This window comes from Chiloscyllium plagiosum, unplaced genomic scaffold (genome assembly GCF_037043375.1).
Source record: "Chiloscyllium plagiosum isolate Xiang-an unplaced genomic scaffold, Cpla_swu_hap1 HiC_scaffold_5, whole genome shotgun sequence".
Classification (NCBI taxonomy): Eukaryota; Metazoa; Chordata; class Chondrichthyes; order Orectolobiformes; family Hemiscylliidae; genus Chiloscyllium; species Chiloscyllium plagiosum.
Window position 1 is genome coordinate 87860200 of NW_028270143.1, and position 66426 is coordinate 87926625.

At 41.7% G+C, this 66426-nt stretch overlaps 1 protein-coding gene across 4 annotated transcripts; it reads right to left on the minus strand.

The window, feature by feature from the left end:
• Positions 1–8123: 8123 nt before the first annotated feature.
• On the minus strand, positions 8124–60715 carry enkur (enkurin, TRPC channel interacting protein). Of its 4 annotated transcripts, none has more exons than XM_043690475.2 (5): positions 60597–60711; positions 53153–53298; positions 50514–50734; positions 34375–34521; positions 8124–8203 (listed from the first exon to the last, which is right to left on the minus strand). In XM_043690475.2, the coding sequence occupies exons 1-5, from the start codon at positions 60671–60673 to the stop codon at positions 8141–8143; spliced, it is 654 nt and encodes a 217-aa protein (XP_043546410.1). In that variant the 5' UTR covers positions 60674–60711; the 3' UTR covers positions 8124–8140. The 4 variants fall into 4 exon arrangements, with proteins under 4 accessions (XP_043546410.1, XP_087843559.1, XP_087843558.1 ...); XM_087987433.1 differs by lacking the exon at positions 8124–8203 and adding an exon at positions 23204–23299; XM_087987432.1 differs by lacking the exon at positions 8124–8203 and adding an exon at positions 23217–23302.
• Between the last annotated feature and the right edge of the window lie 5711 nt (positions 60716–66426).

Sequence of the window (66426 nt, forward strand, 5' to 3'; positions counted from 1 at the left end):
TGTTAAGGAAAGAAGTATCAAACTAATTTATGAGGAAAGACCATACAAATTACGCCTATTTTCTCTGGAATTTAGAAGATTAAGGGGTAATCTGATTTAAATCTTCAAGATATTAACAGGAAATGACAAGGAAGATAAACTATTTCCACAGTTAGGACATTATAGAACTAGGGGACATAGTCTGAGCATTAGAACATAGAATGTAGCACAGGAATGGGTCATTCGGTTCATGATGTTATGTTGAACATGATGCCAAGTGGAACTAATCCTTTCTGCCTGCCCTTGGTCTGCGTCCTTCATTCCTTGCATATTCATGTGCTTATCTAAAAGTCTTTTAAATGGCCCTTTCCTATCTGCCTCCACCACCACCCTTGGCAGCACGTTCTAGACTCCTACCACTCCGTGTGTGAAAAGCTTGCCTCTAACTTCCCCTGTGTACCTTCCCCCTCTCACCTTAAATGCATGCTCCCTTGTATTTGACATTTCAACCCTGGGAAAAGGTTCTGACTGTCAACCCTATCTGTGCATCTCATAATTTTGTGGACTTTGATTAAGTCTCCCCCCCAGTCCCTCCTTAAAGCTCATACCCTCTAATCCAGGCTGCATCCTGGTAAACCTCTTCTGCACCCTCTCCAAAGCCTCCAGTATCTTCCTGTAATGTGGCGACCAGAATTGAGTGCAATACTTCAAGTATGGCCTCACCAAAGTCTTACAAAGCTGCAACATAACATCCTGACTCTTGTACTTAATTCCCTGACCAACAAAGGCAAGCATGCCATATGCCTTCTTTACCAGCTATTTGCTTGCATGGCCACTTTCAGGGAGCAATGGACTTGAACTCCAGGATCCTTCTGTGCATCAATGCTGCTCAGGATCCTGCCATTAACTGAATATTGTCCTTAACATTTGACCTTCCAAAGTGCAGCACCTCACACGATTTAACTTCATCTGTCATTTCTCCGCCCATATCTGCAACTGATTTATATCTTATACACAATAGACAATAGACAATAGGTGCAGGAGTAGGCCATTCTGCCCTTCGAGCCTGCACCCACCATTCAATATGATCATGGCTGATCATCCTTAATCAGTATCCTGTTCCTGCCTTATCTCCAAAACCCTTGATTTCACTATCCTTGAGAGCTCTATCCAACTCTTTATTAAATGAATCCAGAGACTGGGCCTCCACTGCCCTCTGGGGCAGAGCATTCCACACAGCCACCAGTCTCTGCGTGAAGAAGTTTCTCCTCATCTCTGACCTCAATGGTCTATCCCATACTTTTAAGCTGTGTCCTCTGGTTTGGCACTCACCCATCAGCGGGAACATGTTTCCTGCCTCCAGAGTGTCCAATCCTTTAATAATCTTATATGTCTCAATCAGATCCCCTCTCATTCTTCTAAACTCAAGGGTATACAAGCCCAGTTGCTCTAGTCTTTCAGCGTAAGCTAGTCCCGCCATTCCAGGAATTGACCTCGTGAACCTACTCTGCACTCCCTCAATAGCCAGAATGTCTTTCCTGAAATTTGGAGACCAGAACTACACACAGTACTCCAGGTGTGGTCTCACCAGGGCCCTGTACAGCTGCAGAAGAACCTCTTTGCTTCTATACTCAATCCCTCTTGTTATGAAAGCCAGCATGCTATTAGCCTTCTTCACTACTTGTTGTACCTGCATGCTTACCTTCACTGACTGGTGCACAAGAACACCCAGATCTCTCTGTACTGCCCCTTTACCTAAATTTATTCCATTTAGGTAGTAATCTGCCTTCCTGTTCTTGCCACCAAAGTGGATAACCATACATTTATCCAGATTAAACTGCATCTGCCATGCATCTGCCCACTCACCTAACCTCTCCAGGTCACCCTGTAATCTCCTAATATCCTCCTCACATTTCACTCTGCCACCCAGCTTAGTATCATCAGCAAGTTTGCTAATGTTATTACTAATACCATCTTCTATATCATGAACATATATTGTAAAAAGCTGCGGTCCCAACACTGATCCCTGCGGTACCCCACTGGTCACAGCCTGCCATTCCGAAATGGAGCTGTTTATCACTACTCTTTGTTTCCTATCAGCCAACCAACTTTCAATCTGTTAGTATTTTGCCCCCAATTCCATGCGCCCTAATTTTGCCCACTAACCTCCTATGTGGGACTTTATCAAAAGTTTTCTGAAAGTCCAGGTACACTACATCTACTGGATCTCCCTCATTCATCTTCAGAGTTACATCCTCAAAAAATTCCAGAAGATTTGTCAAACATGATTTCCCCTTCATAAATCCATGCTGACTCTGACCTATCCTGTTACTACTATCCAGATGTGTCGTACTTTCATCCTTTATAATAGACTCCAGCATCTTTCCCACCACTGAGGTCAGTCTAACTGGTCTATAATTTCCTGCTTTCTCTCTCCCACCTTTCTTAAAAAGTAGTACAACATTAGCCACCCTCCAATCCGCAGGAACTGATCCTGAATCTATCGAACTCTGGAAAATAATCACCAACGCATCCACGATTTCTCGAGCCACCTCCTTCAGTACCCTGGGATGTAGACCATCAGGCCCTGGGGACTTATCAACCTTCTCTCCAACACTAATTCCTGGCAAATATAAATTCTCTTAAGTGCAGGTCCTTCAGCCATTGTTACCTCAGGGAGATTGCTTGTGTCTTCCCCAGTGAACACAGATCTGAAGTAACAATTCAATTCTTCTGCCATTTCTTTGTTCCCCGTAATATATTCCCGTTTCTGTCTTCAAGGGCCCAATTTTAGTCTTAACCATTTTTTTGCCTTTCACATACCTAAAAAAAGCTTTTACTATCCTCCTTTACATTTTTGGCCAGTTTACCTTCGTACCTCATTTTTTCTCTGCGTATTTCCTTCTTAGTAATCCTCTGTTGCTCTTTAAAAGCTTCCCAGTCCTCTGTTTTCCCACTTATCTTTGCTTTGTTATACTTTTTCTCTTTTAACTTTATATGTTTCTTAACTTCCCTCATCAGCCATGGCCACCCATGCCTCCTCCTAGGATCTTTCTTCCTTTTTGGAATGAACTGATCCTGCATCTTCTGCGTTATACACAGAAATATCTGCCATTGTTCCTCCACTGTCATCCCTGCTAAGGTATTGCACCATTGAACTTTGGTTAGCTCCTCCCTCATAGCTCCATAGTTCCCTTTATTCAACAGAAATATTGTCACTTCCGATTGTACCCTCCCCTCTCAAATTGCAGATTGAAGCTTATTGTATTATGGTTACTACTTCCCAAAGGCTCCTTCACTTCGAGGTCCCTGACCAATTCTGGTTCGTTGCACAATACCAGATCCAGAATTGCCTTCTTCTTGGTAGGCTCCAGCACCAGCTGTTCTAAGAATCCATCTCGGAGGCACTCCACAAAGTCTCTTTCTTGAGGTCCAATACCATCCTGATTCTCCCAGTCTACCTGCATGTTGAAATCCCCCATAACAACTGTAGTAACATCTTTGCGAGAGGACAATTTCAGCTCCTGATTCAACTTACATCCGTCATCCAGACTACTGTTTGGGGGCCTGTAGATAACTCCCAAGAGGGTCTTTTTACCCTTAGAATTTCTCAGCTCTATCCACACTGACTCTACATCCCCTGATTCTAGGTCCCCCCGCGCAAGGGACTGAATATCATCCCTTACCAACATGGCCACCCCACCCCCTCTGCCCGTCAGTCTGTCCTTACGAAAGTATGTGTAGCCTTGAATATTCATTTCCCAGGCCCTGTCCACTTGAAGCCACGTCTCAGTTATCCCCACAATATCGTATCTGCCAATTTTCAAAAGAGCCTCAAGCTCATCCATCTTATTTCTAGTGCTTCATGCATTCATGTATAGTATTTTTAATTTGTTACTGCCCTCACCCTTCCCATTGACTCCTATTTCACTCAGCCTGACAGCATGATCCCTTTCTGAGTTTTCTGCCTCATTGATACAGTTGTCTTTCTTGACTTCCCTTGTTCTAACTTTCCCTTCAATTTCCTTCTTAAACATCCAGTTTGTCCCCTCCCCCCCGCTACTTAGTTTAAACGTAGCTGTGTTGCAGTAGCAAACCTGCCTGCCAGAATGCTGGTCCCTAACCTATTAAGGTGCAAACCATCTCTCTTATATAATTTATGCTTACCACAAAACATACCTCAGTGATCAAAGAATTTAAATCCTCGCTTCCTGCACCAGTTCCCCAGCCACACGTTCAAGTCCATTATCTCCCTCTTTCTGGCCTCACCAGCCCGAGGAACTGAAAGCAAACCGAAGATAACCACCTTGGACCTCCTGCTTTTCAGCCTTCTTCCTAGTTCTCCGAAGTCCCGCTGTAGTATGTTCTTCCTCTTCTTCCCGACATCATTTGTGCCGACATGTACCACCACCTATGGCTCTTTGCCTTCGTCCTTGAGGATGTCCTGCACTCTGTCTGTGATGTCTTTAACCCTGGCACCAGGAAGGCAACACACCATCCTTAAGTCCCACCTACTGCCACAAAAATCCCGGTCAATTCCTCTCACTATGGAGTCCCCTATTACCATGGCTCTGTGCGATGTCCAACTCTTCCGCTCTGCCTACACACCAACATCTGATTGACAGACCTGGCCGCCTCGTGGACTGGCAGTGTCATCTGTCTCGACTGTTTCCAAAAGTTTCAACTTGTTCCTGACAGGTACTTCCCCCGGGGTCTCTTGCATCTGTCTCCTCTCTGGCTTCCTCATAGTCTGCTCTCTTCTGGTATGGTCGGTGTAATAACCTCGCTGAAGGTCTTGTCCAGAAAGATCTCATTCTCTCGGATGAGCCTAAGGTCCTCGAGTTCTTTCATCAGTGCTGCAATATGCTCTGTCAGTAGCTGAATGTGCACACACTTTCCACACTTATACGAGCCAGACTCACCAGAGTCGTTGACCTGGTAGCACGTAGCACACTGAACCAGCTTGGCAGTCATGTCTTCACCCTCTTCAACTGTGGCGTAATCACTTCACTCAACCTCCTTGTCAAAGACTCCTGAGCTAAAGCCTCACTCTTCAATCCACAGGAACTTCCTTGGACCCTCTCTTTGGGGCAAGTCTGTGGACTTTTTATTTAGGTTAGAGGAGGAGGGTGGGAGGGAGGCCCTACTTTGTAGGATCTGGGGTCTAGAACCTCGACGCCAACGGTCTTTTCGCAGCAGAGTACTTCCGCCCAGCTCCCGCCGCTCTCTGCTGCTCTCTGCTGCGAAAAGACCGTTGGCGTCGAGGTAAGTTCTTAAATAACAATCACTTACCTTCCCAACTGGCTTTGCGCTCCGAGTTTACTTCCGCCCAGCTCCCGTCGCTCTCTGCTGTGAAAAGCTGTATCCTTTGACAACTTTCTACACTATCTACAATTCCACTGATCTTTGTATCATCTGCAAATGTACTAACCCATCCGTCTACACTTTCATCTAAGTCATTTATATATATCACTCAATAGGTATCCCTGCAGATCACCACTAGTTGCAGACCTCCAGCCTGAAAAATAACCTTCCACCATGACCCTCTGCCTTCTATGGACAAGCCAATTCTGAATCCATGCAGCCAGGTCACTGTGGATCCCATGCATCTTAATCTTCTCAATAAGCCAATCATGAGGGACCTTGTTGAAAGCCTTACTAAACTCCATCTAGACAACATCCACTGCTCTGCCCTCATTGATTATGTTTGTCACCCCCTCGAAAAAGTTTTATCAAGTTGGTAAGACATGACCTACCCTGCAGGAAGCCATGCTGACTGTCCCCAGTGAGGCCATGCTTTACCAAATGTCCATAAATCCTATCACTAAGAATTGTCTCCAATAGAATCCCAACCACCGATGTGAGACTCAACAGTCTATAGTTTCCTGGTTTATCCCTATTTCCCTCCTTGAACAGAGGAACAACATTAGCTACCTGCCAGGCCTCCACGACCTCTCCAGTGGCTAATGAGGATACAAGGATCTTGATTAAGGCACCAGAAATCTCCTGAAGAAGGGCTTATGCCCGAAACATCGATTCTCCTGCTCCTCGGATGCTGCCTGGCCTGCTGTGTTTTTCCAGCATCACATTTTTCACTCTGGTCTCCAGCATCTGCAGTCCTCACTTTCTCCTAGTTGATCTTAACCTACTGCGAATCGTCTTGCAAGGATGCCTACCTTGAAGAAGCTCTCCTCCTCCCTCTACAAGGATCTCAGTGAGTCCCTCTCTCACTGCACCCCGCAGGTCATCTCCTCCACACTATCCACAGACTGTTTCAAGAAACCCTCTTGAATGCACTTAACAAATTCTACCCCATCTAAGTCCTAATCAATATTTGGGAAGTTAAAGTCACCCAATTTGACAATTTTGTTTTTTTTTCATCTTTCCATAATCTGCCTACATATTTGTTCCTCAATGTCTCGTTGGGGGGGACCTGTAGTATAATCCTACAGGGAAAAGGCAGGAGATTGGCAGTAAGATAATAAGCTCAAAGAGTTAGTGCAGTCATGGTGAGTTAAATGGCCTCATGCATCATTGTAACACTTCTGTGATTCTCAGCAATTAGAGCCCCCTAGTCCAACGTCCTATTTGCTTTTTTACTACCTTTGTTGCTGCATGTCAAAATACTTTAATAAAGGCAAAATACTGTAGATGTTAGACATCTGAAGGAAACACAGAGAATTCTGCAGAAATTCAGCAGGTCTCTATGGAAAGAGATACAGAATGAACGTTTCAAGCCTGGTATGACTAGTCTTCAGGATAAAGTAAGGACTGCAGATGCTGGAGATCAGAGTCGAGAGTGTGATGCTAGAAAAGCACAGCAGGTCAGGCAGCATCCTAGGAACAGGAAAATCGACATTTAAGGCATCTTTCCTGATGAAGGGCTTATGCCCGAAAAGTTGATTTTCCTGCTCCTCGATGCTGCCTGACCTGCTGTGCTTTTCCAGCAACACACTCATGACTCTTCTTCAGCACACCAAAATAATCTGTTCTGGTTACTGGAAATAAAATCTTACTTTATTTCTCCATCAAAATAATATTATTACCAATGTTTTTTCCCACAGTGAATTACATTCGCCATGTACCTTGCCATGTTATTACCATGTGTCTTTCTGATGCATTGCAAAATTGATACAATATTGAATGAATCACCATTGTTCAGGAGTACAATGGCTTCTTAAAGATAAAACAAACTTACAATGAACTGTATCAGCAAACATGATTAATAACGTTCAATATGCATGGCATGTGCAGGGATATTGCCATCAGGGAAATATTAATTTTATCTGAATTAACTTAATTATTCGGTATGGAATTTGGTATAAACTGATTATATCCTCATGCCTCTGCCAGGCCACATCAGAGATTCTGAATGAAACTGGATGGGAAATAAACTCAGTAGAGAATTTAATTTTCTTTCCTTTCTCCTATTACACAGGAATAGATTTTTCAACTGAACCAGCACTCTTTAATCAGGTGTACAGACATAATTTTATAAGGCTTGTATGACCTCAGGCTGTAATGAACAAGTTGGAAGCCATATTGCATACTTATGTTCTGTCATGATTCTTAGCAGTGATTTTAAGGAGTTCAATTCTGTTGTTCGTTTGATTTTAATCGATGCATCCTTCAATTGGTAAGCAAAACTTCAATTTTTCAACCAGTAAACTATTTGTGTTTGAAGGGCTTCAAACAGCAGGGATTAAGTCAGAGAGGAAACATGACACGAACTTTTATTTTCAAGAAGTGATTTCTTATCCCAAATCTGCAGCATCTGCTGCAAAGTTAGATGGGATTTCAAGCCTGTTGACTTCGAGTCATTAACAGTAAAGAGTCAACTTTAACCCAATTCAACTAGCTGAAACCATATGGCCAGTTGACAAAATTGGACCAACAACTTACTCACTCTGATGCCATTAGATTACCATGGGATGTAGTTTTAACCTGTTGTTTTAGCAGGTGAATGGGACACTACCAAAACATAGTAGGGGCCTGATTTATATATGTATGTTAGGCCTTGATTTCATCATCAGGGCCTAGTTGCATTTTAACAGAAGGCACACACACAAATTTGTTGCAATTCCTCACCAAGCTAATTTGGAAGTAGTCAGGAACGTGGCCAGGTGAGACACAAAGGAGCTAGTAAATTTATTTTCTTTATTTATTTTCTTGTGAATGATGAATTTCGGGAATTAAAGAGTTCAGTCAGGTGCTGGACATCACTCTGAAGAAAAGAAATAAAATGTCAAAATATTTCAAGTCAAAGTGGAAACCAACATTGATATTGTATAAGAGAAGACTGCTTATCAACAAATCAGAGGAAAGTGCTTTGTCGCCACAGTACTGCACCATTTTGAGTTAGAAAAATAATAAAAAGAAATTTACATGAATAGAGTTAATCTTCTGTACAAGGGATCTCCGAACACAGCTCATTCATGGGATGTGGGTACCACTGCCTAGTGCAGCATTAAATGTCCATCCTTTCATAGCCTTCAACCTGCTCTTGAAGGTAGTATTTGTGTTTCTACAGTAGTTCTCCTATAACGCATTCCAGCGAAACCTCACTTGATAGAAACTTGTGCAATAGAAATAATGGGGCCTATGGGAAAAGTGGGGTGAGGGAAAGACCAGCAAAATATTTCACTCACGATCGCTCAAAAATCACCCAAAAGTTTAAAGCAAAGTATAGCACAGCCTGAATGAAGATTGAAATTATATTTATTAGTGAAACAAAAGTAAATTTAACACAGTACATTTAAAAAATATAAGAAAGCTGCTTTCTGTCCAGAACCTCTCACAGAAAGCTGCTCTATCGGCAGCTAACATCGGCGCATGCGCAGAATGGCACAAAGACCGGCACTGACCTTGCACATGCGTGGACACCGGCATGGAGATTTCGGTACAGGCATCAGCACACGCGCAGAATGAAGCATGTGAACTGATCACCGCTGGAATCGCACAATAGAAGTAAGCATTCACCAAAATATCGTTCCCTAATTCTTCAGCGACGTTATAGCCATAAGACCATAAGACATAGGAATGGAAGTAAGGCCATTCGGCCCATCGAGTCCACTCCGCCATTCAATCATGGCTGATGCACATTTCAGCTCCACTTACCAGTGTTCTCCCCGTAGCCCTTAATTCCTCTAGACAACAAGAATCTATCAATCTCGGCCTTGAAGACATTTAGCGTCCCGGCTTCCACTGCACTCCGTGGCAATGAATTCCACAGGCCCACCACTCTCTGGCTGAAGAAATGTCTCCGCATTTCTGTTCTGAAATGACCCCCTCTAATTCTAAGGCTGTGTCCACGGGTCCTAGTCTCCTCGTCTAACGGAAACAATTTCCTAGCATCCACCTTTTCCAAGCCATGTATTATTTTGTACGTCTCTATTAAGTCTCCCCTTAATCTTCTAAACTCCAACGAATACAATCCCAGTATCCTCAGCCGTTCCTCATATGTTAGACCTGTCATTCTAGGGATCATCCGTGTGAATCTCCGCTGGACACGTTCCAGTGCCAGTATGTCCTTCCTGAGGTGTGGGGACCAAAACTGGACACAGTACTCCAAATGGGGCCTAACCAGAGCTTTATAAAGTCTTAGTAGTACATCTCTGCTTTTATATTCCAACCCTCTTGAGATAAGAGACAACATTGCATTCGTTTTCTTAATCACGGACTCAACCTGCATGTTTACCTTTAGAGAATCCTCGACTAGCACTCCCAGATCCCTTTGTGCTTTGGCTTTATTAATTTTCTCACCATTTAGAAAGTAGTCTATGCTTTTATTCTTTTTGCCCAAAGTTCAAGACCTCGCACTTGCTCACGTTAAATTCCATCAGCCATTTCCTGGACCACTCTCCCAACCTGTCTAGATCCTTCTGTAGCCTCCCCACTTCCTCAGTACTACCTGCCTGTCCACCTAACTTCGTATCATCGGCAAACTTCGCTAGAATGCCCCCGGTTCCCTCATCCAAATCATTAATATATAATGCGAACAGCTGTGGCCCCAGCACCGAACCCTGCGGGACACCGCTCGTCACCGGCTGCCATTCTGAAAAAGAACCTTTTATCCCAACTCTCTGCCTTCTGTTAGACAGCCAATCCACAATCCATCCCAGCAGCTCACCTCGAACACCATGGGCCCTCACCTTGCTCAGCAGCCTCCCGTGTGGCACCTTATCAAAGGCCTTTTGAAAGTCTCGATAGACCACATCCACTGGGTTTCCCTGGTCTAACCTACTTGTTACCTCTTCAAAAAATTCCAACAGGTTTGTCAGGCATGACCTCCCTTTACTAAATCCATGTTGACTTGTTCTAATCAGACTCTGCTCTTCCAAGAATTTAGAAACCTCATCCTTAATGATGGATTCTAGAATTTTACCAACAACCGAGGTTAAGCCAAATCGCAATGCCGAAGCGCACGTTATCCCAGAGGTACCTGTATTACAGTTCAGTTTCTGGTCAATGGTAATTCCCAGGATTTTCAATTGTTAGATTTTCTTTTGTTGGAGATGGCCATTGTCACACTTGTGTGACGTGAAGGCTACTTGCTACTCATCAGCCTTAAGCCTGAATTGTCTCAGTCTTGCTGTGTTTAGATATGGAGTGCTTCAGTGAGAAGCTGCAAATTGTGCTGAACATTGTACAATCAGTGGTGAATAACATCACCTCTGACCTGATGATAGAGGGAAGATTGTTAATGGAACAGTCGAAGATGGTTAGATAGAGGCATCATCCTGAGGGAATCCTAAAGTGATATCCTTTTGAACTGAGATGATTATATTCCAATGTCCATTTGCATAGTAATAAAGTCATCCAACACAGAAACAGACCCTTTGGTCCATCTCATCCATGCCAATCAAGTTTCCCAAACGAAACTAGTCCCATTTGCCTGCTTTTGGCCCATATCCCTCTAAGCCTTTTCAATCCATGTATCTGTCCAAATGTCTTTTAAAACATTGTACCTGTGTTTACCACTTCATCTGACAGTTCATTCCACATATGAACCACTCACTGTGTGAAAAAGTTGACCTTCAGGCCCCTTTTCAATCTTTCTCCTCTCACCTTAAACATAAGCCCCCACCATAGAGAAAAGACCCCTGCTATTTGCCTTATCTATGCCAGTTATGATTGTATAAACATCTATAAGGTCACCCTTAACCTCCTATGCTTCAATGAAAAACATCCCAGCCTATTCAGCCTCTCCTTATAACTCAAACCCTCCAGTCCTGATAACATCCTTGTAAATCCTTTCTGCACTGTCTCCAATTTAATATGACCCTTCTTGTAGCTGGGCAACCAGGTCTGTACACAGTATTCCAAAAATGGCTGGTGCTTGGTTTTTCTAATGCTCATTGAAGCCACACTCAGTTAAATGCACGCCAAGGGAGTTACTTACACATCACCTCTTGGTTAGCTCTTTGGACTAAAGCTATAATGAGGTCAGGTACTGAGTGACCCTGGTGAAACCAGAACTGAGCATCAGTGACCATGCTATTCACTTTAAAAAAACAGAAAGCACTGGAGAAACTCAGGTCTGGCACAATCTGTGAAAGAGAAACAGTGTTAATGTTTTGGGCCCAGTCAGACTCTTCAGAATTTCTGAATGCCCTATTTCAAAACTGCTTTCAGATTTTCAGCATTCACACTATTTTTCTCTTATCATTCATTTGAAAGTGCTACTTAGTAGCATAGAGTCATAGAGTCACAGAGATGTGCAGCACGGCAACAGACCCTTCGGTCCAACTCGCCCACGCCGACTAGATATCCCAACCCAATCTAGTCCCACTTGCCAGCACCTAGCCCATATCCCTCCAAACCCTCCCTCATCATATACCCATCCAGATGCCTTTTAAATGTTGCAATTGTACCAGCCTCCACCACTTCCTCTTGCAGCTCATTCCATACATGTACCACTCTCTGCATGAAAAAGTTGCCCCTTAGGTAGCTTTTATATCTTTCCCCTCTCATCCTAAATCTATGCCCTCTAGCTGTGGACTCCCCCACCCCAGGGAAATACTTTGTCTATTTATCCTGTCCATGCCCCTCATGATTTTGTAAACCTTTATAAGTTCATCCCTTAGCCTTCGATGCTCCAGGGAAAACAGCCCCAGCCTGTTCAGCCTCTCCCTACAGCTCAAATCGTCGAACCCTGGCAACATCCTTGTAAATCTTTTTTGAACCCTTTCAAGTTTCATAACATCATTCAGATAGGAAGGAGACCAGAATTGTCCGCAGTATTCCAAAACTGGCCTAACCAATGTCCTGTACAGCTGCAACATGACCTCCCAACTGCTGTACTCAATACTCCGTCTAATAAAGGAAAACATACCAAATGCCTTCTTCACAATCCTATCTACCTGCAACTCTACTTTCAAGGAGCTATGAACCTGCACTCCAAGGTCTGTTTGTTCAGCAACACTCCGAAGGACATTACCATTAAGTGTATAACTCCTGCTAAGATTTGCTTTCCCAAAATGCAGCACCTCGCATTTATCTGAATTAAACTCCATCTGCCACTTCTCAGCCCATTGGCCCATCTGATCAAGATCGGAGGTGATTTCCTCGAATTCCAGGAGCAGCAATTACTGTTTTATATGCTGTTGGGAGACATTTTAAAAAGGAGAGGAATGGATGGAGGCCACACATGATCAGGTCAGTACAGGAGAGAGTAGCAATATTGACAATTGCTTTAATCAGTTTACTGATGATTGATAGGGCAGTAATTGGAAAGGTTGGATTTGAGCCATTTTTAATGCATAGGACATACTTTGAAAATTTTCTGTAGTGTCAGCTAGGTGCCAGTGCCTTAAATGTGCTGGAATAGCTGGCTCAGGGTTAGGCAAGGTCTCGAGTATAAACCTTCACTATAATGATGGGGTGTTGTCCAACAATTTCTTGATATCACGTGGAGTGAAATGAATCGGCTGAAGGCTGAAATTTCTGATGCTGGTACTTCAGGAAATGACTGAGTTGTTTATGGACTCGACACTTTCAGCTGAAGATGGATACAAATGTTTCAGCCTTATCTTTTGCACTGATATGTTCCTTAGTTTAATTTGAAAAATGGCACTCCAGGGAGTACAACACCCCTTTAGGACTGCACCCAAGTGTCACCCAGATTCTGTGCTCAAATCCTGGAATGAACTCACAGCCATTTAATTTAGAGGTGAATGAACTACCAATTCAGCTAAGCTGAAAAACAAGGTCATGAGCTCTGCAGCTGATACATTTGCTTTCAGTCAAAAGCCAACTGGTCACAAGTGCAGCAATGAAAAGAAGTTTGTGTACTTTAATATATTTTATTAATCTTAGCATTATAAATTTCACTTGCCTGATTAACTTCTACATTCTAGCTATTATTCAAATGTACAGTCAATTAAAGTCTCTTCAATTTAGGTTCATGCTGCAACCATTTTGTATTAAGTGGGCTCTCACAAACAGCACTATGATAATGACCAAATAATCTATTTAGTAGAAGCTTCCTGAGAGATTATTTTTGGCCAGGTATCTGAGAAGAGCATTCCACTCTTCTTCAAAATAGAGCCATACGATTTTACACATGCACCTGAGACAGATAAAGTATAAATTATAAATGCAATTCTTTATTTTGTTCTTTCATCTTTTATCTCTCCAGTCTATAATCCCATTGGTGTTTGATTGCGCATCACACTTTTATTCTCCAGTGTCCCGTCTGGGAGATTATTTGAAACACATATCATTTGGTCTAAAGAAGTCCTTCATGATATCTGTTTCAAATGTACTTTGTCCTATTCTAGACATATGTCTTTTGCTCTCACTTATATGTCCAATTTTGAAGTTTATCCCAACTAACTGATAAAGACACTACTTCTTAATTCAAAGCCATGTTCAATTCACTTTAATTCCACAAATCCCTGTCTTATTTTGATACTTATTTCCATGTTGCAGTTATGTTTACATTGCTTAATTCAAACCACTAGATTTTAAAAACTTCTTTAGATAAATTAATGGCTTATAATTACCAAATTGTGGATGTGACCGAGGTAATCTCTTCCCCCAGACTGCCAAGTCATGAATTTTGCTAATTTTACTTTCTAACTCAACTCCTTGACATGTGATCAATTCTTGATGCACCTTTCTGGCTCATTCTGACAGAAGCATTTCCTTCTAATAGTATGATATCCAGAAATAAGCACAATGGGTGTATGGAGTCCTGAGTGATGTGGACTGGAGGTGAGATTTGTGGCAGAATTGGATGAGAAGATTCAGTGCAACATTACTTTTGAGGTCAGACAAACCCAGTCTAAAATCCTAATTTCTTCCACATTTTGGACTTCCAAATCTGGAAGGTATCTAAAATTAGCATTTAAAGTTACATTACACATGAGCAGTTTACAACTATCCACAGAACTGTCAGTACAATTTATAGTGATCAGAGCAATTTAGTGTAATGAATTAAACATCCTGCTGGGAAAAGCAGTATCTGGACAAGCAAGATCCTACAAAGAGCTGTGAAGTTGGTCATAAGGTTATCTGTCAAGTTGTATGTTAAAGAATAAATATTGGAAAGAATATGAGGGAAATTCCTCTGTTTTTCTTTAAAATAATATTGTGGGACTTTTAAAAAATGCCCATTTTACTCATTTTAATGTCTCATCCAAACGTCAGCACCATTGACAGTGCAGCACTCCCTCAGAGCAACAGTGCAGATGATGTGCTCAGGGCTCTGATTTGCAGTTGAACACAAAACCTCTGACTCAAAGCCTTCAGGAGAACTGGGGAAAACGCCTTGAACTGAATTAGTATCTGATCTCTGGAATCTGTCTGTTTATACAATGTTAATTGAGAAATTTAAACAGTGTAATATCTTCCAAAAATTGCATCAATTTACCAAACATCTGAACAATTTAAAATTACACACCCAAACTCTACCACATAGAAACATAAATGATGAAAGACCATGGTATTTCAAAGTCACATGACACAATAATAATGGAGTTGCTGACTAATTTTTTCTTTCTTTTAGCTTCTCTGTTATAGAAATGCAGCAAACTTGTTCACTCACATTTCAACAAAATTAGATATTAATTTCACGACTACGAAAGAAAAATTGTTCACGGAGGTGGATGTTGCTGGCTAGGTCAGCATTTATTGTTCATTCATAATTGGTTTTGAGAACATTGTGGTGAGGCACAATGAACTGCTGCAGTTTGTGTGGTGTATATCCACCACTGTGCTGTTAGGAAGGAATTTCCAGAACTTTTGCCCAATAACAGAAAAAATGACAACATATCTGCTTTGGAGGTTGGGAACGAGAAAATAGCAGAAGGTAGGAGTTAATAGGGTGAATAGGCAGGGCTAGTTGAATGATCGTGGTGAGGGAAGGAATCACAAAAGATCAAAATGTGAGTTGAAAGTTGGAGTAAATGATAGAGATGCAGCTCAATGTTGTCAAGGATTAATAAATAAGGATGCATGGAAAGTGCAGTGCACAAGAAAATATTAAAAGAGAAACACGAGCCACGGTGGCACAGTGATTAGCACTGCTGCCTCACAGTGCCAGAGACCTGGGTTCAATTCCCGCCTCAGGCGACTCTCTGTGTGGAGTTTGCACATTCTCCCTGTGTCTGCGTGGGTTTCCTCCGGGTGCTCTGGTTTCCTCCCACAATCCAAAAAAAAATTACACACCCAGACTCTACCACATAGAAACATAAATGATGAAGGACCATGGTATTTCAAGTTAGGTGAATTGGCCATGCTAAATTGCCCGTAGTGTTAGGTGAAGAGGGGAATGGGTCTGGGTGGGTTGTGCTTCGGCAGGTTGATGTGGACTTGTTGGGCCGAAGGGCCTGTTTCCACACTGTAAGGAATCTAATAACGTATTTACAAATGTTTTACTTAAATGCACGCAGTATTCTGAATAAAGTAGATGAGCCGAAGGCACAAATAGAGACAAATGTGTACAACCTGGTGGGAATTACTGAAATGGGGTTACAAGAAGAGTCAAGGTTACGCAGTATTCTGAAAGGATAGACAAGGGGCAGGAGGTGGCGTTGTTTCAGAATGTTTCAAGAAATCATATTGTCACTAGGGACCAAAATGTTGGAGCAGTCTGGGTGGAGATAAAAGCAAGGGAAGAAACCCTTTAGTAGGAGTAATTTACATGGCCCCTGAATAGTACTTTCCAAGTAGGGCATAGTATAAACCAGGAGAGAATGAGGGTTTGTGAGAGGGCACAACAGTAATTATGGGTGATTTGAACATGCATATTAATTGGATTAATCAACTTGACAAGGGTAGCCTCCAAGAAAGGTTCATAAAGTATATGAGATATTGTTTCTCAAAGCAGTATGTCATGGAACGAACCAGAGAATTGGCTATTTTAGATTTGGTATTATGTAACAGTGAAGGATTGATAAATGGTCTTGTAGTTAAGGATCCTCTTGGAAGGAGTGACCACAACTGCCTGATTTTGAAATTCAGATTGAAAGAATTAAGACAGAGTCAGACCTGTGAGGTTTAACATTGGGCAAAGGTAATTATACGGGCCTGAGGAAGGAGTTGACCCAAGTGGGCTGGGCAAATATATTAAAGGGCAGGGCAGTTGAAGAACAGTGGCAAATGCTTATGGAGATATAAATACCTCTCAATTAAAGTCTATTTCTAAGAGGAAAAGGAATTATAAAAAGGTGAAAAAAATCATTCATGGCTTAACAAGGAAGTCAAAAAGTTAACATAAAGGTAAAAACTAAGACATATCATATGGCATTGTTGTATATATTGCACACTGCGCTCTGGAGGACTTGGAGAACTTTAAACTAAAAACAAAATCCAAAGAGCTGAGATTAACAATGAAAGGAAACTAGTAGAATCAATTGGTGCCTGACCTGTCCTTGTAGCCACAGCATTGTTATGGCCTGTCCAGTTCAGTTTCTTATCAATGGGAACCTCTAGGGATGTTGATTCAGTTCATCAAGATTCAGTGATGGCAATGACATTGAATGTCAAGGGAAAATAGTTATGTTCTTTTTTTGGAGATGATCATTGCTTGGCACTTCTGTGGTGTGAAAGTTATTCATCATTTATATCATAGAATCATAGAATCCCTACAGTTTGGAAACAGGCTTTTCGGCCCAACAAATCCATACCAACCGTCCGAAGGACAACCAACCCAGACCCATTCTCCCTACCCTATTATGCTATATTTACCCTTGACTAATGCGCCTAACCTACACATACCTGACAGTATGGGCAATTTAGCATGGCCAATTCACCTAACCTGCAAATGTTTGGATTGTGGGAGGAAACCGGAGCTTCCGGAGGAAACCCACACAGACACAGGAAGAATGCGCACACTCCACACAGATAGTCGCCTGAGGCTGGAATCAAATCTAGGTCCTTGGTGCTGTGAGGCAGCAGTGCTAACCACTGAGCCACTCTGCCACCCTATCTGCCCAGGCCTGGATGTTGTCCAGATCTTGCTGTTTCAGGACTGTTTCAGTATCTGAGAAGTTTTGAATGATGCTGAACATTGTGCAATGATCAGCAAACATTTCCCTCTTTGACCTTTCGTGATAGAAGGAAAGAAGGCACGAATAGAAGAAGGCTAAGTTTAGTGAGAAAAGATATAATTATTCAAATTTGAATACATTATACTGTGTCCACTCTTCCAAGTCATTAATGTAGAAAGATAATAATTTAGTTAATAATAACAATATTGTTAACTTAAGGAAACTGTAAGGGAACATTGAGTGAGAGGGCAAAAATCTGGTAAATGAAGTTTAATGTAGGAAAGTGTCAGCTTCCACAATTTGGCAGTAAGAATCAAAAAACAGATTATTATTTAAACAGAGAGAGCCTCCAGAAGAAGTGCAGCACAGAGGGATCATAGATATTAAGAAAGACTGCTGTAATATACTTGAACAAATTAAATTGAGAGGGAGGAAGTAAAAGCGATTTTCACAGACTTAAAATTGGACAAGTTCCCAGGTTGAGCTGGACTAGGTATCAGAGTGCTGTGGGAGCCAAGAAATAATACAGGGCCCCCTAACATTAATTTTTCAATCCCCTCTGGCCACAGGAGAGTTGTCAGAGGTCAGGAGCACAGCTAATGTAGTGTAATTATTCAAGATGGATGGTAAGATGATAAACCAGGTCCATGAGTATAACACCTATGATAGGGAATCAACTGGGGAAAACATCTGATGGACAGAACTAATCTTTAGTTGGAGAGGCAAGGATTAATTAAGAATAGTCAGCATGGCTTTGTCAGGGGTTGATCATGTCTAACTGGTTTGATACAGATAAGCTCGTCAGAGGGGTAGAACAATGACAAATGGAATTTAATCCCTGATACATAAACCTGTGCTATACATCTGTATTCTCTTAGAGAAACGTACTTCCTTGAATTCTCACCAAGTCTTCCAGCTCTACCAATGTTTAGGTCCCTAATGATCCCCACTCTTTCTCTGGTTATCCTATTACCCTTAATTTACTGTCAAAATGCCTTTGGAATATGCTTTATTCCTCCAAACATTTCTTCATGCTTCCTCTTCATTCTCCTATTGTATTTTAAGAAAGACCTGTGCACTTTCTATATTCCTCTCAGGCTTCTGGTGTTGAAACCTCAGTATCCACCATAAGCTTCCCTCTTTTTTTTATCTCATCCTGAACATGCCTCAATATCCAATTTTATGCCTGATCCCTAATTGTACACTTTAGATGCGCATAATCCTGTCCTGTGCACTCCCCTTATGGAGGCTAAGGTGGTGGTCACTGACAATAATTACTTCATTGCCCCCACCTCCCCCCCCCCCACAAGCCTACCATGCCCTCTGATACTTTACCACATACTCTCCTTCTGCCTTGACTTTCTGTGGTTGCTATCCTTATCCTCTTCCTCTCCAGCCTTGGTGCCCCACCCCATTTTGGCAATGAACTGCATTTTGCTCCAGCAGTCCTCATTTGCACCCCGGCCCATATCACAACTGACAGTCCTCAAGCATTGTAATCATTCCACATCTTTGATGAATAGCCTCTAAACATAACTGAGCAGACCTTTGACTGCTCAATCAAATACAGCATGTCAATATGGAGCACAGATAGCTTTTAGACTCTGATTGAGGTGCCAATATGCCAACAGGCATGGCAAAATAAGACAAAACATGGATGCTGCAAGCATACAGAGGCAGGCACTATGTGCAGGAGTGTTAAGAGAGTAAGCAATCAGCCCTGAAACGCAGCCTGGTCGAACTAATGAGCTAGGTAAATACCCCACATGAAAAGTGTTCTTGAAGTAGCCTTTCAATGCTAATGCTCCCTGCATTGTATGTCTCAACTTCCTAAGTGCCATGCAAGTAGATCAGAGAGGTGCCATGAGGATCTTGGGCAGTTATTGGATGTTAATGTCCATGGATGAGGCATGTATGTGGCTGATGCCCATGGATCCTGCCCTGAGATACTTTTTTTGTGGTGACGACCATGGGGTTCTTTGCAATCAGTGCGAGCTGAAGTCACTAGGTACCCATTTGCACTTTCTTGTCAAGAATTCTCAGCATTAGGCTGCTCATGGCAAGTTGTAAGATAGAAATTAATGAAGCAAGATGTGCAGGTAATAAAGTCATTAACAAGAAACAATCACCAATAAGGTGCAACTTGCTGTTGTCTCATCAGAATCTCATCTTGAAGCGGGAATCTTGGATAGAAGTTGCAGCCAGTTGCTCCTGACATTGAGATAGGCCTTGCTGGAGGTCTCCTGTGATTGTACCATGTCTACCACTTAAAGAATATTCCTATGAAGGATGAATATGGGACAAATAAATCCAAAGTTTACTTACAAAACAAATACAGATTAACTTGAAGTAGAAAAACTGTGCTTATGACAAATGTCATGCAGAAATACCAGGCTGAATATGAAAAGTTCAGAGGGGAATTGTGAAAGCTACTAAGAGAAACAAAGACAGAGCATGAGAAGAGACGAGCAACTAACAAAAATGAAGTCTAAGAGCCTTCCATAGGCATAAGAATACTAAACGGTGTAAAAAAAAGCAGTATGGTTGATTAAGGATCAGGAAGTTTGAGAAACAGAATGCACTGATTCAAGGTAATTGGCAATGCAATGGTGAAATGAAGATAATACTTTTCATGCAGTCAGTGGTTAGAATCAGAAGTGAACATCCTGCGAGTGTTGTGGAGGTTGGGGTATCTGAGGCTTTTAACAGGGATTTGAATCATTATAGAAAAAACAAAATTAGTCTATGGAGAAAAGATAGGGTAATAGTACAAGATTTTATTTTAAAATTCATGGGATATGGGCATCAATGGCTAGGCTACCCTTCTCTAATTGCCTGAAGGAATTGGTGGTGAGTTGCCTTCTTGAATTGCTAAACTCCATGGAGTGCTAGAACACCCAGAGATGGAAATCCAGGACCTTGATTTAGTAACAGGGAAGTAATAGCAATATCGGTCCAAGTCAGGCTGGAGCATGGCTTAAAGGAAGTTGCAGGTTATGGCTTTCCCATACATCTGCTGGTCTTGACCTTGTAGCTGACAGAATTTGGAAGGTGCTGTCTCAGGAGCCTTGGTGAGTTGTTGCCGTGCATCTTCTAGATAGTACATGTTGTACCCTGGTGGTGAAGGGAGTGAATGTTGAGAGCTTTAGATGTGATGCCAATTATCTGGGCTGCTTTATCCTCGCTGGTGGCAAGCTTCATGAGTGTTGTTGGAGCTGCACTCATCTAAGTAAGGGGAGAGTATTTCATCACACTTCTGAATTGAACTTGTCCCTTCTTGATGGTGGACAGGGCACAGGAAAGTCTGAAGATGAGTTACGCACTCAGAATTCTTGCCCTCCGACCTGCTGTTTTAACCACAGAAATGACACGGTCAGTCTAGTCAGCTTCTGTCAATGGTTGGAAAAGGTTTCAGCAGTGGCAATGTTACATCAGCTGGGTAACAATATCTATTTGTAAAATCTTAATTTACATTACACATGGATGTATTGCTATTGTATCAAAATTTAACTGTGATTTAGCATATATTTCCTTGAACAGTAGTAGAAGTACTAAAGCATGGAAAAAAAATCTTTTAAAATGTTAATATCATACATGGTCTTACATTTGGACACACCATATGACATGCAGATAATATTGGAAATTTTCAATCCCTTTCAAATGCAAAGTGCTTTTAAAATCAAACTGTAAACAATCACTTGCTCTCATTAGGTTACAGTAACAGCTGTGATAGTAAGCATCTTGCTTCTGTCCCTATAGATTATGCTGCCAAGGAAACAGGTCAGGCTGCAAATGCAGATAAATGAGTAACCAAAGTTAGATCCACCTACATGCACTAATTCATGAACATTTGCTGAAATTCAAAAAGACTTGATGAGAAAAAATGTCAAATATACTTCTGATTCACAGATTCTTTGCATTATTAATGATCTCATCACTAGCAGGTGATTTCAAAGACATACTGGAGAGGATTGTGCAGTTCTTTAGATGCAGGTATATGATTCACTAAATATAAAGTTGCTTGCATTAGTCTAACCATAGATTATATGTGAAATATATCACTCCATATCCCGTCATCATGACTGTGGGGGGGGTAAGTCAGGCTTCACCCTAAAGAGGGCACAAAGAGAAATGCACTTCAACACCACCATCACTGAGATTTCTGCTAACCTAAGACCTTGGAAACAATCTGGATTCTAGTAAACAGGTAGCAGATTGGGACTGACAGGTCACTAATGCAAGTTATAGCATTAATGGTTATCATGGATCACTTCTGATACAGGGTTAATTTGCGAGCAAGAGCAGAAAGTGTGTGTAAATTTGTCATTCAGGTTACATTCATAGAGGAATTAAAATATATTTTTCCTAGAACACCTTTCATAACCTCAGGACATCCCAAACTATTTATTATTGTGTTGTCACAGTTATATGTTAGAAAATTGGGCCACTGACAATTTGCAGACAAGATATTTGTGCAATGTGATAATTACCATGTAGTTTATTTCTGTGATATCAATTGAGGAATATGCAATAAACAAGACAGTGGAGCTAACTCCCTTCTTCTTTGAAGTAGCACCACAGGATTTATTTTCAGACCCTTAATGACTTATCTAAAATATGGCACCTCTCCAGTGCAGCACTCCACTAGAAATACACCAAAGTTTTAACATTAACATTTATGATGATGACTTGGATTTTTGTGACTGATTGCCAGTTCAGCCCTATTTTCCTGTGCTTCAACATTGTTCTGCATTTGGATCTTTTTTTTGGGTGGTTTCTTCAGAATTGTGAAGCATACAGTCCCACAAATAGATCTGTCACAGCAGTGGAGTGTCAGGAGTTAGACTTAACATGTCCCCATTTTTAAGGCATTTGCTGCGGTAAGATGAGCTTAAATGCCCAATGTTAGTGAATTGGTGAGTGAATGAATGAGTGGATAGGCAGAGTGGTGAGGTGGATAGGTAGATGAGGTAGAGGTGTGTAGAGTGTCAGGTGGGTAGCGAATTGGTGGGTAGGGTAGGTAGGGTGGCAGATGAGTTGGTGAACTAATGATTAAGTGGGTATTCAAGGGCAGTCAGGTCAAATAAAAATGGTTTCTCAGATTGGGCCTAGTCAAGGTAGGTTGGGGAGTGAAGATTATGGTGTAGTCAGGGTGTCAGTGGATTAATCAGGGGAATCAAGGGAAGAATCAGGAGGGGGTGAGTTCAATGTGAATTATTGGTTGTGGACTGTACAGTTACCCAGAAGATAAATCATTCTTTCTAATGTTTCTTAGGTAACTATTCAGGTACTCATCAGAACTGTTGAAAGTCTCCAACTCTTCTGTGAAAGATTGTAGGGCTGGAGGAGATTGCAGAGATAAGGAGGATCGAGAATATGCAGGTGTTACCCAAGAGGAGTACTCAAACCTTTTTTCCAGGTATTCTTCCCTTGTGAGACAGACAAAATACAGGGAACCAACTCAGAATTCAATTAAATAAATGCTTCTTTTTTGACCCTTTTAAGTACTAATACTCAATATAAAAGATATATTAATTGTAACATTTACTTTTTACTTCATCTAACATAACTAAAACGTTAGCTCAATTCACTTAACTTCACGTTACTTAATTCCCTTTAATTCTAATTTGATAATGGCTTCAATGGCTTGAATCAAACACTACCCTGAATCAAAAGAAGTGGCCAGCTTTGCTCTCAGTGTATAACTTGCCTTGTGGCTGTCTGTCTTCTCTGAAGATACTTCAGGGCACGTGCTTCTCAAATGTTGGTCAGTGAAGACGGTGGAGTATAATATTGACCCAACTGTATAGCACATTCTGTTGAAACTTCTTGGCAGAAAAAGATTTGCAAAATTAAAACAATATCAGTGGTGGTCGGATTTAACTTAAGGGGAAATTGTTCCTGGGCAGTGTCCAGTTCTCTCTATTGGAAAGCATTCATCGATCCCATTGTGGGGCAGTGTGTGTGTGTGCAAAGAGCTATGAGGTGGTCTGGTGTGTGTGTGTGATTAGTGGATCTAATCTTTCACATCCCTCCAGGGACTAGAATTAACTAGGGATCTATTTGCACTGGGGCTGATTCTGAAACACTAGGTGCTGAAAGTCTCTGCTGATGGTTTTGTTTGTGTGTCTCAGTCTGTTAATGGCTTAATTCTGTCTCTAGGTCCTGGAATCTCCACTGGAGCAAGAGTTGGATTGGGAATCGGGATTATTGCTGTTTTTGTTGCTGCTGGAATTATGGTTTATATTGTCTGAAAGCGACAAAAGCAGTGTGTCCTTGAATGTTCCACTATTTCCAATTTTTTACAGAAACCCGCCAGTCCCAGTAACATCCTTGGAAACCTTTTCTGTACCCTGTCCAATTTAATAAGATCCTCCCTCCAACAGGGCAACCAGTACTCCAAAAGTGGCCTCACCAATACCCTATGTAACCACAACAAGATGTCCCAACTCTCATACTTAATGGTCTGAGTGATGAAGGCAAGCATGCTAAATGCCTTCGTAACCCTCCTGCCCACCTGTAACACTGCTTTCAGAAAAACTATATCTGAAGCCCTCATTCTCTCGGTTTGTCAACTCAACCCAGGTCATTGTCATTAACTGTCTAAGTCCTGCCCTTGTTTGTCTCACCAAAATGCAATACCTCACATTTATCCAAATTAAAATTCATCTGCCAATCCTTAGCCCATTTGCCCAATTGATCAAGATCCCTTTGTAATCTTAGATAACCTTATTTACTGTCCACCAATTTTGGTGTCATCTGCAAACTTACCGAACATGCTTCCTAAATTCTTATTCATATTGTTTACATAAGTGACAAACAGTGGACCTTGCACCGATCCCTGCAGAACACCACTGGCCACAGATCTCCAGTCTGAAACATAATCCTGATTAAATTGGCACGATAATAAGGGAAAATCAATGGACATGGTGCATTTTGATTTTCATTAAGTATTTGTTAAGGTATCATACCAAGTGTTTTTACAATAAATTAGATCACATGCATATATTAGCATGGATTGAGATTTGATTATTGAGAAGGAAATAGGGACTAGAAATAAACAGCACATTTTTTAGATGTTAAATTGTAACTAAACATATACAGAAGGATTAGTTCTTGGACCACCGTATTTACAATTCATATTCATAACTTAAATGAGGCAGCTAAGTATATTGTGTCTAGAGTTATTGCCAATACAAAGTTAAAAAAAAAACATTTCTACGGCACCTTTAAAGATGATCGGACATTTCATGGTCACTGTTGTAATATAGGTATTATGTCACTTAATTTGCATATATCAAGTTTTCACAAAATGTAATAAAATATTTTGGGGATATTGATTGAGAGAGAGATAAACATTAGACAGGGCACCAGGTATAACTTCTCAGCTGTTCTATATGGGAGCCTGAGGTATATACAGTCATATTAACATCTCATCTAGAGCACCTGGAGGGAGACTTGAACCCATAATCTTGTGCGTGAAAGGCAACAGCACTACAGCTGACAAAGGGACGTAACCACTGAGGATGGCACTGAGACTGCAGAGGGATATAGATTAAAGCATATAGGCAAGAACATGGCTAATGGTACCATTTATGACAAAGTGCAAAATTATCCATTTTGTAGGAAAAATAAAAAAGCAGGTAAGTTTGTTTTGAAGGGTTAAATAGGAAATGCTTGTATTCAGAGGTTGGTGTAATTGTACATGGATCACATAATGTTAACAAAGTACATCAAAAAATTAGGAAGGTTTAATTTTATCAAAAAACCTTGTGCTAATTTTGAATGGCTATATGGTAGGAGGGCTCCTGTGACTCTAGTGAATTAGCAATTTTATACCACTCACCTCATTACGTTTGCACCATGACTCCCAGGTATCACTTGCACACTGACCAGCCATGGAAGTGCTCACCTTTGCTGGGAACTTCCAGGTTTATAGCTACTGTTACTATATTTAAATTTGCCAGAAATTGCCCTTCACAAGCAATGTGGGAAGAATTGCACTGGGGATGGCTGACAGAAGCATGTTGGCATCCCACTTTGTTGATAGGGCCCTGAAAGCCTTGGTGACTAGGGTGGTGGACAGCAAACTTATTTTCTTTCCACAAGATAGCCAGAGGAGTCCACAATATAAACCTTGTCAGACTGGTGCAAATGTGCCACCCAGCAATGCAGGGATAGGAAGAAGGAAGTGAGTTTTGAGATTTATAGCTCAGGCTGAGGCTCTGGATGTAGGTTTGCTCACTGAGCTGGAAAGTTCATTTTCAGACATTTCATCACCATACTAGGTGATACCTTCAGAGCTGCCAAATGAAGCACTGGTGGAATAGCCCACTTTCTATTTATATGTTTGGGTTTCCTTGTGTTGGTGATGCTATTTCCTGCTCTTTTTCTCAGGGGGTGGCAAATGGGATCCAAGTCAATGTGTTTGTTGACTTCCGGTTGGAATGCCATGCTTCTAGGAATTCTTGAGCATGTCTCTGTTTGACTTGTCCCAGGATGGATGTGTTGTCCCAGTCAGTGGTGTCCTTCCTTATTCGTATGTAAGGATACTAGTGAGAGTGGGTCATGTCTTTCTGTGGCTAGTTGATGTTTATGTATCCTGGTGGCTAGTTTTCTGTCTGTTTGTCCAATGTACTGTTTGTTACAAATCCCAGACCTGACAAGCATGGGACTCTGACGTTGAGGAGATACCTTATGTTCCTTGTTGGTACAAATGCAAAAAGATGTTCCATTGCAGAAATGCTGGGCATTATTAGACCATGTTCTGACTGCTATCTCTAAACAAAGAACAGTGTCACTGCCCCTCTCTTATCTGCAAGGCATTCCATGGAAGATCAGAAACTTTGGGAATTCTATACTTTCACCATATCATGAGGATTGGCAGGAACCTTTGGTGAAAATTCTGTATTAGAAGGCTGCTCTGCATTTACTAGAGATTGCTGCTGGTACTAGGAGCAAAGATGGCAGTGTTCCTTATCAATTTCTGTGGCACTCAGTGGGCAATATCTGAAACAGTTTCTTAATAATGTGTTCATTCAGTAGTCACAAATGTGACATTTAAATTCGTGAAACATCTGTACATTAGATTACTTGCAGTGTGGAAACAGGCCCTTCAGCCCAACAAGTCCACACCAACCCACCCATACATTTACCCCTTCACCTAACACTACGGGCAAATTAGCATGGCCAATTCATCTGACCTGCATATCTTTGGACTGTGGGAGGAAACCGGAGCACCCGGAGAAAACCCACGCAGACACGGGGAGAATGTGCAAACTCCACACAGTCAGTCGCCTGAGTTGGGAATTGAACCCAGGTCTCTGGCGTTGTGAGGCAGCAGTGCTAACCACTGTGCCACCGTGCCGCCCACATGGAGACCCGCAACAAGGTGGGCAATGGGCTGCCTCCACATTAACCTTCACAACATTATCCTGATTTAGATGCATGCTACAGAACCCATTTGGTACATATACAGTATGAGATTGTAGGTATGTGAGTAAGAATGAGAACATCCCCCACACATCTCACATTGTGCAAGAAAGGCAGATTGCATACAAGGATAATGTGTGTACATTTTATAGTCCAAGGTGTGAGGGAAGCAACTCCTAGACATTACGCAGACCTTAGAATGTTTGTGAATTATGGAACTTTGGTGAAACTTTATAGTTTGCTTGACGTTATTTCTGTTTCACATGCATTTACTTGGATTAATTTGTATTATTCAATGATGTGGTCAAGATTGCCTGTGGCCAGGATGTTTAGTTGACATAGTTGGTCAATACGAGGTTCACTTTCAGAATTCTGTGATAACAGATGCCTTTAATCTGTATTATATGAGTGTCTTATTCAACGTTGTTGTCCTTTGAAGGGCCTCCTATTGCTCATAAGTAGACCCCACTAGCACAAATGAAAAATAATCTTAATCTCCAACACTAGGTATTGAGACAGTAATTTTTAATTTTGATACCTAGAATAAGGTATGCAGACAACACAAGGAAGTTTCACAAAAGTATAGATAGAAGATGTGCGAATGCTACAGGGGATACAAGTAGGTTATGTAATTGGGCAAAGATGTGCCAAATAGAGTATAATATGTGAAACTATGAAGTTTGGTGGGAAGAATTATTAATGCATACCATCCAAATTGTGAGTGATTGCAGACCTCTGAGATGCAGAGATCTGCGTGTCCTTTTGCATGAATCATAAAAGGTCACTATACTGGTATGGAAAGTTAATATAAACATTATCATTTATCACAAGGAACAAAATGCTAAAGTATCTGGAGTGCTGTGCATAGTTAATGCATGGGATGCAGTTCAGAGAAGGTTTGTTAGAAGGTTTAAAAATTGGTTGTCTAATGAGGAAAGGTTGAACAGGCTAGACTTCCATCCAATCAAATTTAAGAGAGTAAGAGGCAACTGGAATGAAACACAAAACCCTGAAGGGTCTTGACAGGGTAAATGTGGTCAGGATGTTTCTTCTCATGGAAGAATCTAGGCCTAATCACCGCTTAAAAATCAGGGATCACCCATTTAAAACAGAGATTAGGCAACATTTCATTCTCTGAAAGGATTGTCTTTGGAACTCTCTCCCTGAAAAGATGGAAATATAGTCCTTCAATATTTTTAAGACCTAGGCAGATAAATTTTTTGTTAAGCAAGGGGATGAGTGGTTACTGGGGTAGGCAAAATGTTGATTTGAAGTTATCATCAATTCATCCATGATCTTATCGAATGACAGAACAGATTCAAAGGGTTGAATGGTCTTCTCCTGTTCCTGATTCAGATGTTCCTATCAGGCATATTGGATAGTGGAGCTGAGCTAGATCAGCCACAGCTTTGTTGAACAGTAAAACAGATTCAAAGGGTTAAACAGCACACTCCAGTTTCTATTTCTTACACTGAAGTGCTAGGCTAGGTTTTGTACGCAAGTTATTGGAGGATGACTGTCCGACCAGAGGGGAGGCCTTTTGGATTTGGTACTCGGTAATGAACCGGGACAAGTGATGGGCTTGTTAGTGGGTGAACATTTTGGTGATGGTGACCACAATTCTGTGACTTTCACCTTAGTTATGGAGAGAGATAGGTGCATGCAACAAGGTAGGTTTTACAATTGGGGGAAGGGTAATTACGATGCTGTAAGACAGGATCTGAGGAGCATAAGTTGGGAGCATAGGTTGTCAGGGAAGGATGTCGTGGAAATGTGGAACTTTTTCAAGGAACAGATACGACGTGTCCTTGATATGTATGTACCTGTCAGGCAGGAAAGAAATGGTCGTGTGAGGGAACCTTGGTTGACGAGGGAGGTTGAATGTCTTGTAAAGAGGAAGAAGGAGGCTTACATAAGGTTGAGGAAACAGGGTTCAGACAGACCAGTGGAGGGATACAGGATAGCCAGAAGGGACCTGAAGAAAGGGATTAGGAGAGCTAAGAGAGGGCATGAAAAATCTTTGGCGGATAGGATCAAGGATAACCCAAAGGCATTTTATGCGTATGTGAGAAACATGAGGATGACGAGAACGAGGGTAGGTCCAATCAAGGACAGTAGTGGGAGACTGTGTATTGAGTCGGAAGAGATAGGAGAGGTCTTGAATGAGTATTTTTCTTCAGTATTTACGAATGAGAGGGACCGTATTGTTGAAGAGGAGAGTGTGAAACGGACTGGTAAGCTAGAGGAGATACTTGTTAGGAAGGAAGATGTGTTGGACATTTTGAACAACTTGAGGATAGACAAGTCCCCCGGGCCTGATGGGATATATCCTAGGATTATGTGGGAAGCAAGAGAGGAAATTGCAGTACCGTTGGCAATGTCAACGGGGGTGGTACCAGGGGACTGGAGAGTGGCGAATGTTGTGCCCCTGTTCAAAAAAGGGAATAGGGATAACCCCGGGAATTACAGCCCAGTTAGTCTTACTTCGGTGGTAGGTAAAGTAATGGAAAGGGTACTGAGGGATAGGATTTATGAGTATCTGGAAAGGCACTGCTTGATTAGGGATAGCCAGCACGGATTTGTGAAGGGTAGGTCTTGCCTTACAAGTCTGATTGAATTCTTTGAGGAGGTGACCAAGCATGTGGATGAGGGTAGAGCAGTGGATGTAGTATACATGGATTTTAGTAAGGCATTTGATAAGGTTCCCCATGGTAGGCTTATGCGGAAAGTCAGGAGGCATGGGATAGAGGGAAATTTGGTCAATTGGATAGAAAACTGGCTAACCGGTCGAAGCCAGAGAGTGGTGGTAGATGGTATATATTCAGCCTGGAGCCCAGTTACAAGTGGAGTTCCGCAGGGATCAGTTCTGGGTCCTCTTCTGTTCGTAATTTTTATTAATGACTTGGATGAGGGAGTCGAAGGGTGGGTCAGTAAATTTGCAGATGATACGAAGATTGGTGGAGTTGTGGATAGTGAGGAGAGCTGTTGTCGACTGCAAAGGGACTTAGATATGATGCAGAGCTGGGCTGAGGAGTGGCAGATGGAGTTTAACCCTGCCAAGTGTGAGGTTGTCCATTTTGGAAAGACAAATAAGAATGCGGAATACAGGGTTAACGGTAGGGTTCTTAGTGAGGTGGAAGAACAGAGGGTACTTGGGGTCTATGTTCATAGATCTTTGAAAGTTGCCACTCAGGTGGATAGAGCTTGTAAGAAGGCCTATGGTGTATTAGCGTTCATTAGCAGAGGGATTGAATTCAAGAGTCGTGAAGTGATGTTGCAACTGTACAGGACTTTGGTTAGGCCACATTTGGAGTACTGTGTGCAGTTCTGGTCACCTCACTTTAGGAAAGATGTGGAAGCTTTGGAGAGGGTGCAGAGAAGATTTACCAGGATGTTGCCTGGAATGGAGAATAGGTCGTACGAGGATAGGTTGAGAGCGCTAGGCGTTTTCTCATTGGAACGGCGAAGGATGAGGGGTGACTTGATAGAGGTTTATAAGATGATCAGAGGAATAGATAGAGTAGACAGTCAGAAACTTTTTCCCCGGGTACAACAGAGTGTTACAAGGGGACATAAATTTAAGGTGAAGGGTGGAAGGTATAGGGGAGATGTCAGGGGTGGGTTCTTTACCCAGAGAGTGGGGGGGGCATGGAATGCGCTGCCTGTGGGAGTGGTAGAGTCAGAATCTTTGGTGACCTTTAAGCGGCAATTGGATAGGTACATGGATGGGTGCTTAAGCTAGGACAAATGTTCAGCACAACATCGTGGGCCGAAGGGCCTGTTCTGTGCTGTATTGTTCTATGTTCTATGACATTAACTCCCAACCTTCCCAAAGGTAAGAACATAAGCACAGTTAACATGCAGCACATTAAGTTTTCCAGCATCCTTAAAGAAATCTGGCTGTGCCTGTGAGTGATGCTGTTGTTTTTAATTTACTTCAGTGTTTTATGTCAAAAGCAATGTTGTCTCTATTATATTGCATTTATTTTCATCTTCTGCAGCTATTTTGCATCAAAGCTTTCTCATATACTCAAGTTTTACCATTTATGTGGATTCAGACAAGGTCATCATATTCAGGGTAATTAGCTTCCTCCATTGGCTGGTTTGCCATCATAGTATGTGTCATTCAATTATACGGGAGTCCTTTCTTTGTTATTTTATTGCGCAATGTCAACGTTTTTGGCACGTCCATTATGTCCTATGCTAAATGCTTTTGCTTTGGTATTGCTGAAGATATATTCTGTTGAAATTCTTCATCAGCGTGACTTGCAAAAATGCCAGTTCAAGTGGAAAATCAACATTCACACTGTGTGAGAGAAAAAAGTGCTGGTTGGTAATAAATAGACTCTGATTAATGGAAGTGTTGCCATAGACAATATGCCGATTAATGCTGATGGACAGTAATCTGTCAGGTTTTCCTTACATTTTAAGCTAGGCAGGTAGGTGGTGGTCAGGGTGTTGCCTTTAGCAGTGAACAAGCAAAGGCATGCCACTTTTAGACACAAAGAACATAAATGCGCATTATATCTGGTTCAACTAATCAGCACTGCTCATAATATAACTGTTGGTTTATCCCTTGCATTGTCCTGATGAGTGCAAGATGGACAACCTCAACAAAACGTGTCTTTTTTCAGCAATACTCAAGTTTGGTACTACCAAATAACTATACTTGATTTACTTCCATGATATTTTTTCCACAACTTTGAACAATGAACACCAAGTCACTTTCTTTTGTACATGTTGCACTATTAAAGTTTATCAATACCTATAGGTTGGTGACTTTTGTAGCTCAGTTAATTCAGCATGCCATATCACAGCTTGCTTCTCCAAATGCAAAAATCAGTGACAGTTTCTCAGAATAAATCATTGTCATTGATATATAATGAATATTTAAAATTTGTACAATACATTGTCATTAACAACAATTCCTTGTCAAATTAAGAAAAAGGAAAATCTTTGATAATAAATTTAAATTGTAACTTTGTTCACTTAGAGTCATAGTCATAGATAAATCGCAACTTCGTTCAGTTGTCACAAACTCTTCATTTTTGTGCTTACATAAATGCATTCTTTAAGTATGAAATATGTAGAAATTTTATATGGGCAAATACTAGCATCAAAAATGGGACAATATTTGCATAATAATACATTTTTGAAAAAAATCAAAAAAGCAACATTATCTTGGGCTTTAGTTTCGTGGAATGTAGATAAATTTATGTTTCTCAAACATGTTAATGTCCTGTTCTAGTTTTTTCATTTTGGTCTCAAGTACCTCCTTGTGCATTTGCTTCGAATGAGTGTCTATCAAAATGGAAAGACTTTGATAGGCATGATTCAGCTCTGCCCAATTCCTCTTTAGTCCCTAAAATAGACCCAGAAAAAGAAAAGCAAACTAATCAATACTTTGATTAAAATTAGAATGATATTTGTTTAACAGTTAAATTAGTTTAATTATTTCAATGCTATTTTACGTACCCTTAAAAGCAGAGCTCATTAGTTATGACCCCTTAAACCATCCTTCTTTAAAATCACAGGATGTAGACCAAGTCAATATTTATTGTGCATTCCTAAATTGTCCTTGAGAAGGTGGTGATTAGCTACCTCTTGAACCACTGCAGTCCTTACTTTAGACTTCATAACAATATAGTACAATCTACAGCTTGCAAAGCCATTTTAGAAGGCTATGGGTGTGGAGACATGTAGGCCAGACCAGATAAGGATGACAGGTTTCAAAACCAGAGGGGTTCATATTGACATTTAATGATGGTTACCATTAGACTAGCTTTTTAATTCCAGATTTTTTATTACAGTGAAATTTCATCACCTGCTGTGGGGCATTATCTCAGGTCTGTGGATTAGTAGTGTAGTGACATTATCAATATTCCACCACTTTTCCGCTCTCCTACTTAGGAGAATAGTTTATGGTGATGATATAAATATGCAAATATTAAACTTGGTTGACAGCTAACCACCACCTTTTCCAGAACAATTAGGGATAGGCAATAAATGCTGGCCTAGCCAATGACACCACATCCCATGAACAAAATTTGGTTGAACTAAACAATTATTATTTTGAATATAGCAAGGAATTGCATTGGTTTCCTATTTTTCACAGATCTTGCCTTATGTTCTTCTTTCCAGATTTTTCTTTTCACTTGAAATCTATTTGTCCCAAGCCTGATGAAAGGGAGAATGTAAGAAAGAACTTTTTATGTAGCATATGGAGTGCAGGTTCATAGCTCCTTGAAAGTGGAGTCGCAGTAGATAGGATAGTGAAGAAGGCATTTGGTATGCTTTCTTTTATTGGTCAGAGTATTGAGTACTGGAGTTGGGAAATCATGTTGCAGTGGTACAGGACATTGGTTAGGCCACTGTTGGAATATCGCGTGCAATTCTGGTCTCCTTCCTATCGGAAAGATGTTGTGAAACTTGAAAGGGTTCAGAAAAGATTTACAAGGATGTTGCCAGGGTTGGAGGATTTGAGCTATAGGGAGAGGCTGAACAGGCTGGGGCTGTTTTCCCTGGAGCGTTGGAGGCTGAGGGGTGACCTTATAGAGGTCTACAAAATTATGAGGGACATGGATAGGGTAAATAGGCAAAGTCTTTTCCCTGGGATCGGGGAGTCCAGAACTAGAGGGCATAGGTTTAGGGTGAGAGGGGAAAGATATAAAAGAAACCTAAGGGGTAAATTTTTCACACAGAGGGTGGTACAGGTATGGAAAGAGCTGCCAGAGGAAGTGGTGGAGGCTGGTATAATTACAACATTTAAAAGGAATTTGGGTGGGTATATGAATAGGAAGGTTTGGAGAGATATGGGCGGGGTGCTGGCAGGTGGGACTAGATTGGGTTGGGATATCTGGTCGGCATGGACAGGTTGGACCAAAGGGTCTGTTTCCATGCTGTACATCTCTATGACTCTGTGACTGGGACCTTGCTGTCTTTGAATGTGATGTGACAGAGATGTTCAATATACCAAAAGGAAATTTTGGTATCATTAATAAACTCGTAATGCTACAGGAACAGCATCTGGGAATAGGGCTGACTAGATTGCAGGACAGAGAGGGGGCATGGATTCGAAAAGTCAAATATCCTCTTTCTGTGCCAAAATGACACTATGAACTGCGATTGCAAATGTGAATGCATGGACTAAGGACTAAAAGCATGAATTGGAAGTTGTAGGAGGTGCTAACGAGATGCTAGACAATAAAAAGACTATCAACATGAACTGGGAAGGAGATTGGGATAACTGTAAATTGATGATAATGGAAAAAGTGTACCATTCTGAATCCATACAGGAGCTGGAGAAATCAGTGAATATAAGCTGCACTGGGAGAATTACAAGGTAACAGAATGGCGAAAAAGACTTAATGATCTCATTAGCTTATACCTTTCATATCTTTTCTATTTTGAAATTTTAGCCAGATATCTGTTTCTTTGATGATATTAGGAAGTGGTAATCATTGCTAACCGACAACACTCTGTTCCGCTCCTCTTCAGTCAACATCTTCATGGAACCTTGTCGTATACGCTCTTTTACATAGGCATCATATTCTTCTTGTGCTTTCTTCTCCTCTTCAGACTGCTTAATTAGATAATCTGGGATTTTACCAAAGTCCTGCAAATAAAATTAGCCCAGAGTACTAAGCATCCATTTTATGAATTAACATTTAATGCATATTTGGATAACTGGAATCACAGATGTAGGATTTTGGAATATTTCTGTTGACTTCAAACATAAGTAAACATTTATACATAGTATGCAATTCCTGTCTACAAACTTTTACTTCATATCAAAAGTTAACAATGTAAAATGATAGTTCTAATTAGAATTTCAATGTTAAACATTCATTTACCTGTCATGTTTATAACAATTACCTGTCAGACCACTATGAGATGCTGTCATAGGATCTCATAGTGGTCTACAACTTTTAGTCCAATTTGGTATTGGACGACTAATACCAAATCACACTTCTGTAATAATTACTTGTTGTAGCACTAGGTGGCATTGTAAATCACTCAAATACTTTTGGGGAAAAAAATTCTGACACTTCTTTTCATCTCTGGCTAAAATGTTAGTATTTAAAATAAACTAGATAAAATTTCAAATAATTATATATCTCACATTAATGGTTTAACATATACTGCCATTTTTTAATGTCCACATTACAATTTTTAGTTGAAACTCTCAGCCTCTCTTAAAAGATTGGACTTCGACGGAACTTTTCTTCTGCTTAATCCTTTGGCTTAGTTAGCTAAAGGTAGAGTTTGAATATTAAACAGCTACATTGTACTAAATGTCCTGGAATGCATCAGCAGCAACTCATCTGTTTGAACATTTTCTACAACTTTTAGTTGCTTTTGCCCACTTGTTTTTCACAATATTTGAAAAACTACAGGTCAAAGCTTAATTCAGATTCAGTTTGTATAAACCTAAGAGAAAGAATGAAGTAAGAAGAGGCAATGATAAATAACAGACTGAACTGCTTGCACATGCATTTTGTTTCATGTTCCATAAATTTCAGAAGATATATTTACCTTGGAGCTAGAGCTCAAGCAATAACTGCAATGGTCAAATTAGAAGTAAAATAAGTAGGGTTGGTATGGCTGAAGTTCAATACTTTCTGAAGAAATGGTGGAGTTGTCAGTGCAGAAAGTTAACAGTCAAGTGGATGTCAGTTTGGGTATTGGTGGAGCTAGGAATTAGTGAATTAAAGTGGTGCTGAATCAAGAACCTGACAAGATCCTGTTGCTAGAGTTTAACCAGGGTGGATTTGTATGCAAATAGGATAATCTGTGGAGCTATAGAGTAAAGGAATTTAAATATTGTAAGATGCAATTAACTTTATCAGCCACTACAGAGGTTTCCTAAGTATTTTCTGCCAGGGTTTACAAGATGAGAGCATAGCAGGGATTAATTGAACTGTGAAACAAAGTAACAGCAAACTCAAAATATGTGATATCTTCAGTGCAAGGCCTTATTCAAATAGCTCTGAGTCACATTCAATTCAAAATTTAATTCTCTTTCTCTGTAAACAGATGCTGCCAGTCAGGCTGAGCATTTTCAGCACTTTCTGTTATCATTTCAGTGAAAGGCTTTTGTGTGCTTGCAGGTTTAGAGGTGAGAGTTTAATTTCACTGTTTTGAGTGTCATATCCTACATTTTGGAACACTTTGAATTACCTTAGAGTTTACTCATCTTCATCTTAACTTCCCTGAACCTGAACTACATCATGGGAGCAACAACTTAATGCAACTTAATGACCTGAACTTCTGATGAGAAGCAGCAGGCGGAATCACAGCAGTATCAGCAAGAAATGCAAAAAATGCAAGAGCGCTAACAGTGGCAGAATTCTCTGCGGCCAGCTAACACTCCATAAGACAGTAGGGATGGAGGATGGATGTTGAGAGTGCTCCAGTTTGAAGGAGATGGTACTCCCAGCACAGAGCGTACAAGCAATAAGCATCCTCAACATGATGGAACAATAGTGCTTCATCAACAGGTTGGCATCTGCAGGGTCATGGAAGGAGACCTGCTTCCAAGACTGCCAGGTGGTCAAGCATTCCAGTTACCATCAAGATTATCATTACCTTGAATGTCTTGCAGTTGATTCTCTAGTTCCTGCTAGAGATGTGCTAGTGTTTTCTCTAGAATCTCACATTTTGCTGCCTTTAAATGTATTTCTCATGACACTAAAGCCTTATTTCTGAAAGCCATCATTTAAGTACACCTTGATGTGACCAATAAAAGATGGCTGTCAGCTTCACTGCATTGATTTGTTTTTCACAGGTTCAGAGGGAATTACTGGCTCAACACATCTGGTATTCCATGTATTTTAGTTCAGCCAGAAGTCTTTATCAATTGCAAGAGACTTAACTTTTTGATTGTTAAAAACTATTGAAAATTGATCATAGTCTGCTTTAAATATCTAGGAAGCTACTACTATTCATTCATTCTTGAGCAGTCACCTCGCACAGGTTTTTGATCTTTTGGATAGTATTAGTGGCTGCGTCCTGAGAGGGGAGCAATGACTCCAATAAAGGAACTGTCTGTGAAATGAACTACCAGAGGAAGTAGTAGATGCAGGTGCTGTTACAACATTCAAAAAGACATTTGGACACGTATATGAATAGGAAAGGTTTTGAAGGATAGAACATAGAACATAGAAGAACACAGCGCAGTACAGGCCCTTCGGCCCTCGATGTTGCGCCGATCCAAGCCCACCTAACCTACACTAGCCCACTATCCTCTATATGCCTATCCAATGCCCGCTTAAATGCCCATAATGAGGGAGAGTCCACCACTGCTACTGGCAGGGCATTCAATGAACTCACGACTCGCTGAGTAAAGAACCTACCCCTAACATCTGTCCTATACCTACCACCCTTTAATTTAAAGCTATGCCCCCTCGTAATAGCTGACTCCATACGTGGAAAAAGATTCTCACTGTCGACCCTATCTAAACCCCTAATCATCTTGTACACCTCTATCAAGTCACCCCTAAACCTTCTTTTCTCCAATGAAAACAACCCCAAGTGCCTCAGCCTTTCCTCATACGATCTTCCTACCATACCAGGCAACATCCTGGTAAATCTCCTCTGCACCCGTTCCAGTGTCTCCACATCCTTCCTATAGTATGGCGACCAAAACTGCACACAATACTCCAGATGTGGCCGCACCAGAGTCTTATACAACTGCAACATGACCTCAGGAATCCGGAACTCAATTCCTCTACCAATAAAAGCCAGTACGCCATATGCCTTCTTCACCGCACTATTTACCTGGGTGGCAACTTTCAAAGATCTGTGTACATGGACACCAAGATCCTTCTGCTCATCCACACTACCAAGTATCCGACCATTAGCCCAGTACCCCATCTTTTGGTTACTCTTACCAAAGTGAATCACCTCACACTTAGCTACATTGAACTCCATTTGCCACCTTTCTGCCCAGTTCTGCAGCTTATCTATATCCCGCTGTAACCTGCCACATCCTTCCTCACTGTCTACAACTCCTCCGACTTTCGTATCATCCGCAAACTTGCTCACCCAACCTTCTAACCCCTCCTCCAGGTCATTTATAAAAATGACAAACAGCAATGGTCCCAAAACAGATCCTTGTGGAACACCGCTAGTGACGGCACTCCAAGATGAACCTTTGCCATCAACTACTACCCTCTGTCTTCTTCCAGCCAGCCAACTCCTAATCCAAACCTCCAACTCACCCTCAATGCCATACCTCCGTATTTTTTGCAGTAGTCTACCATGGGGAACCTTATCAAATGCCTTACTAAAATCCATATACACCACATCTACCGCTTTCCCCTCGTCCACCTCCTTAGTCACCTTCTCAAAGAATTCAATAAGGTTTGTGAGGCACGACCTGCCCTTCACAAAACCATGTTGACTATCCTTGATCACATTATTCCTATCCAGATGTTCATAAATCCTATCCCTTACAATTCTCCCTAAGATTTTGCCCACAACAGAAGTGAGACTCACCGGCCTATAGTTACTAGGGTTATCCCTACTCCCCTTCTTGAACAAGGGAACCACATTTGCTAGCCTCCAATCTTCTGGCACTACTCCTGTAGACAACGAGGACATAAAAATCAAGGCCAATGGCTCTGCAATCTCCTCCCTTGCTTCCCAGAGAATCCTAGGATAAATGCCATCAGGCCCAGGGGACTTATCTATTTTCACCCTTTCCAGAATTTCCAACACCTCTTTTCTACATACCTCAAAGCCATCCATTCTACTTAATTGTGACTCAGTATTCACATCGACAACAATGTCCTGTTCCTGAGTGAATACTGACGAAAAGTATTCATTCAGTGTCTCCCCAATCTCTTCAGCCTCCACACGCAACTTCCCACTACTATCCTTTACTGGACCTATTCCTACCCTAGTCATTCTTTTATTCCTGACATACCTATAGAAAGCCTTAGGGTTTTCCCTAATCCTACCAATTAAGGACCTTTCATGTCCCCTCCTTGCTGCTCTTAGCTCTCTCTTCAGGTCCTTCCTGGCTACCTTATAACTCTCATTCGCCCCAATTGAACCTTCACGCCTCATCCTTACATAGACCGCCCTCTTCCATTTAACAAGGGATTCCAATTCCTTATTAAACCACGGCTCCCTCACACGACTCTTTCCTCCCTGCCTGACAGGTATACTTATCAAGGACACTCAATAGTTGTTCCTTGAACAAGCTCCACATATCAATTACACCCTTGCCTTGAAGCTTACTTTTCCAAGCCACACATCCTAAGTCATGCCTCACCGCATCATAATTTCCCTGCCCCCAGCTATAATTCTTGCCAGCATTTGGATATGGTCCAAATGCTGGCAAATGGGACTAATTTAGTTTAGAAAACTTGGTCAGCATGGAGTAGGTGGACTGAAGGGTTTGTTTCCGCGCTGTCTGACTCCATGACTCTATCAAGGAACCCTTTTGGTAAAACCAAGCAGATAATCTACACCACCTATGTGGCCCCAAGGGCAGTAATAGAGTATCAGATCTGTAGGTGCCATTTACTATACCCTATTAAAGACACCCAACAGTTATGGTCAACATCACCTTGTAAAACTGCAGCTAAAGCAAAAGAAAATACAGAACGATTGCCTTTCTCTTCAGAGGAGCCAGGTGTGACTATGATGCCTGAAACCACTGGCAGAGAAGTCTCTGTCAAGAAGGCATGCTTTCCTGATCTGTGTACACAAGGAGGTCCGACAGTCCCATAAGAAGAGTGCTCACCCCTCAATTCAAATAATTTCTACAGTCAATATTGCAACCATCAACCTCAAATCCTTTCATCATTAACACGAAATCATAACCATTCATGGTACCATACACACTAAGTACGGTCAATGAGAATTTCAAACAAAATGTTATAGTGCAGAGGGAAGCCACTTGGGTCATTGTATCTGCACCAGCTATTATCCATTGTGACTTTGTGCCAATCTTCTGCCTTTTCATTTTTTTATACCTGTTTGTGGGATGTGGATGTTGCTGGCTAGTCAGCATTTTATTGCCCATCCCTAGTTGGTCCCAAGAAGGTGGTGGTGAACTGCCACCTTGCAATTTTGCAGGACACTTTTGTAGATCTTTTGTATTTAAATAATAATTGAATGTCCTTTTGAATGCCTCAGCTGAACCTGCATCCAACACAATTCCAGGAAGTACATTCAAACCACTCTTACATGAAAATTTTTTTTCTCTCACCTCTCATTTGTTCTCTTGCAAATCACTTTAAATATAAGCCATAGCTATTAATTTAACCTGGGGCAGTGTTTGTAGAGGAATAAGACGGTGTTATTTTCTGGGTCTGTAGATTGTGAAGGAGCAAAACTGGCCTTTGCAGTGATATGTACTTCTTGTCAGATGTGGGAGTTTAAAGAGAGTTTAAGGGTTACTGCAGATTATATCTGCCAGAAATGCTGTTGGATGCGAATCTTATCAGATCGAGTGGATCGGTTGGAGAGACAGATAGAAGCGATGAGGAATTTGTAACAGCAACGGTATGTGATGGATGGCAGTTATAGGAAGGGGGGAAAGTCTCAGATACAGTCACATAGATGGGTTAACTCCAGGAAGGGTGAGAGGGGTCGGCACCTAGGGCAGGAGTCTTTTGTGGATATACCCATTTCAAACAGGTAAGCTCTTTTGGAAAATGTAGGGGGTGATGGATTCTCAGGGGAACGTAGCACGAACAGCCAAGTTTCCGGTATTGAGACTGGCTCTAATGAAACGATAGGTATATCGGCTTCCCAGAGATCAATTGTGTTAGGGGATTCGGTAGTCAGAGGTACAGACAGACATTTCTGTGGCCAGCAGAGAAAAAGCAGAATGGTGTGTTGTTTCCCTGGTGCCAGGATTAAGGATGACTCAGAGAGGGTGCAGAATGTTCTCACGGGGGAGAGGGGCCAGCAAGAGGTCACTGTCCACATTGGAACCAACGATATAGGAAGGGAAAAGGTTGAGATTCTGAAGGGAGATTACAGAGAGTTAGGCAGAAAGTTAAAAAGGAGGTCCTCAAGGGTTGTAATATCTGGATTACTCCCAGTGCTATGAGCTAGTGAGGGCAGGAATAGGAGGATACAGCAGATGAATGCATGGCTGAGGAGTTGGTGTATGGGAGAAGGATTCACATTTTTGGATCATTGGAATCTCTTTTGGGGTAGAAGTGACCTGTAAAGAAGGACGGATTGCACTTAAATTGGAAGGGGACTAATATACTGGCAGGGAGATTTGCTAGAACTGCTTGGGAGGATTTAAATAGTAAGGTTGGGGGGGGGGGGGGGGGGGGGGGGGAACCCAGGGAGATAGTGAGGAAAGAGATCAATCTGAGACAGGTATAGCTGAGAACAGAAGTGAGTCAAACAGTCAGGGCAGGCAGGGACAAGGTAGGACAAATAAATTAAACTGCATTTATTTCAAAGCAAGGGAAGGCAGATGAACGAAGGGCATGGTTAAGAACATGGGACTGGGATATCAGCAATTACGGAAACATGGCTCAGGGACGGGCAGGACTGGCAGCTTAATGTTCCAGGATACAAATGCTACAGGAAGGATAGAAAGGGAGGCAAGAGAGGAGGGGGAGTGGCATTTTTGATAAGGGATAGCATTACAACTGAGCTGAGGGAAGATATTCCCAGATATACATGCAGGGAAGTTATTTGGGAGGAACTGAGAAAGGGATAATCACCTTATTGGGATTGTATTATAGACCCCCCAATAGTCAGAGGGAAATTGAGAAACAAACTTGCAAGGAGATCTCAGCTACCTGTAAGAATAATAGGGTAGTTATGGTAGGTGATTTTAACTTTCCAAACATAGATTGGGACTGCCATAGTGTTAAAGGTTTAGATGGAGAGGAATTTCTTAAGTTTGTTCAAGTCAATTTTCTGATTCAGTATGTGGATGTACCCACTAGAGAAGGTGCAAAACTAGACCTACTCTTGGGAAATAAGGGAGGGCAGGTGACTGAGGTGTCAGTGGGGGAGCACTTTGGGGCCAGCGACCATAATTCTATTTGTTTTAAAATAGTGATGGAAAAGGATAGACCAGATCTAAAAGTTCTAAATTGGAGAAAGGTCAACTTTGACGGTATTAGGCAAGGAGTTTCGAAAGCTGATTGGAGGCAGATGTTCGCAGGTAAAGGGACGGCTGGAAAATGGGAAGCCTTCAGAAATGAGATAACAAGAATCTAGAGAAAGTATATTCCTGTCAGGGTTAAAGGGAAGGCTGGTAGGTATAGGGAATGCTGGATGACTAAAGAAATTGAGTGTTTGGTTAAGAAAAAGAAGGAAGCATATGTCAGGTACAGACAGGATAGATCGAGTGAATCCTTAGAAGAGTATAAAGAAAGTAAGAGTATTCTTAAGAGGGAAATCAGGAGGGCAAAATGGGGACATGAGATAGCAATGGCAAATAGAATTAGGGAGAATCCAAAGGATTTTTACAAATATGTTAAGGACAAATGGGTAACCAGGGAGAGAATACGGCCCCTCAAAGATCAGCATGGTGGCCTTTGTGTGGAGCCACAGAAAATGGGGGAGATACTAAATTAGTATTTTGCATCAGTATTTACTGTGGAAAAGGATATGGAAGATATAGACTGTAGGGAAATAGATGGTAACATCTTGCAAAATGTCCAGATTACAGAGGAGGAAGTGCTGGATGTCTTGAAACGATTAAAAGTGGATAAATCCCCAGGACCTGATCAGGTGTATCCAAGAACTCTGTGTGAAGCTCGAGAAGTGATTGCTGAGCCTCTGGCTGAGATATTTGTATCATCGTTAGTCACAGATGAGGTGCCAGAAGACTGGAGGTTGGCAAACGTGGTGCCACTGTTTAAGAAGGGCGGTAAAGAGAAGCCAGGGAATTATAGACCGGTGAGCCTGACCTTGGTGGTGGGCAAGTTGTTGGAGGGAATCCTGAGGGACAGGATGTACGTGTATTTGGAAAGGCAAGGACTGATTAGGGATAGTCAACATGGCTTTGTGTGTGGGAAATCATGTCTCACAAACGTGATTGAGTTTTTTGAAAAGGTAACAAAGACGATTGATGAGGGCAGAGCAGTAGATGTGATCTATATCGACTTCAGTAAGGCGTTTGACAAGGTTCCCCATGGGAGACTGATTAGCAAGGTTAGATCTCATGGAATACAGGGAGAATTATCCAGAACTGGCTGAAAGGCAGAAGACAGAGGATGGTGGTGGAGGGTTGTTTTTCAGACTGGAGGCCTGTGACCAGTGGAGTGCCACAAGGATCGGTGCTGGAGCCTCTACTTTTTGTCATTTGCATACATGATTTGGATGCGAGCATAAGAGGTACAGTTAGTAAGTTTGCAGATGACACCAAAATTGGAGGTGTAGTGGACAGCGAAGAGGGTTACCTCAGATTACAACAGGATCTGGACCAGCTGGGCCAATGGGCTGAGAAGTGGCAGATGGAGTTCAATTCAGATAAATGAGAGGTGCTGCATTTTGGGAAAGCAAATCTTTGCAGGACTTATACACTTAATGGTACGGTCCTAGGGAGTGTTGCTGAACAAAGAGATCTTGGAGTGCAGGTTCATAACTCCTTGAAAGTGGTGTCGCAGGTAGATAGGATAGTGAAGAAGATGTTTGGTATGCTTTCCTTTATTGGTCAGAGTATTGAATACAGGAGTTGGGAGGTCATGTTGCGGCTGTACAGGACATTGGTTAGGCCACTGTTGGTCTATTGCGTGCAAATCTGGTCTCCTTCCTATCGGAAAGATGTTGTGAAACTTGAGAGGGTTCAGAAAAGATTTACAAGGACGTTGCCAGAGTTGGAGGATCTGAGCTACAGGGAGAGGCTGAACAGGCTGGGGCTGTTTTCCCTGGAGCATCGGAGGCTGAGGGGTGACCTTATAGAGGTTTATAAAATTATGAGGGGCATGAATAGGATAAATAGACAAAGTCTTTTCCCTGGGGTCGGGGAGTCCAGAACTAGAGGGCATAGGTTTAGGGTGAGGGGGTAAGATATAAAAGAGACCTAAGGGGCAACTTTCTCACGCAGAGGGTAGTATGTGTGTGGAATGAGCTGCCAGAGGATGTGGTGGAAGCTGGTACAATTGCAACATTTAAAAGGCATTTGGATGTGTATATGAATCGGAAGGGTTTGTAGGGATATAGGCCGGGTGCTGGCAGGTGGGACTAGATTGGGTTGGGATATCTGGTCGGCATGGACGGGTTGGACTGAAGGTTCTGTTTCCATGCTGTACTCTATGACTGTAAATACATGCCGTCTCATGCTTGATCCTTTTATCAGCAAGGACAGTTTCTCCCTAACTACTTCGCTCAGCTCCTTCATGATTTTGAAAACTTCAATAATGAGATGTCCTCTTAGACTTCTTCTCTCCAATAATCGCAATCTAAATTTATAACTGATGTTTCTCATCCCTGGAACCATTCTTACAAGTATTTTCTGCACTCTCCCTAACACATTTACATCCTCCCTACAATTTGATGCATAGAACTGTACAAAACTAGGCACAAGTCAGGAGTATGATTGAATAATACCCACATTTCTGGATCAGTGCCACTCCATTAACATTCAAAAAGCTCAAAGCCATGCAGGATAACGTAGCCTACTTGGTTGGCGTTACAACAACCACCTATAACTGTCACTCTTTCACTACCAACCACAGTGGCAGCAGTGCATACCATCCACAGAACGCAATGGAACAAGTCCCTAGGATTTCTTATACAGCACCTTTTAAACTCATATCTTCTACCACCTAGAAGGACATGCAGCAGATATATGAGAAAACAATCACCTGCAAGTTCCACTTTGAGCCATACACTATCTTAACTTGGAACTATATTGATATTGGGCGGCATAGTGGAACAGTGTTTAGCAATGCTGCCTCACAGTACCAGGGACCTGGGTTTGATCCCAGCCTGGGATGACTGCCTGTGTGGAGTTTGCATGCTTTCCTAGTGCCTGTATGGGTTTCTGCCAGGTGGTCTGGTTTCCTCCCACAGTCCAAATATGTGCAGCTTAGGTGGATTGGCAATGCTAAATTGCCCCATAGTGACAAGGTATGTGCAGGCTGGATGGATTAGCTGTGGCAACTGTAGGGTTACGGGGATAGGGTGGGTCTGAATAGGATACTGTTTGGAGCAGGCTCGATGGGCATAATGGCCTCTTTCTGCACTGTAGTGATTCTGTGATTTCTTTACTTTTGTTAGGTCAAAATTCTGGAACTCCCTTTCTAACAGCTCGATGACAGTCTCCACAACTTATGGTTTAAGAAGGCAGCACATCACACCACTTTCTCAAGAACTGGGGACATGCAAGAAATACCAGTCTAGTCCAATGTGGACTACATCCCATTAATGAATTAAAGAAACCTGGCTATGGCTTTAGAAAAGCATTACTGCTTGCACAAATGCTTGAAACACAAGTCGTATTAACATAAATTGGACCACAAAGTGCATAGATAAAGAATGGGACCATTGTTAATTAAATGAAGATAAATGTTACATTCATTTACTTTCTCTCAATCTCAGGACATTCCAATTAAGCAGTTTTGAAGTGCAGCGAATAATGTACTGCTAAAATTGACAACTAATTTGCATACATCAAGGCTCCACTGATTATTGAAATAAATACATTATTGAGTTAAATGATTGGATTGAAAGACAAATAGTAGCCAGACTAATTTCTTCTTTGAAAATGTGGAGGAATGATGGCAATTCTGACATAGCAATTATTTAATACTGTACTGAGGTGTCAGCATAGTTAAAAGTTAAAAGTTCAACGCTCTAAAGTGAGGTTTGCATCCATGATTCTCTGGTTTAGAGGCAAAAGCACTAGCTATTAGAGAAGCATGTCACATTGACAGTCTTATCTCCCTATCAGCAACACACCTCTCTTCCCTAATTCCATTGGCCCCGTATTACTTTTTCTGTAGTGTTTCTGAAAATTGATGTTGTTGCATTATCTGCCTTTGAAAGCAATTATCATAAATAGAACATCTTCCAGTTAATAGTCCATCTAAATCTTTATTTTCTGGAGCAGAGAATAATGTGCACAAGGAAAACGTGTACCATTTTGAGAAGAAAAAGGAAGCATCAGGGCTTGCCAACATCTCTGTCTCAGGCTTGCTGCAGTGATCCAGAGAAGCTCAGGAAAAAATGGAAGAACAACACCTCATTTTCCACTTGGGGACCCTGCAGCCCCCAGGATCAATATCAAGTTCAATAATTTTAGGGCCTGAACTCCCTCATGTCCTAGCTCCCTACCACACACACCAGGCCTTGTTATCACATAGTCTGCCATTACACACTACCTATTGTTAGCCACTAACAGTCTCCATAAACAGCTCTTCACCCTCCCTGCCAAGATCATTATTGATTCCTTTGTCTGTCCAACTGTTTTCTCTCTCTTTGTGCTCTATCCCTACATTAGCTCCTCCCTATCTTCTGCATATGTATCAACATTTTCCTACCTACCAACAATTCAGAGGGTCACCGGACTCAAAACATTACTTTTGATTTTTCTTCACAGATGCTGCCAGACCTGCTGAGCTTTTCCAGCAACTTCTGTTTTTGTTTCTGAACAAACATGAGCAGGATGCTCTATTATTCCTAACAGACAAGTCAGAGAGGTAAAGGGAGATAAAAGATTCGAAGAGAGCTATCGATTCAAGATGGCAATGAGATAAATTGCTTATGGTGATTGGTGTTTATAGTTTTCTGAAATTTTGGTTATTTGAAATACCATCCATCATTACTCAGTAACATATTCTTCACAATTTAGAGTACAGTCTCCTAAAATAGATATTTCTTGTATACCTCATTGAGAAATTTAGCAGCTCCATTGTGGTTTCTGACTCAGTGACTTTGGCATGACACCTTCCTTACTCAAGTACCAGCCCACACATATCCACTTAGGAGGTGATAAAAAATGAGATCAAAAGCACATATATGGATCTGCTTGTGAAAATATCTTCTGCTGTAAACACTAGTAAAAGGGTCCTTTGTAAGGTTGAGTATTGACGATCATTACATAGTCTTCTGAAAATTATTAATATTTAGCATACATTTTCAGATTCTGTATCATAAGAACAATTACAAATTTGTAAATTTTTTTGATAGTACGGCATTATGTTGTATGACTTACATTCGTGAGATTGGTTTACAAATCAAAAACTACACTATAGATTTTTCAAAGTTAGTTCACATCAGCCTGTTATTTGAGCAGTTGTATAAATACCTTTAAGGTCTTACCTTGAGTAGCATGCTAGCTGTGATATTGATCGGTTTGGTCCCTCCTCTACTGCTTTAGTTTCATCCCCAAGATAAACCAATTACAACTTATTTCCTTTCATGGTTTGCTAGCTATCAGTTTCCTTTATAAACTTTCTAACAAATATTGGAAAAGTATGGACTTATTATGGATAGACAGCATGGATTTGCGCAGGGAGGTAGTGTCTCACAAACCCAATTGAGATTTTTAAGGAAGTGACAAAGATGATTGTTGAGGGCAGGGCAGTGAATATTTTCTGCATGGACTTTAGCAAAGGCCTTTGACATGGCAGGCTGGTCCAGAAGGTGATGTCACATGGTGACTTGGTAAGTTGATAAGATGGATACAGAATTGGGTTGGTCATAGCAGACAGTAGTGGTGGAAGGGTGTTTTTCTGACTGGAGATCTGTGATCAGTGGCACTCTGCAGGGATCAGTGCTGGAAGATCTGTTGTTGTTAATAGATATGGAGAGGATGGTAGTCTGATGAGTAGGTTTGAGGACAACACAAAGATTGTGGGAGCTGTGGATAGTGAGGAAGATTGCTAGAGGATACAGCAGGATGTATATAGGCTGGAGACTTAGCAGAAAAATGGCAGATAGAATTTAATGTGACGTGATGCATTTTGGAAGATCCACTGCAGGAGGAAAATTTACAGTAAATGGTAAAACCCACAGAAGCAATAATATATAGAGAGAACTAGGCATCCGGGTCCACACTTCCCTGAAAGTGACAACACAAATGGATAAGATGGTCAAGAAGGCTTATAGTATGCTTATCTTCATTGGTTTTGGCATAGAATATAAAAATTGGCAAGTATATAGAACTTTACTTAGGCCACATTTGGAATATTGTGTAGAGTCTGGTCACTACGCTACCAGAAGCATGTGGAGGCTTTGAAGAAGGTATAGAAAAAGCTTATCAGGATGTTTTCTGATTTGGAGGGTATTAGCTTTGAGAAGAGATAGACAAATTTGGTTTGTTTTCACTTGAATGTTGGAGATTGATGGGCAACCTTATAGAACTTTTTAAAGTTGAGAGATATGGAAAGAATGGGTAATCAGAGTTTCTTTTCCAGGGCAGGTTTTTTTATACACAGCAGATGGTAAGTACCTGGAATGCGCCACCAGATGAGGTGACAGAAGCATATTCAATAGCAATGTTTAAGAGACATCTTGTCAGATACATGGATAGGCAGGAAATGGAGGAATTCTGGATCAGTGGTGCTGGAAGAGCACAGCAATTCAGGCAGCATCCGAGGACAGGCAAAATCTTGCCTGAATTGCTATGCTCTTCCAGCACCACTGATCCAGAATCTGGTTTCCAGCATCTGCAGTCATTGTTTTTACCTAGGAAATGGAGGAATACAGACTGCGTAGAGGCAAAAGATTTTTAGTTTAGAAAAGCATGTGTTGGCACAGGGTTGGTGGGCTGAAGGGTCTGTTCTTCTGCTGTACTGTTCTTTGCATTTTGTATTACTTAAATTTGCTTGACCCGTTGAAAACTTTCCTCGCTATAATCAGTTCAGAAGGATCACTGAACCCTGAAACATTAACTCTGCTTTCTCTCTACAAATGAGCCAGACCTGCTGAGTTTTTCCAATAATTTCTGTTTTTGTATCAAATGCAGTAATGTGGCTTCAGAATATTCTGTTCTAAGAAACTGTCCAAAAATACGCTATGATCTCCTTAGTTAGGCTACCTTTGTTCTGTCATGATTATTGCTTACTTTTCTGAAAGTCTCTCATTATTTCTTCCTTTATGCTCCACTGTATCATGTAGTGACAGTTAAGGGGCCATGCATCACTTCCAGGAGTGACTTTTTGCCTTCATCACTTTTCATCTCGACCGAAACAATTTTTGAATTCTGGTTTCCTGAACTTCTATTCTGTTATTTATTAACTAACAAAGCCATCCCTCTATATTTTCCTAGCTTCGTGTACGCCTAAATTTCCTGAAACTTTAAGATTCAGGCCTCAATCCATAAAATTCTGCAGCCTTGTCCTTGTAACAGCTAGCAGATTTTAAAAGTTCAGTGCTTCAATACAGTGGGAGTTTCCAGCATGATCTTTCTGAAAAGTAATCTGAATGTTAAGGGGAAGAAATTATTTCTCAAAGTTTTGATAATTTTAAATATTTTAAACTGTTGTGGTGATATAGGATGGTAGACTGGGGTGGCACAGCGGATCAGTGGCTGGTGCTGCTGTTTCACAGGATCAGGGACCCGGGTTCGATTCCTTGGTGACTGTCTGCATGGAGTTTGCATGTTTTCCCCGTGTCTGCTTGGGTTTCCTCCATGTGGAGAAAGTGAGGTCTGCAGATGCTGGAGATCAGAGCTGGAAATGTGTTGCTGGAAAAGCGCAGCAGGTCAGGCAGCATCCAGGGAACAGGAGAATCGAAGTTTCGGGCATAAGCCCTTCTTCAGGAATGAGGAAAGTTTGTCCAGCAGGCTAAGATAAAAGGTAGGGAGGAGGGACTTGGGGGAGGGGCGTCGGAAATGTGATAGGTGGAAAGAGGTCAAGGTGAGGGTGAAAGGTCAGACTGGGGTGGGGGCGGAGAGGTCGGGAAGAAGATTGCAGGTTAGGAAGGCGGTGCTGAATTCAATGGATTTGACTGAGACAGGGTGGGGGGAGGGGAAATGAGGAAACTGGTGAAATCCGAGTTCATCCCTTGTGGTTGGAGGGTTCCTAGGCGGAAGATGAGGCGTTCTTCCTCCAACCGTCGTTTTGTTGTGGTCTGACGATGGAGGAGTCCAAAGACCTCCATATCCTTGGTGGAGTGGGAGGGGGAATTGAAATGTTGAGCTACAGGGTGGTTGGGTTGGTTGGTCCGGGTGTCCCAGAGGTATGCCCGAAACTTCAATTCTCCTGTTCCCTGGATGCTGCCTGACCTGCTGCGCTTTTCCAGCAACACATTTCCAGCTCTTTCCTCCATGTGCTCCAGTTTCCTCCTGCAGTCCAAACATATGCAGATCAGGTGGTTTGGCCATGCTAAATTGCCCATAGTGTCTAGGGATGCTCAGGCTAGGTGCACTAACCATGGGAGATGCAAGGTTACAGGGACTGGGTAGGGTGATGGGTCTGGGTGGGATGCTCTGTAAAGGGTCAGTGTATATCTGATAGGCAGAATGGCCTGTCTCCACACTGCAGAGAATCTATGATAAGATAAATTGAACATTTGAAAGACAGACTTTTGTGCAAGGGATGGAAAAATTTGGTACATCAGAAGTATATAAAAAGATTCCTTGAGGTGAAGGATTTTAAAACTTATACAAAAAGGTAATAAAAACACAGCAAATAATCCATTCCAATGTATCAATGCACAAACCTTTCTGTAGAGAAGTGTTGGAAGAAGCCCTGATGGTTCCAACAAGATTTTATTTCCTTTTCTAGTATCAACAATGATTGGCACAGGTTTCTTGGGGACTGCCATCTGAACGTCAACTACGTTGGCTTGAACAAAGTTTTTCTTGGTACGAAGTCCCATTAGTGGTTTGTCAGATGGGATAGAAGATTTAATTCCTTCTACAGGAACTTTGTAAGGTTTCCCTGTGAAATGAAACAGATTTTTTCCTGAAATGATGCAGATTATGGATTTATTTTATGACTGCCAATGTTCAGCAATGGCTCGAAAAGAGATGCAATGTGATATTTCTCCACCCAAAGGCTGGCTGGGAACTGACACATCACACGTACCTGTGGAAATAAATTAATTTACAGAAAAATGCTGCAAGCTTTAATTACTTTCTAACAAGTGTAGGCACAGCCTGATGTTGTGCTAAGCAATGTAAATTTCTTAGTCTGTGCTAAATTAGCTGATCTCAATTATGACAATGGATCATTTCTCTTGATCCTACATCCTTGAAGTAGAGGGAATGAGTTAGTAAAAAAACCCAGAAGTGTGGGAGGAATCTTGACTTCATCAGTAAAAGTAGCTTATTGAAATGGCATCATTTATTAATAATACTGAAATTTCTCTCAAAACCATCATAACTTGAAAATTTATATGAAATTGGCTGTAATAGGCAAAATGCCCCATTATTTCAGCTTTAACTGGCAAAAAAACTTTATCAGCTGCTAGCCAGGATCCAATTGTATAATGTAAGGTTTGAACTCAGTTTGTGTGTGAAGATGACAACAATAAACTGGTCGTCCACAATCACGCACTAATATGTGTCAGTAAAGACCAACTTGAATCAAACAAAGGGATGGCACAAAGAACAAGAGTCAGTTGCTGAGCCTTTCTTCTCACAAGACACATCATTATAAACTCAGCTCAGTACTAATGACTCCAGAGCTTAGACTCATTAAAAGATGAATTTTTGCAGAATGATAAATATTACAGAACAGGGGGAAGCTTTTCAGCCTCAATGCTGCCCTTACTTCTGTAATCTTGTTCCCCTTCAGACCTTTACATATTCTTTGTATTTATATATTTATTCCAAGCCTTTTTTAAATGATATTCTATACGCTACCTCAATAGCCACTATGGTGCAACAACTTCTGGTCTAATTGTCCTCAGTACTAAAAGTAACTTTGTGCTTTGGTTCTTCCAATTAGATGCTCAGTCTCCATCCCCTTGCTCCAATTGCCATTCATGAGAGGAATCTATTTATGCACAGTAAAGTCTCTGGATTTTACTCACCTTTGTTTGCCCTTCTCTTGGTATTATTAACACTCATATGGTGCTGTCACTGCTTCTGCCTTAGCAAAATATTCCTGGCTCCAACATCAACTTCATTTCATTGCTGCATCTCTCTTCACTCCTCCCAGCTTGAGCCCAAACCTCCTGTTATTCAAAACCAGTTTCCACCTCCCCTGATCCAATTTCTAAGCTTTGTTCTTTCCTCACCTGAGCCCCATGTAGTTCTTAAAGTACCTCTCCATTCCTTGTTATCTAGCCAAATCATATTTCAAATCACTCTTGCTCACCCTCATCTCTTGAATGTAACCCTTCTCCTTTTCGTTCTATCTTCCAATTCACTAGACATCCTCTTCTCTAGTCTCTCGTGTGATATCTCCTCTACTTTTTAAAAGGTGGGATAAATGAATTAGATCATTGACCTCACTTAACAGAATAAAATCCTCAATGAAATGACCTGCTTGTTCTCTTTGCTCCTTTCAATAATCACGTTCCCACACTTTATTCCTCTCACCACTTTCTCTTTTATTGACTGTAAACTCCAACAATCACTGCAACCTTTTCTCCTGACTCCATATTACTTAACCCAGGCCCCCAAGTCTCCCTGACCTTTAATTCATTCTTCCTTCCTTCACTAATCCCTATTTATAGAATCTCTCTTCCCTCATCCCATTCCCTTCCCCTCAATGGTATAACCATTCTGCAGTCACTCTCACACCCTTCCTCAGTTTTCTTCTCTCCTCCAAACAGCAGTTCCCATTTGCCCTCACTACTCCAAATTCCTTAGCTTTTGCCCTTTGTCCAGAATGTAAATGCCACAGTTAGAAGTAGGATCTGACTTTATTTGATACTCTGCAAGAAAAGTAACATGTGGAGAAGAAAATCAGCTTGTATATACAATGTAAATGCAATATGCCCAATAAAAATTGAAAGCTGTCATGCTGTCCATGATGAGTAATGAAAAACAACAGTTCAATAAATTGTTGACACTCAAAATGGGCATTAATTTCTAGCCACACTTGTGTTATCATAAATGAATTAAATTAAATATCAGCCAACTCTGTAGCTTGCGGACTAAATCCACACTGATTCTATCAACAATGAGTAGATTACAGTCTGTAGTTTTCCAAATACTAAAATTGATCTGTGAAAATCTCATGCTGTGGGTGAACTCATGGAGAAATCACCCACCTGTGGTTTTGAATCCTGTGAAAACAATTCGCTCCTTCAAAGTGAATGACCCTTCTAAAAAGAACATTAATTTTAGCTTACAGTTAAGATATTGGAGATAAGAAACTATTTTGCAATATTTTACAGAGACTTACGTTCTGGTAGCTTTTGTTCCTTGGAATGTTTCAATAGATGGTGCTTTGGACAAGGAGGCTCAACTTTGGGCAAACCCATCGTCTTGTGTGCTGATTTCTTAGAATCCCAGTCTTTCTGTACAATGTTCCGTTGTTTTGAATGATAACTGACAAAAGAAAAAAAATCTTAAATTTTTTTGAGCATGTTCATGTGAACAAAGCAACAGCTGTAATTTTGGCACAATACCAGAAACTGTCACAAAGTTAGTCCCTTTTTTTCTAAAAGCTGTTCCTTGGCTCAAGGAGTCTCTGTCCTTGATTTTTTTCAGAGGGGTAATAAACCAGGACGGGCTCTGATCAGTCTGGTTTGGAACAGAGATGAAAAGGATTTTGAGAGGCCTTTTGTTTAAATGTAAATAGACGAGACTTCAGGCCAAATTGGTCATGCTTTAGAAGTGCCATGTATAAAGAAAGGAGAGTGCTCAGCTCTCTAGCTAGCTGAGCAGTTTTAGTTCAGCCTTGAACTGGTTGGAAGTTCAACAGGGAGCTGTGTGGAAACTCTCTCTCTCTTTCTGTCCTTTAATTTCAACCCGTAAGCATGTGTTCCATCTATACCGGTTTTTAAAAGGAGTTTGCTTCTTGGGACTGTTGCTTATATTTGGAACAGTATAATTAAGCCTAGTTGGATAGGCAGAGGTCTGTAGGGGTTCTTTATTCTGTCCTTTGTGTTTCATTGTGTAATTTTGTGAATAAATACTTGTCTGTTTTAAAATCTAGGAGTCAACCTAGCGAACTTAATCTGGGTAATTTTTTACTGTACAATTAATGAAACAAATTGCAAAGTTATGGTCTGAGCTGCCAGTTTAAGAATGTTTTGAGTGGTCTGGCTCAGTCCATAACAGATTGGAGGGTCTTGGCGGGATTTTAAACAGTGAGTGGTAGGTGCTAGCGTCTTTATTTCAGGTGTTGGTTTGGTTGGATAGACAAGGCTTGGGATAGTAATGAAGGGCTGATGAAGAGCTTTTTCCCAAACGTCGATTTTCCTGCTCCTTGGATGCTGCCTGACCTGCTGTGCTTTTCCAGCACCACTCTGATCTAGACTTGGGATAGTAATGGCTCTTTCAGTCACCAAAAGTTTTCTGGAAGAGGATGCAGTGATTTTGCAAGTTTTGCAATACGTGAATAAGATCAAGTTGCAAGAATTAGCAGAAAGGCTGGAATTGGAACTGCCTGCTTCTGTGAGGAAAGGAGAGATAATTACAGCAGTAGGTCAGCATTTTAAACTTGCTGGAGAAACCATCAGAATCTATAGAGATGGCAAGAATTCAATTGCAAATGAAATAGCTTGAATTAGAGGCGAGAGATAAGGAAAGGGCAGCAGAAATGAAGCAGTTTGAGTTACGATTAGAAGCAGAAGAGAAGGAAGAAGAGAGATCAGCAGAACAGAGGGAAAAAGAGAGAGCATTTGAACTTCAAAAACTGACACTTAAAAAGGAAACTTAGCTTAAAGGGCTGAAGGTAACTTCGGTGAGGAAGTTGTGCAAAGTCATGTGGAAGAGCAGTTAAAACAGTAAGGTTAGCTGCTGAAGTTGCTGATGATTATGAGCATAAAACAGGGTTTGGCTTCCAGAATCAATTTCAGTCGATGAGGGATTGAAATTGGGGCAAAGAGAAATCCTCATGTGGAAAGGGAAAGGTAGATCTCAATGAAGATCATAAAGGTAACTTATAGGGTAAAAAAGAAACCTTTGAGGGGTACAAAGAAGTTAAAAAGCTCCGGTGTTTTCATTGTAATAAATTGGGCGACATGAAATCACAGTGTTGGTGGGCTAGGAGAAAGCCAGATGTAGGAAAACCAGATAGTGTTGTCGGAAGTGTTGTCGGAGTAGTAACAAAAAGCACAAGGGAAGTTAGGCAACAGCCTCAGAGTGTACAAGATGATCAGAGGTTGTTTAACTAACTCAAAAGAAGAAGACAGAGGGTGCTGGTGGAGGGTTGTTTTTCAGACTGGAGGCCTGTGACCAGTGGAGTGCCACAAGGATCGGTATTGAGTCCACTACTTTTCATTATTTATATAAATGACTTGGATGTGAACGTAAGAGATATAGTTAGTAAGTTGGCAGATGACACCATAATTGGAGGTGTAGTGGACAGCGAAGAAGGTTTCTTAGATTACAAGGGGATTTTGATCAGATGGGCCAATGGGCTGAGATGTGGCAGATGGAGTTTTCTTCAGATAAATGCGAGATGCTGCATTTTGGGAAAGCAAATCTTAACAGGACTTATACACTTAATGGTAAGGTCCTCGGTGTGTTGCTGAACAAAGAGACATTGGAGTGCAGGTTCATAACTCCTTGAAAGTGGAGTCACAGGTAGATAGGATAGTGAAGAAGGCGTTTGGTATGCTTTCCTTTATTGGTCAGAGTATTGAGTACAGGAGTCGGGAGGTCATGTTGCGGCTGTACAGGACATTGGTTAGGCCACTGTTGGAATATTGTGTGCAATTCTGGTTTCTTTCTGATCGGAAAGATGTTGTGAAACTTGAAAGAGTTCAGAAAAGATTTATACGGATGTTGTCAGGGTTGGAGGATTTGAGTTATAGGGAGAGGTTGAAAAGGCGAGGACTGTTTTCCCTGGAGGCTGAGGGCATGGATAGGATAAATAATCAAAGTCTTTTCTCTGGGCTGGGGGAGTCCAGAACTAGAGGGCATAGGTTTAAGGTGAGAGGGGAAAGGTATAAAAGAAACCCAAGAGGCAGCTTTTTCACTCAGAGGGTAATACATGTATGGAACGTGCTGTCAGAGGAAGTGGTGGAGGCTACTACAATTGTAACAGTTAAAGGGTGTGTGGAACTAGATTGGGTTGGGATATCTGGTTGGCATGGATAGGTTGGACCGAGGGGTCTGTTTCCATGCTGTACATCTCTATGACTAGCCTCCAAAGGGATCACAACAACTGGTCATTGCACTATATTCTATCCAGTTTTGTTCACCATTTCTCTGATAATGATGTAGATGAATAGCAAGTCTTGGAAAACATCTAGACTTAGGCTGATAAGCAGAGAGTATTACAATGCCAATGTCACTGAAAACATTTTTAAAAAGATAGATTTTCAAGCAACTAATACATAGAACTGAAGGACAAGGCTAGACATTTAAAAGATTTTACAGTATACATTCTAATAAAACTGTCTCTAAAATTGTCTGTGGAAATAGAAATAGCCATTTTGTCTTTCCTGTGAATACAACACAAAGAAACCTGAAATCTTCTTTGTTTAAATGATGGAAAATTGCAGGGTATCCATTTCATGACTGCCGAGATCTCTCTCGTATAAGCCCCTTGTTTGTTACAATTCCAGTAAAGTCTGCAACTTTTATAAAAAGATGAATTTCCCCAGCAACTGGCAGGAGGAACCAAAAAGAAAAAGCTTTTAAGAATTGTTCTTTACCAGAAATGCAAAAATTAATAGTGATCAAACATTACTGAGTGACAACTAATACATTAATCTAAATAAAGCATGTTTTTCCATTCACAAAATTTGTTTCATTGTCCACCATACTTTGGGGAGATCTGTAGCATTACAAGATCAGTTTCACAGTCACTCCCAACTCTGCAATGAGATTTCATTTCTCCCTACCACACCAACTTCCAGTTCAAACACCAGCTGTCTTTTTAACATCTTTTCACAATAGAAAAAGTACCACCCCACTCCATGGGTTCTGTTCAAGCTTCTCCTCTTATGACAACCAGATCATATGGGTATGTCTCTGAGATGAAGTGTTTATCTAGAATTCCATGCTTCGTTTTGAGTCAAAAGTATGTTTCATAAGAAAAGTAATATTTACCTCTCAAATGCCAGACAATAACCATCTCCAATAAAGAAAGCAGCATAACTATCTTCTTGACATTCAATAGCATTATCATCAGCAAATCCAGAAGAATGAATGTCCGAATGATTTTATTGATCAGAAAACTTAACGGGACTAGCTGCATCAATGTCATGACTTGTGCCAAATGACTCACCTTAGCCCAAATACCTAGAATTATAGAGATAAATACCAGGGAAACAAACCCTTTTGTCCAAATCATCCATGCCGACCAGATATCCAACCCAATCTAGTCGCATTTGCCAGCACTTGACCCATATCCCTCTTAACCATTCCTATTCATGTACCCATCCAGATGCCTTTTAAATGCTGTAATTGTACCAGCCTCCACCACTTCCTCTGGCAGCTCATTCCATATACATACCACCCTCTGAGTGAAAACGTTGCCCCCTAGATCCTTTTCATATCTTTCCCCTCTCACCCTAAACTTTTGCCTTGTCGTTTTGGACTCCCCCACGACAGGGAAAAGATCTTGTCTATTTATTCTATCCATGTCCCTCATGATTTTATAAACCTCTATCAGGTCACTCCGCAGCCTCCGACACTCCAGGGAAAACAGCCCCAGCCTATTCATCTTTTCCTTATAGCTCAAATGCTCCAACCCTATAAACATCCTTGTAAATCTTTTCTGAACCCTTTCAAGTCTCACAACATCCTTCCGATAGGAAGGAGACCAGAATTGCATGCAATATTCCAACAGTGGCCTAACCAATATCCAGTACAGCTGCAACATGACATTCCAACTCCTGTACTCAATACTCTGACCAATAAAGGAAAGCATATCAAACACCTTCTTCACTATCCTATCTACCTGCAACTCTACTTTCAAGGAACTATGAACCTGCACTCCAATGTCTCTTTGTTCAGCAACACTGCCCAGGACCTTACCATTAAGTGTATAAGTCCTGCTCAGATTTGCTTTTCCAAAATGCAGCACCTCACATTTATCTAAATTAAACTCCATCTGTCACCCAGCAGCCCATTGGCCCATCTGATCAAAATCCTGCTGTAAAATGACCTTCGCTGTCCACCAAATCTCCAATTTTGGCGTCATTTGGAAAGTTACTAACTATACCTCCTATGTTCACATCGAAATCATCTATATAAATGATGAAAAGCAGCGGAACCAGCATCAATCCTTGTGGCACACCACTGATCCCAGGCTTCCAGTCTGAAAAGCAACCTGTTCACCACTACTTCACAACATTCAGATGATCCAAAACTACACTGCACAAAGCTATACACTTGAATGGCAAACCACTCCCCCTCGTTAAACCATCTAAAATTCCATAAAGCTTTCTTCTCCACTCTCCATTATTTTTCCTTCTCATACCACATTCCTATTCACTCCCTTGTTCTTTATGCTTTCTGCTCTTGACTCAATTTCTGTCAATCCATCCTGTGAGTCTCCTTTCCATTCATCATTCTCCCACCCACCTCGCTCTGCCTTTGTATCACTTGCCCCTCTTCCCTTTCGGCACACTATGTCTTCCACAGTCCAAAGTATCAAACAAAGTCCCTCTCTTCATAATCATGTCTCTTTCCCTCACACACTTTTCCAATCTCTTCACTCCATCCTTGCCTCTCTCTCTCCTCCCTGCCCTATTTCCTCACGCCAAACTCGCTCTCCTCCCAGCCCTTATTGCCTCGGTCCAAACTCCCCCTCTCTCTCCTCCCTCCCCTCACCAAAACCCCCCCCCTCTCTATCCTCCTTCCCCTCATTCCGTCGCACCAAACTCCCTCTCTCTCTGTCTTCCCCCGCAATCCCTCGCTCCAAACTCTTCCTCTCTCTCTGTCTTCCCTCTCCTCATTCCCTTGCTCCAAACTCCCTCTCTCTCTGTACTCCCTCTCCAAAATCCCTCGCTCCAAACTCCCACGCTCTCTGTCCTCCCTCCCCTCAATCTCTGGCTTCAAACTCCCTCTCTCTCTGTCTTCCCTCCCCTCAATCCCTCGCTCCAAACTCCCCCTTTCTGCCCTCCCTCCCCTCATTCTCTTGCTCCAAACTCCCTCTCTCTCTGTCCTCCCTCCCACATTCCCTTGCTCCACACTCCCTCTCTCTCTGTCCTCCCTCCTCTCATTCCTCGCTCCATTCTCCCTCTCTCTATCCTCCCTCCCCTCATTCCCTCGCTCCACACTCCCTCTCTCTGTCTTCCCTCTCCTCATTCTCTCGCTTCAAACTCCCTCTCTGTCTTCCCTCTCCTCATTCCCTCGCTCCACACTCCCTCTCTCTCTGTCCTCCCTCCCCTCAATCTCTGGCTTCAAAATCCCTCTCTCTCTGTCTTCCCTCCCCTCAATCCCTCGCTCCAAACTCCCCCTTTCTGCCCTCCCTCCCCTCATTCTCTTGCTCCAAACTCTCTCTCTCTGTCCTCCCTCCCCACATTCCCTCGCTCCAAACTCCCTCTCTCTCTGTCCTCCCTCCTCTCATTCCTCGCTCCAAACTCCCTCTCTCTATCCTCCCTCCCCTCATTCCCTCGCTCCACACTCCCTCTCTCTGTCTTCCCTCTCCTCATTCTCTCGATTCAAACTCCCTCTCTGTCTTCCCTCTCCTCATTCCCTCGCTCCACACTCCCTCTCTCTCTGTCTTCCCTCCCCTCATTCCCTCGCTCCAAACTCCCTCTCTCTGTCTTCCCTCCCCTCATTCCCACGCTCCAAACTCCCTCTCTCTCTGTTCTCCCTCCCCTCATTCCCTTGCTTCACACTCCCTCTCTCTGTCCTCCCTCCCCTCATTCCCTCGCTCCACACTCCCTTTCTCTGTCTTCCCTCCCCTCATTCCCTCGCTCCAAACTCCCTCTCTCTCTGTTCTCCCTCCCCTCATTCCCTTGCTTCACACTCCCTCTCTCTGTCCTCCCTCTCCTCATTCCCTCGCTCCAAACTCCTTCTCTCTCTGTCCTCCCTCTCCTCATTCCCTCACTCCACACTCCCTCTCTCTCTCTGTCTTCCCTCCTCATTCCCCTCGCTCCAAACTCCTCTCTGTCCTCCCTCTCCTCATTCCCTCACTCCACACTCCCTCTCTCTCTCTGTCTTCCCTCCTCATTCCCCTCGCTCCAAACTCCTCTCTGTCCTCCCTCTCCTCATTCCCTCAATCCACACTCCCTCTCTCTCTGTCCTCCCTCTCCTCATTCCCTCGCTTCACACTCACTCTCTCTCTGTCTTCACTCTCCTCATTCCCTTGCTCCAAACTCCTTCTCTCTCTGTCCTCCCTCCCCTCATTCCCTCGCTTCACACTCCCTCTCTCTGTGTCCTCCCTCCCCTCATTCCCTCGCTCCACACTCCGTCTCTCTGTGTCCTCCCTCTCCTCTTTCCTCGCTCCAAACTCACTCTCTCTCTGTCCTCCCTCCCCTCATTCCCTCGCTCCAAACTCCTCTCTCTGTCCTCCCTCCCCTCAATCCCTCGCTCCACACTCCTTCTTTGTGTCCTCCCTCTCCTCTTTCCTCGCTCCAAACTCCCTCTCTCTATCCTCCCTCTCCTCAATCCCTCGCTCCAAACTCCCCCTATCTCTCTGTGGATCGCCCTCTCCCTGGAGTCTTGTGGAGGGTCCGGACCCTCTGACGGAACCAGCGGACCTGCCGGACACTCACTTGAGGCGTTGGCGGGGCGGAGGCTGGGGCCGGGGCAGCAGGTTGTAGATACACTCACTCGGAGCCTCATCGTCCATCGCGGAGCTCCGATCGACCGTTTGAAACCGTTGGAACGAGCGAGCCCACCGGTCTCGTTGTCATGGCGACCGTTACCAACAACACGCGGAGGCTCCCTAACGTCATTTCCGCCCAGCTGCCGTCTCTGTGATTGGTCAAAACACTGACCAAACCCTGCCCTCCCACTATCTGTCGAAGGGAGATCGCAGAAAGGGAGTGTAAAGTAGATGTTGGCTGTGATGAATTGGGAAATATTAATGAAAAGCTTGACAGCGAACACATAAAGAGTGAATGGTTGAACTACAAAAACGTTTTTTCCTGTGTTGGTGCAAGAGTGCAAAGAGAGCTGTGGCCAAACAAGAGTTAGGATGTAAGTTAGCTATAATATTAAATGTAAAACAAAAAGACATACACATTTAACAAGACAAATATAATAGACCTGAGGATTGGGAACATTTTGGAAGTCAGCAAAGAAGGGCCAAAGAATTGATTAAGAATTGGGAAATAGAGTATGAGGGTAAGCTTGCAGGAACATAACTTTCAAAGTTCTATAAGTATGCAAAGAAAACTGTTGTAACTCCCTTTCAGTCAGAAACAAGGGCAATTTATCATGGGGGCGGGAGCAAAGAAAAGGCTGACAACCTAAATTCATACTTTCTTTCTGTCTTCACATAGGTTTAAGGTGAGAGGGGAACGAGATAAGAACTTAAGAAATAGGAGTAGGAGTAGGCCATTTGACCTTTGTGTGGACTCAGCTCTACTTATGTGCCTGCTCATCGTAACCCTTGATTTCTTTACTGTTCAAATATTTACCTTCAGTTTAAAAACATTCAATGAGGTAGTCTCAACTGCTTCACTGGACAGGGAATTCCATAGATTCACAGCCCTTTGGGTGAAGAAGTTTCTCTTTAACTCAGTCCTAAATTTGCTCCCCTTATTTTGATGCTATGTGCCCTCGTTTGCTTTCACCCGCCAGTGGAAACATCCTCCCTGCTGGTATCTTATGCATTCCCTTCATCATTTTATATGTTTTTATAAGATCCCTCTCCATTTTTCTGAATTCCAATGTATTTAATCCCAGTTGACTCAATCTCTCCCCGTGAGTCAACTCTTCAACCTTGGAGGAGAAAGTGAGGTCTGCAGATGCTGGAGATCAAAGTTGAAACTTTATTGCTGGAACAGCACAGCCGGTCAGGCAGCATCCAGGGAACAGGAGATTCGACGTTTCGGGCACAGGCCCTTCTTCAGAAGAATTCTGATTCCTGAAGAAGGGCCTGTGCCCGAAACGTCGAATCTCCTGTTCCCTGAATGCTGCCTGACCTGCTGTGCTGTTCCAGCAATAAAGTTTCATATTCAACCTTGGAATCAACCTAGTGAGCCTCCTCTGCTCCCACTCCAGTGCCAGTACATCCTTTCTGAAGTAAGGAGACTGCACCTGGACACAATACTCCACATGTGGCCTCTGCAGTACCCTATACAGATGCAGCATAACCTCCCTGTATTTAAACTCCATCCTTCTAGCAATGAAGGACAATATTCCATTTACCTTCTTAATGAACTGCTGCACCTGCAAACCATCTATTTGTGATTCATACACAAGGACACCCATGTCCCTCTGCACAACAGGATGCTACAATTCACTATTTAAATGATAGTTATTCCTACCAAAATGGACAAACTCACATGTACCAATATTGTACTCCAACTGCCAGACACTTGCTCACTCATTTAACCTATCAATGTTGCTCCACACACTTTCAGTGTCCTCTGCACACTTTGCTCTACCACTCTTATCTTAGTGTTATCTGATAACTTTGACAAACTATATTTGGTCCCCAACTCCAAGTCACTTATGCAAATTGTAAACAATTGCATTCCCAACACTGATATCCGAGGCACCACACTAGCCACTGATTGCCAACCAGAAAAACACCCATTTATCCCCACTCTTTGCTTTCTCTTAGTTAACCAATCCTCTATCCATGCTAATACATTAGCCATAATGGAATGCACCTTTATTGTATGTGTTTGTAATGTCCTCAAAGAATTTCAGTAAATTAATTAAACATGACTTGCCTTTCATGAACACATGCTACGACTGCCCAAAGGATCAATTTCTATCCAGATATCTCACTCTTTCTTCCTTGATTATTGATTCAAGCATTTCCCCCACAACAGAAGTTAAGCTAATGGGCCTACAGTTATTCGCCTTTTGTCCACCTCCTTCTTAAACAGTGGTGTCAATTTGTTGTTTTCCAGTCTGCTGAAACCACTTTAGAGTCCAGCAAATTTTCGTAAATTACAGGAGTGTATTTGCTATTTACCCTGCCATCTCTTTTAATACCCTGGGAAGCATTCAATCAGGACCAGGAGACTTGTCTACGCTTTAGTGATAATGATTATTTCTAGGTCATTACCTGCCATAGCCTCCTTGTCATCGATTATTGGCATGTTATTTGTGTCTTCCCCTATGAAGACTGACACAAAAAGCCTGTTCAATGCCTCAGACATTTCCTCATTTCCCATTACTCCCCTTTCATCCTTCATTCTTGATCATCCCTCAAAGGATCAATATTTACCTTAGCCACTCTTTTTCATTTTATATATGTGTAGAAGCTTTTGCTATCTGTTTTTATATTCTCAGCTAGTTTGCTGTTATCATCTACTTATTTTTCTTTGTAATTCTTTTGTGGCTTTCTATTGACTTTTAAATTTTTCCCAATCCTCTAGTTTCCCACTAATCTTTGCCATTGTATGCATTAGCTTTAAATTTGATACCATCCTTTAGTTCCTTAAATATCCATGGATGATTATCCCTTTTCATTCATTCCTTCCTTTTCACTAGTATGTCCTTTCGCTGAACAATGTTAAAAATCACTTTGAAAGTCATCTACTGTTCCTCAATTGTTCCGCCAAATAAGTCTTTGCTCCTAGTCTATCTTAGCCAACTCCTCCCTCATCCCATTGTAGTCTCCTTTGTTTAAGCACAAGTTTTGGATTTTACCTTCTCACCCTCCATCTGTACTTTAAATTCAGCCTTACTGTGATGGCTCCTTCTGAGAAGATCCCCAACTATGAGATCATTCATTATTCCTATTTCATTACACAGGACCAGATTTAGGTTAGCTTGCTCCCGCGCAGGTTCCATTACATCCTGTTCGAGGGAACTATAGCAGGTACATTCCATGAACTACTCCTCAAGGCTGCCTTGACTGACTTGATTTGACCAATCAATATGTAGATTAAAGTCCCCCATGATAATTGCTGTACCATCAGTTATTTCTTTGTTTATTGCTAACCCCACCATGATGTTATTATTTGGTGGCCTATAGACTACACCTATCAGTGACTTTTCCACTCTACTATTTCTAATTTTCACCCATCTTACCGCCCTGATGTTATCCTGAAATATCAGAGCTACACCATCTCCCATTCCTTCCTGTCCGTCCTTCCAAATAGTCTGATACCCCTGATATTTAACTCCCAATCGTGACCACCCTCAACTACATCTCTGTACTGGCCACTAAATGATACCCATTTGCAATGATCTGTGCCATCAACTCATTTATCTTGTTTCGAATGCCATGGGCATTCAGGTAAAGTGCCCTTATATTAGTTTTTATACCTTTTTGAATCCTAAAACCTCCACCAGAAGAACCTTTGTTTTTAAGCATTTTCTCTTTTTCTGTCTCTACCTGGTTTCTACTCATCTTAGTGCTACACTGCTCAGCTGCTTCTTGTATTTTTATTTACTATTTTGGTTCTCCTCGTCCTTAAGCCCTCACCTATTCTAGCTAACTTAGAGCCTCCCCTTAAGTTCCCATCCCGCCGCCAAGCTAGTTAAAGTCCACCCAACGATGCTAGCAAAACCACCCGCAAGAATATTGGTCCCTTCACTATTTGGGATTGGTCCTGTCACTTTTAAAAGGGATCTGAGAGGCAACTTTTTCACAAAAAGTGTGGGGCTTGTGTGGAATGAGCAGCCAGAGAAAGTGGTAGAGGCAGGTACAGTTACAACATTTAAAAGACATTTGGATAAGTACATGAATAGAAAAGGTTTGGAGGGTTATGGGCCAAATTCAGCCAACTGGGACTAGTTCAGTTTAGGCTACCTGGTCAACATTGACAAGTTGGACTGAAGGGTCTGTTTCCATGCTAGATGGTTCTATGAATCTATGACATGAATAACATATGATAAGTAATAGGAAACACTGGGTTTAGTGTGAGAGAGGAAATGAAGCAAATCTGTATTAGTAGAGAAATGGTTCTGGAGAAATCAATGGGATTGAAGGCTGATAAATCCCCAGGCATGATAATCTACATCCCAGAGTGTTTAAGGAAGTAGCTTAGAAATAGTGGATTCATTGGTGGTTATCTTTCAAGATTCTTTAGACTCTGGAATAGTTTATACAGATTAGAAGCTAGTTAATGTAACCCCACTATTTAAAAAGGGAGGTAGAGAGGAAACAGGAAATTATAGACCAGTCAGTCTAACTTCAGCAGTAGAAAAGATGCAAGAGTCCGTTGTCAAGGATTTTATAATAATGCACTAAGAAAACTCTGTTAGATTCAGACAAGTCAGCATGGATTTACAAAAAAGAAAGCATGCTTGGCAAATCCACTGGAATTATTTGAGGATATAAATAGTAGAATTGATTGGGAGAGCCAGTGGATATGGTTTATTTGGACTTTCAGATGGCTTTCACCAAAATTCCACGAAAGAGATTAATGTGTATTACTAAAGCTCATGGAATTGGGGCATAGTGTATGAAAATGGATAGAAAATTGGCTGGCAGACAGGAAACAGAGTAAGAAGAAAATGAGTCATTTTCTAGATGGGAGGCAGTGAATAGTGGGGTACCACAGGAGCAGTACTCTACCCCAGCTATTCACAATATATGGTAATAATTTAGATGACGCAATTAAATGTAATATCTCAAATTTTGCACATGACACTAAGCTGAGTGGAATTGTGAGCTGTGAGGAGAATGTAGAGATGCTGCAGTGTGATTTGGACAGGCTGAATAAGCGGGCAAATGCTTGGCAGATGCAGTATAATGTGGATAATTGTGAGGTTATCCGCTTGGTAGCAAAAAATGGAAAGACAGATTATTATTTGAATGACTATAATTTGAGAAAGGGTAGATGCAACAAGACCTAGGAGTCCTCATGCACCAGTCTCTCAAAGTAAGTGTACAGGTACAGCATGCAGTACAGAGGGTAAACTGTATGTTGGCTTCCATAATAAGAGGAGTCGAGTGCAGGAACAAAGATGTCTTGCTGCAATTATATACGGCATTGGTGAGGTCACACCTGGAATAACATGCAGTTTCCATCTCTTTACCTGAAGAAGGAATCTCTTGTGATAGTGAAGATTTTACCAAATTGGTCCCTAGGATGGAAGGACTGACATTTGAGGAGAGACTGGGCCAATTAAGATTGTATTCACCAGAGTTTAGAAGAATGAGAAGTGGATCTTGTAAAAACCTATATAATTCTAATAGAACTTGGCAGATTAGGAAGGATGTTCTCTATGCTTAGGGAGTCCAGTACCAGGGACTATAGTTTAAGGATAACAACCTTTTTGGAACAAGATAAGGTGAAATTTCTTCACCCAGAGAGTGGTGAGCTTTTGGAATTCACTACCACAGAAAGTGGTTGAGACAAAAACACTGTGTTTTCAAGGAGATAGATGTAGCTCTTGTGGTGAAAGAGAATAGGGTATTGAGCTCAGTAATCAGCCAGGATCATATTGAATGGCAGAGCAGGCCTG

Bases quoted from the DNA above. Each gene is read 5' to 3' on its own strand.
- enkur (XM_043690474.2), bottom strand. From the start codon at position 60,673: ATGGACGATGAGGCTCCGAGTGAGTGTATCTACAACCTGCTGCCCCGG. The intron at 34,522-50,513 runs GTTTGTGCATTG...TTTTATTTGCAG, and splicing joins CAACACTTCTCTACAGAAAG to GACTTTGGTAAAATCCCAGA. The intron at 32,269-34,374 runs GTTAGCAATGAT...GGTCTATTTTAG, and splicing joins AGCGGAACAGAGTGTTGTCG to GGACTAAAGAGGAATTGGGC.